The 58,816-nt window shown below is 48.5% G+C and overlaps 1 protein-coding gene across 1 annotated transcript; it reads right to left on the bottom strand.

Annotated features, from left to right (window-relative positions):
- Positions 1 to 24,414: 24,414 nt before the first annotated feature.
- Positions 24,415 to 58,093, bottom strand: LOC142592576 (uncharacterized). Its single transcript, XM_075704106.1, has 3 exons — positions 55,792 to 58,093; positions 45,586 to 45,666; positions 24,415 to 39,378 (listed from the first exon to the last, which is right to left on the bottom strand). The coding sequence occupies exons 1-2, from the start codon at positions 56,167 to 56,169 to the stop codon at positions 45,592 to 45,594; spliced, it is 453 nt and encodes a 150-aa protein (XP_075560221.1). The 5' UTR covers positions 56,170 to 58,093; the 3' UTR covers positions 24,415 to 39,378; positions 45,586 to 45,591.
- Positions 58,094 to 58,816: the final 723 nt, after the last annotated feature.

Below are 58,816 nucleotides of genomic sequence, written 5' to 3'. Positions count from 1 at the left end.
ACAATTCTAGCAGATCAGCATCCGATACAACGCCACGGGTAGTATTCATGGTACGGTGTGGGGTCACTGTGAGTGGAACACCCCCAAAAGATACAAGTTTGGACAGTTTTTCATATTGTTTCTGATCGCGGAGCTCTAGGAGAAGATCACCGCTAGCCATTTTCGATACTTTGCATCCGGGACCGAATACTTCCGTCAGAGTTTTCGAGACAACGAAAGGCGAGATCATTCTTACTGTCTTCTCAGGCTTATCAGAGTGGATGACATGAAAGCGGGGAAAGTTCTGTGTACGATTGCCGAAAAACTTAGACATCTTCGGTGCGCCCTCGTTTTTGAGGGCGATCAGGAAGTTTGGGGAAAGAAGTTTCCATGAAAATGTATAAAACTTCGGCAACAGCGCCGACCGCCCACCACGGAGCCCAACGAGGGGACGCTGCAGAGCTTGCATGCAAGTCTGCACGACGCCAGCCGTACGCCGCCACTATAACCAAATATTGTCACGTGGTCGTGACGTCAAAGAACACAGTAGCAAAACTGTGAAAGGCAAAAACTAGCTTTTATTGGGCGAACCTGTGCCCACAAGACAGGCTACACTTAAAGCACAACGAGAGCGGCGAACACAGTCGACGATCGTCGTGAATCTGATCAGCGGGTCAAGCGCGTCGGCTTTTATAAATCAGTCGTCGAATGTTCCAGATTAACCGCTGGGACCCGCGTGCCTTCCACAAAGTTCTACACCATTCGCGTTACGCGATGAAATCAGATAACACAAGGTTCGGCGACAACAGACAGCCGGGTAGAAGCATCGATAACTTTCCAGAAACGTCGGATACATGCAGGCGCGTCCCTCGCCGTGCGATTACAGTTGTTAAGCGGCGAAACGTGGTCGCTTGATAAAGATAAGTACACGTGTCAATAGCCCCCTCTTAAAAAGCATCGACCCGATGCTGCAAACAAACGAAGGCAATAAACAAAAGCACTCGTAGCAAAGAAAAGAACAAAAAAGACGAAGTTGGTCAGCGTCCGTAAAAGGGTTTAAGGCGCACCACGTGGACTACTTCAGATCGTGCGCGGCGCCGCTGTGAATGCGAAATGCCGTCTGGCACGACCTCATAGTCCAGAGCACCAATACGTCGGATGACCTTGTAGCGTCCGAAATAGCGTCGGAGTAGTTTCTCACTGAGTCCTCGTCGGCGTATCGGGGTCCAGACCCAAACACGGTCGCCAGGCTGGTACTCGACGAAGCGTCGTCGGAGGTTGTAGTGTCGGCTGTCGGTCCTCTGCTGGCTCTTGATTCGCAGGCGGGCGAGCTGTCGGGCTTCTTCGGCGCGCTGGAGATAGCTAGCGACGTCAAAATTCTCTTCGTCAGTTACGTGCGGCAGCATGGCGTCAAGCGTCGTCGTCGGGTTCCTGCCGTAAACCAGCTTAAACGGCGTGATCTGTGTTGTTTCTTGCACCGCCGTGTAGTACGCAAAGGTTACGTACGGCAGGACCGCGTCCCACGTCTTGTGTTCGACGTCGACGTACATTGCTAGCATGTCGGCGAGGGTCTTGTTCAGGCGCTCCGTGAGACCATTCTTCTGCGGATGGTAGGCAGTTGTCCTCCTGTGGCTTGTCTGGCTGTACTGCAGAATGGCTTGGGTGAGCTCTGCTGTAAAAGCCGTTCCTCTGTCGGTGATGAGGACTTCTGGGGCACCATGTCGCAGCAGGATGTTCTCGACGAAAAATTTCGCCACTTCGGCTGCGCTGCCTTTTGGTAGAGCTTTAGTTTCCGCAAAACGGGTGAGATAGTCCGTTGCCACGACGATCCACTTATTCCCGCATGTTGATATCGGAAACGGCCCCAACAAATCCATCCCAATCTGCTGGAATGGTCGGCGAGGAGGTTCAATCGGCTGTAGTAATCCTGCTGGCCTGGTCGGTGGTGTCTTGCGTCGTTGACAGTCTCGGCATGTCTTGACGTAACGGGCGACGTCGGCGGTCAGACGCGGCCAATAATACCTTCCCTGTATTCTCGACAGCGTCCGGGAGAATCCGAGGTGCCCAGCGGTTGGATCGTCGTGTAGGGCGTGCAGTATTTCTGGACGCAGCGCTGACGGTACAATAAGAAGGTAGCTGGCGCGGACTGGTGAGAAGTTCTTCTTCACGAGCAGGTTGTTTTGTAGCGTGAACGAAGACAACGCGCGCTTAAATGCCGTAGGGACAACGTCGGTGTTCCCTTCCAAATACTCGACGAGACCTTTTAGCTCCGGGTCGGCTCGCTGCTGTTTAGCGAAGTCTTCCGCGCTGATTATCCCAAGGAAGGCGTCGTCGTCCTCGTCGTCTTGCGGTGGGGGACCAATGGGGGCGCGCGATAAGCAGTCGGCGTCGGTGTGTTTTCTTCCGGACTTGTATATTACCGTGACGTCATATTCTTGTAGTCTGAGGCTCCACCGCGCCAGCCGTCCTGAAGGGTCCTTTAAGTTAGCTAGCCAACACAATGCGTGATGGTCACTGACGACTTTGAATGGCCTGCCATAGAGGTAAGGACGCAATTTAGCTGTAGCCCAAATGATGGCGAGGCATTCCTTTTCAGTCGTAGAATAGTTGCTTTCCGCTTTTGACAGCGACCGGCTAGCATACGATATCACCTTTTCAAGTCCTTCTTTCATCTGGACTAGGACGGCACCGAGGCCTAGGCTACTGGCGTCAGTGTGGATTTCCGTATCGGCGTCCTCGTCGAAGTGTGCAAGTACCGGCGGCGACTGCATGCGTCGTTTGAGTTCTTGAAATGCCTTGGCCTGCGGCGTTTCCCACTTGAACGCGGCATCACATTTGGTTAGATGTGTTAGCGGCTCCGCGATGCGTGAAAAGTCCTTGACAAAGCGCCTATAGTAGGCACACATGCCAAGGAATCTGCGCACTGCCTTCTTGTCGGTTGGCTGCGGGAACTTTGCGATGGCAGCTGTCTTCTGTGGGTCGGGGCGTACTCCTGATTTGCTGATCACGTGGCCTAGGAACAAAAGCTCATCGTAAGCGAAACGGCACTTTTCCGGCTTCAGAGTGAGCCCTGATGACTTGATGGCTTCCAACACTGTCGCAAGCCGCCTAAGGTGATCGTCGAAATTTCCGGCGAAGACAACGACGTCATCCAGGTAAACAAGGCACGTCTGCCACTTCAGTCCGGCTAACAAAGTGTCCATGACGCGCTGAAACGTTGCAGGCGCCGAGCACAGTCCGAATGGCATGACCTTGAACTCGTAGAGGCCGTCTGGCGTGATGAAGGCAGTCTTTTCGCGATCTCTCTCGTCGACTTCTATTTGCCAGTAGCCAGACTTGAGGTCCATCGACGAGAAGTATTTAGCGTTGCAGAGCCGATCCAATGCGTCGTCTATCCGTGGAAGGGGGTACACATCCTTCTTCGTGATCTTGTTCAGTCGACGATAATCGACGCAGAAGCGTAGGGTTCCGTCCTTTTTCTTTACCAGGACTACAGGAGAGGCCCACGGGCTTTTCGACGGCTGGATGATGTCGTCGCGCAGCATTTCGTCGACTTGTTGCCTAATAGCTTCACGTTCTCGCGTCGAAACTCGGTAAGGGCTCTGGCGGAGTGGTCGAGCGCTCTCTTCGGTTATTATGCGATGCTTTGCAACTGGTGTTTGTCGAATCCTCGATGACGTCGAAAAGCAGTCTTTGTATCGTCGGAGAAGACTTCTGATCTGTTGCTGCTTACTCATAGGAAGACTTGGATTCACGTCGAAGTCTGGTTCGGGGACAATGCTCGTCGGGGTAGATGCGGCTGAATCCGAGAGGACAAGAACATTGCTGGTTTCCACAATTTCCTCGATGTATGCGATTGTCGTGCCCTTGTTGATGTGCTTGAACTCTTGGCTGAAGTTGGTTAGCATAACTTCCACTTGCCCTCCGTGGAGTCGAGCGATCCCTCTTGCGACGCAAATTTCACGGTCGAGCAGTAGATGTTGGTCGCCCTCGATGACGCCTTCTACGTCAGCGGGTGTTTCAGTGCCGACGGAAATAATAATGCTGGAGCGCGGCGGGATGCTCACTTGATCTTCGAGCACACTCAAGGCGTGGTGACTACGACAGCTCTCCGGCGGTATCGCTTGACTATGTGACAGCGTTATCGATTTCGACTTCAGGTCGATGACTGCGCCATATTGATTCGGGAAGTCCATGCCGAGAATGACGTCTCGTGAACACTGTTGGAGGACAACGAAGGTGGCAGGGTAAGTCCGGTCATGAACGGTAATTCTTGCCATGCAGATCCCGGTCGGCGTAATCAGGTGTCCTCCAGCGGTCCGAATTTGAGGGCCTTCCCATGCAGTCTTAACTTTCCTCAACTGGGCGGCGATGGGTCCACTCATGACGGAATAATCGGCTCCTGTGTCTACTAAGGCGGTGACTGCATGGCCGTCGAGAAGCACGTCGAGGTCGGTGGTTCTCTGTCTTGCGTTACAGTTAGGTCTTGGCGTCGGATCACGGCTGCGTCGTGTTGAACTGAAGTTGGAACGTCGCGTCGTCAAGTCGTCTTTCATCGGTGTAGTCTTGGCTTTCTCATTTCGTCGGGACGGCGGCGTGTCGTTATGTCGTCGAGGTAGTTTCGTCGGTATCTTCGTCGGCGGCGGAGGATCTTCGTCAGTTCGACGAACAGCAACCGCACCTCCATCGGTTGCTGCCTTTAGTTTTCCGGATATGGGCTCGCTGACCGGCCGCGGGCTGGGCCAGTGTATGGTCGGCGCTGCGGCGACAAGTAGCGGCCTGGTGATGGCGAACGCGACGGTCGTCGAGAGCTCCACTGAGTAGCGGCGAGGTAGTCGGCGATATCGCGAGGTCTTTCGCCAATCTGTGGTCGCGGCGCGTTAACGGCGAACCCTCGGAGTCCCATCTCCCGGTATGGGCATCGGCGGTAGATGTGCCCCGCTTCTCCGCAGTGGTAGCAGAGCGGGCGGTGGTCAGGAGCGCGCCAAATGTCCGTCTTCCTCGCGTAGGTGCGCTGGGCGACGGGTGATCGTGCTGGCACTGGCGGCGGCGGACGACGGAACTGCGGCGTGACAGGGCCCTGGCGCGGTCGCGGAGGGGGACCTTGACGGAGTGCGACGGCAGCGTAGGTCATCGCTTGCGGCTCAGGCTGGGGCGATAGAGGGGCTACTCCAAGTTGTTGTTGGAGCTCCTCACGCACGGCGTCGGCAATCGAAGCCACTTGAGGCTGCGATGGTGGGAACAGCTTTTGTAGCTCCTCCCGCACGACCGCTCGGATAGTCTCGCGCAGGTCGTCGGTGGCCAGTGATTGAACTCCGGCGTAGTTTGTCGAGTTTGTGCGGCGGTCGAATTGCCGGTTTCGCATCTCGAGTGTCTTCTCGATGCTGGTGGCCTCGCGAAGGAACTCGTCGACGGTCTTCGGTGGGCTTCGTACCATTCCGGCAAAAAGTTCCTCCTTCACACCACGCATCAGCAGGCGGACTTTCTTCTCCTCGGGCATTTCAGGGTCGGCGTGGCGGAAGAGACGGCTCATTTCTTCCGTGTAGATCGCGGTCGTCTCATTAGGTAGCTGCACCCGGGTTTCTAATAGCGCTTGGGCTCGTTCTCGGCGTACGACGCTTGCGAATGTCTGCAGGAAGCCGCTTCGGAAAAGTTCCCAGGTCGTTAAGGTGGCTTCTCGGTTCTCGAAGAAGAAGACTTCTCGAAGAAGCGAAGAAGACATTTCGCAGTTTGTCGTCGCTGTTCCAGTTGTTAAAGGTAGCGACTCTCTCGTACGTCTCAAGCCAGCTTTCCGGGTCCTCGAAAGTTGAACCGCGGAACGTCGGAGGCTCACTGGGCTGCTGCAGCACGACGGGTGACGCTGGGGCTGTCATTGGGGTGGACTTGGTGGCCATCTTCCTAGTCGTCTCAGGCAAAAGTCCGTGCTCCGGGGGCAGTCCTTGCAGCCTGCGGCTACCTCGCTGGTTCTTGGCGACGTTGGTGTCTTCCAAGTGAGGGCTTGGATCGCGGCTTTGTGGGGGCGTCCGGTACATGAACGCAAAGCACCTGCACCAGATGTCACGTGGTCGTGACGTCAAAGAACACAGTAGCAAAACTGTGAAAGGCAAAAACTAGCTTTTATTGGGCGAACCTGTGCCCACAAAACAGGCTACACTTAAAGCACAACGAGAGCGGCGAACACAGTCGACGATCGTCGTGAATCTGATCAGCGGGTCAAGCGCGTCGGCTTTTATAAATCAGCCGTCGAATGTTCCAGATTAACCGCTGGGACCCGCGTGCCTTCCACAAAGTTCTACACCATTCGCGTTAGGCGATGAAATCAGACAACACAAGGTTCGGCGACAACAGACAGCCGGTAAGAAACATCGATAACTTTCCAGAAACGTCGGATACATGCAGGCGCGTCCCTCGCCGTGCGATTACAGTTGTTAAGCGGCGAAACGTGGTCGCTTGATAAAGATAAGTACACGTGTCAATATGGTGTACCCAAGATTGGATAGCCACACAGGGTTAACCCTTGCCGCCAAGAAGAAGGAAGTAAATAGAAGAGAGAAGAAGACAGGAAAGATGTAAAGTGAGAGATAAAGACGAAGGTTTGAGAAGAGAGAGACAGGAAAAGGCGACTACCGATTTCCCCCGGATGGGTCAGTCCAGGGGTGCCGTCTGCGTGAAGCAGAGGCCAAAGAGGCGTGTTGCCTCCGCCGGGGGGCCTTAAAGATCCGAGCACCCGGCATTGGCTCAACCCCCAGGATCCCCCTTTCCCCGGACACGGCTAAGCCGCGCACGGCTACACGCGGGAGGGTCCAACCCTCGTGTGCTCGGGTCCGTGGTGTCGCAACACACCAAACGCCTGCTTGCGCAGACGCCCCTGCGGGGAAGAATTGGGGATAAGAGTTAATGCAGAATGCCTTAGTAACTTGCGATTCGCTGATGATATTGCCTTGCTTAGTAACTCAGGGGACCAACTTCAATGCATGCTCACTGACTTGGAGAGGCAAATCCGAAGGGTGGGTCTAAAAATTAATCTGCAGAAAACTAAAGTAATCTTTAACAGTCTCGGAAGAGAACAGCAGTTTACGATAGGTAGTGAGGCGCTGGAAGTGGTAAGGGAATACCTTTAATTAGGACAGATAGTGACTGCGGATCGGGATCATGAGACTGAAATAATCAGAATAAGAATGGGCTGGGGTGCGTTGGGCAGGCATTCTCAGATCATGAACAGCAGATTGCCATTAGCCCTCAAGAGAAAAGTTTATAACAGCTGTGTCTTACCAGTACTCACGTACGGGGCAGAAACCTGGAGGCTTACGAAAAGGGTTCTACTTAAATTGAGGACGACGCAACGAGCTATGGAAAGAAGAATGATAGGTGTAACGTTACAGGATAAGAAAAGAGCTGATTGGGTGAGGGAACAAACGCGAGTTAATGATATCTTAGTTGAAATGAAGAAAAAGAAATGGGGGCATGGGCAGGACACGTAATGAGGAGGGATGATAACCGATGGTCATTAAGAGTTACAGAATGGATTCCAAGGGAAGGGAAGCGTAGCAGAGGGCGGCAGAAAGTTAGGTGGGCGGATGAGATTAAGAAGTTTGCAGGGACAACATGGCCACAATTAGCACATGACCGGGGTAGTTCGAGAAGTATGGGAGAGGCCTTTGCCCTGCAGTGGGCATAACCAGGCTGATGATGATGATGAACATTTTGTTCCTGGAAACCTTCCAGCAATTCTTCGTCGCTTAAGCCAATAAAATCTTCCTCTGATATTACACGCCTGCTTGTATTTAATGTTCTGTGCGGTGAGATTGTCACTGCTGCGTTACCAATACTGGTAAGTTCTGTGAGCTTTTGCGCTTGGTCCTTGTCGTTTAGTTCTAGGAGGAGGTCCCCGCTAGACATTTTTGAGGCTTTGTATGTAGGTCCATTTTTTTCTTTGAGACACTTGACCACTAGAAATGGAGAGAGCTTTCTCACTGGTACGTTGTTTTCACTGTGCAGTACATAGAACTTGGTAAATGATGGAGCGTTGCTTCGAAAAGAGAACTGGAACATTGCTTCGGTGCGGCATCTTTTCAGACGCCGATCATATAGAATAGAGGCTTGCGCTGCCGTGAGAAAAATGTGTATGTTCGGCAACAGCGCCGACCGCCCACAACGGATCCCAACGAGGGGACGCGGCAGAGCTTGTGTACGAGTCTGCACGACGCCAGTCGTACGCCGTCACTATAACCAAATATGGTGTACCCAAGGTAGGATAGCCACACAAGGTTAACCCTAGCCGCCGTGGAGAAAGGAAGTAAATGGAAGAGAGAAGAAGACAGCAAATATCAAAAAGTGAGAGATAAAGACTATGATTTAGGGAGAAAGATACAGGAAGAGGCGACTGCCGATTTCCCCCGGGTGGGTCAGTCCGAGGGTGCCTCTACGTGAAGCAGAGGCCAAAGAGGTGTGTTGCCTCCGCCGGGGGGCCTTAAAGGTCCGAACATCCGGCATCGGCTCAACCCCCAGGATCCCTATCCTTTCCCCGGACACGGCTAAGCATCGCACGGCTACACGCGGCGGGGTCCAACCCTCGTGTGCTCGGGTGCGTGGTGACGCAACACACCAGACGCCTGCTGACGCAAACGCCCCTGCGGGAAAACTAGGAAGTGAGCAGAAGTGAAGAGAAGAAAGGAAAGATGAAAAAGGCTAGAGAGAAAGTCTAAGATTGGAGAGGAGGACAGGAAAAGGTAACTGCCGATTTCCCCCGGGTGGGTCAGTCCGGGAGTGCCGTCTATGTGAAGCAGAGGCCAAACGGGTGTGTTGCCTCCGCCGAGGGGCCTTAAAGGTCCAAACACCCAGCATCAGCTCAACTCCCAGGATCCCCCTTTCCCCAGACACGGCTAAGCCGCGCACGGCTACACGCGGGAGGGTCCAAACCTCGTGTGCTCGGGTACGTGGAGTCCCAACACATCAAACGCCTGCTGACGCAGACGTCCCTGCGGGGGAAGAACGAAGTGTATTTATCTTAACGATAAAGAGAGTGTAGCTAAGCACGCCTCCCTGGGGTACACCAGTTTCCCGCGTAAAAGGACGTGACAGTGCATTACCGACTGTTACTCGGGAGGTACGATTTGACAAATAGCTTTAAATTGTGTTCAGCATGTTTCCACGGATGCCAATTTCCGACAGGTCTCGCAAGATCCCGTGACGCCATGCCGTGTCATACGCTTTCTCCATGTCGAGGAATATCGATAGGAAAAACTGTTTATGTATAAATGCATCGCGGCTATCCTAGTTATCCTAGTTATCAGACACAGACTTAAGAAAAACGATCCCCCGGCACAATTGGATGTTAGGGTTGATGGTATAAAAGTTCCAGAAGTACAAACCTTGAGAATCCTGGGAATGCACATTCAAAACAACGGGAAAAACACAACTACACTAAACAAACCAACAGGCTCATAAGACGAATAGCTAACAAACACCAGGGAATGAAAGAAACAGATATCAGGACGCTTGTGCAGGCTTTCGTGCTCAGCCGTATAGTATATTCTCTCCCCTATCTCAAACTTCAGGCAGCGGAAAAGAACAAGGTTGAATGCCTCATAAGACAATCGTACAAGGCAGCCCTTCATCTCCCTAAGCATACATCAACAGAAAGGATGCTAATGTTAGGCATACACAACACGCTTCCCGAGCTAGTCGAAGCGCACAGAATCGCAAAGTACGACAGGCTAACAAAAACACCCACGGGAAGACACATTCTAAGGACCTTGGATATCAGGCAAGAATGGATAGGGACGGATGCCGTGCAAATGCCTAAAGACATACAAAAGTATCTGAGAATAGATCCAATCCCGAAAAACATGCATCCCGAACACCACACAGAAAGGAGGAAGGCGAGAGCCAAAGCCCTCCACAGGCAATATTCAAACCATAAGGAGGCAGTCTGTACGGACGTTGCAGAGCTCTGATCACGACACCTTTGCGATAGGCGTCTTGGGCATGGACCTAGCTAAAACCAATCTCAGCCGCCTCTGTGCGGAGCAAAAAGGCACACGAGGCGGAGGAAGCGGCCCATCGCCCTAGCCATTATTAGCACTGAAGCCAACACGATTTTTAGTGACTCGAAGACAGCCGTTCGAAACGTTGCAAAAGGGAGGGTCCACAAACCCGCCAAACAAATCCTCAAACCGCACAATTTCAACGCCAGACCCATTAGAATCATATGGGTTCCGGCCCACGCGTCGCATCCTGGGAATGAGGCGGCCCACAACTTAGCCCGAGGTTTCGTCAACTGGGCAGTGGGAGAGCCGGTCCTGAGGTCGGTCAGAGAGACCTTGACCACCTACTACGAGATAACATTATATTACAGAACCAACAGAAGGACGCTCCCGTCGCCGGACAAAAGCCTTAATAAACATCAACAAGTGGCCTGGCGGAAGCTACAAACTAACACCTTCCCCAACCCCTATATATACTCCAAGGCCTACCCAGGAGTCTACACCCCCAAATGTAAGCTCTGTGGGATCACAAAGGCAGATTTAAAACACATTTTATTCGAGTGCGACAATCTAAAACCGAAAAGAGAATGGCAGCTCTCTAACGAGCAAGAGTGGGAGGATGCGGTGTCCAGTTCGGACCCGGTGGTTCAACTGCAGGCCGTCAGCTGAGCTTTGGAAGTCGCCGACAGACAGGGCTTCACGACCATAACAGATGGCACTAGAGGAGCTGATCGGACGGCCACCTCACGCACCCTGGAAGCTCTCTAAAGTCAACTAAATCCTTTCTGTTAACGAAATAAAGTTGTTACCACCACCAACATTGAAAGAATTCGCAGCTGTCAGCAATGGCACGGACTCCGCCTTTGCGGTCTTCGCGATTGGCTTAGAAGCTTGAAAAGCACGCATAATGCCAGTTTTCGAAAGTCAGCTTCACCTCCGTACAGAAATGTTACTTGGTGAAGCATGCGCAAAAGTATTGCAGTGAAGCGTAACAAGCGCGGGAAGGGGGCTATTGCAACGGGATACAATATTCCAGTATGTATTCCTTAATTATACAGTATGTATTCCTTAATTATAGACGCGTGCACCCCGTATTTCCTGTCACAGTACGAGCACCGATATGCCTGATACGTGTACCTAAAGGCCTTCAGAGCGTTCTCGAATGTGCCTGTGGCGGTTTGAGCCCTTAAGGGCAGTAAATGACATGCATTTATTTTTTTCCAACTGGCCGATTTTTCGGACGTTTTCGCGGCCCCTAAGGAGTTCGAAAACTAGGACGTGGACTGTGCAACTGACCAAGAAGATGCTTCAAATGGTCCGTGGGGGAGAACAAGCGACGGAAGGAGTACAAAAATAGAAAGAACCTACGCATTGATGATGATGATGTGTGGTGTTTTATGGCGCAAGGGCCAGGTTTGGCCAAAGAGCGCCATGATAAGTGGTGATGTTGACGATGTATTATGGAGATGTGACTTGGCTGTAAACTGGCCTAAAAATTGTCCCTGTAAAGTGCGTAAAACCTACGTGCTATAAAACTATGGCGATGACTAATGACGAACACTATGAACATTAAAATCCATCGTACAAGAATGATGCAAAATAAAAAAATATAGGATGCTAAAATTACTTGTAGCACTGGTGCCTCGCCAGAGCCCTTGAAACACAAGGGCCTAGAAGCATGTGCTATACGAAAAAGCTATCACAGCGGCATCCTCTGAAGAGAGGACCCGCTACGAACATGTGGGGCTAACGACATGCAAGACAAGATCTTTCAGAAAACTTAGGACTGCGTTGGTGTCAAATAAAGGTTCTGGGCCGAGTAACATAACAGGATGAAGGGGGATGTGCTGCCGGTATGCTAAGGGAAAATGTTTCTTTCTTTCATATTCGGCTTCCCGACACTCCAGGAGGACGTGGAGGACGGTCAGCCTCTCCCTGCATCTACCGCAGGTTGGAGGATCGTTTTCAGTGAGTAAATAGTTATGCGTGCCAAATGTGTGTCCTATTGTGAGGCGACAGAATAGGACATCTGTTCGCCGTGATTTTGTTACGGAGGGCCAAGAACCTAACTGTGGCTTTATCACATGCAGTTTGTTATTTACTTCTGCGTCCCACATACGTTGCCAGTGGTTTCGCAGTTTCCTTCTTATGAAAGGCTTCAGGTCTGTTACAGGGACCGAAGCAGTAGGAAAAGTGGTTAGTGATGTGAGTGATGTGGCCATTTTGTCAGCTAGCACGTTACCCTCGATGCCCCTATGGCCAGGCACCCAGCGTATTACTACGTGTCTATGTGATAGATAAATATTACATAAGAGCGAGTAGAGTTCAATGAAAACAGGATTTGTATGCTTTTGTAGAGAGTTCAGCGCTTTTACAAGGCTGAACGAGTCTGTAAATACTATTGCTCTGTCGAGTTTTAATTTATTTATATGCTTTACTGCAGACAGTACGGCATAGGTTTCTGCAGTGAAGATGCTCGTTAAGGGGTACAATACATCAGATTTAGAAAAAGAGGGACCAACAGCAGCATAAGATACACCAGAATTTGATTTTGATGCATCTGTGTAGAATTCGGAACAGCAGTATTTCGATTGAAGTTCACGGAAATGCATAGCGATTTCGAGGTCAGGAGCATGCTTTGTGACCTCCACAAAGGATACATCACAGTCTATCACCTGCCACTCCCAGGCCGGTACTAGCTTAGCTGGAGGCATTAGGTGATGTTCGAGAACTGGAACATCCATTTCCTTGCTAAGTTCTATTGCACGCAGTGAGAAAGGAAATCTCATAGAGGGTCTATTATGAAAAAGTGTTTCACACGTCAAGTCGTTAACGGTTGTGAAACACGGATGTTCCTTATTAGAGCGAACCTTGAGAAAATACGTTAAGCTGATGTTGGTTCTCTGAAGATGGAGTGGCCACTCATCCGACTCTACATATAGACTTTCAAACTGGGCTTGTCCTAAATGCGCCAGTGGCCAGACAGATACCCAGATGGTGAACGGGGTCTAACATCTTAAGCGCGCTCGGTGCGGCAGAGTGGTATACTACGCACCATAATCTAACCGTGATCGAACTAGGCTCCTGTAAATATTCAATAAACACTGTCTGTCGCTACCCCACGTTGTGTGGGATAGGATGTTAAGTAAGTTCATTGTTCTAAGACATTTTTCTTTAAGATGTTTTATGTGAGGAATGAAAGTAAGCTTGGAGTCTAGTATAATACCTAAAATTTGTGTTCTTTATTGATAGGTATTTGATGCCCACACAGTTGAACACAAGGATCTGGAACCAGGCCTGATGATGTGTGGAGTTTTTTGGCGCAAGGGCCAGGTGTGGCCAAAGAGCGCCATGTCTGTGGTAATGAGTTTGCGGTGTAATTATGATTGCTATGAAGTTGGTGTGAGGTGGCTGTAAAGAGACCTTAAAATATACGCTCTAAAGTGCGTAAAATCTGTATGATAAAATTATGGCGATGACATATGACCTGTACTATGAACATTTCGATGCATTTAAAAAGATACAATAGGTAAAATATATCAGATTATAATAAATGCTAGAGCACTACTGCCTCCTTAGAGCCCTTGAAACTCAAGGGTCTGGAGGCATGTGCTATATCGTACTACTATCCCAGCGGCATCCTCTAAAGAGAGGAAGCGCTAGGAATGCATGGGGCTAATAACATGTAGGACCACATCTCTCAGAAAACCTAGGACAGTGTCTGTGTTAAAAAGCGGTTCTGGGCCGAGGAACATTACTGGATGAAGAGGGATGTGCTGTCTGTAAGCTAAGGAAAAATGTTTCATTCTTTCAGATTCGGCTTCCCAACACTCCAGAAGGACGTGGAGCACGGTCAGCCTCTCCCCGCATCTACCACAGGTTGGAGGCTCACTTCCGGTTAGTAGAAAATTATGGGTGCCAAACGTGTGTCCTATTCTGAGCCGACAGAGTAGGACATCTGTTCGGCGCGATTTTGTAGTAGAGGGCCAGAATCCTAACTGTGGTTTTATCAGGTGGAGCTTATTATTCGTTTCCGCGTCCCACATGCGTTGCCAGTGGTCCCGCAATCTCCTTCGCAAGAAAGGCCTCAGATCTGTGACAGGCACCGCAGCGGAAGGGTTAACAGTTTGCGATGCGATTGACGTGGCCATCTCGTCCGCCAGAACGTTACCCTCAATGCTCCTGTGGCCAGGCACCCAGCATATAATGATACGCTGGTTTGATATGTACGCTTTACACAAGGCGGTGTAGAGTTCACTAAGTACAGGATTTTTGTGTGTATAGACTGACATCAAGGCCTTCACGACGCTTAGGGAGTCTGTATAGATCGCTGCTTTTGGAAGTTTTGATTTTCTTATATGCTTCACAGCAGAGAGTAATGCGTAGGCCTCAGCCGTAAATATGCTTGTTTCCGGATGCAGTACGTCGGATTCCGAGAAGGATGGGCCGACGGCTGCATAGGATACCCCGGCATTTGACTTCGAAGCGTCTGTGTAGAACTCTGCGCAGGAGTGCTTGTGTTGGAGTTCTAGGAAATGCATTCGGATTTCGGCCTCAGGAGCGTGCTTTGTAACTTTTATAAAGGATATGTCACATTGTATCACCTGCCACTCCCAAGGAGGTAAGAGCTTGATTGTGTGCATTAAGCGATGCTCGAGGAGTGGGACATGCATTTCATCGCTAAGCTCCTTCACACGCAGCGAGAAAGGCTGTCTTATGGAAGGACGATTGCTGAAAAGTGTACATGGTTATACTGCGCTCAGTTTTACAAACACGATACTAAGGAAGGACAGGACGTGGACGGACGAAGCGCTTCGTCCGTCCACGTCCTGTCCTTCCTTAGTATCGTGTTTGTAAAACTGAGCGCAGTATAACCATGAACGTTCACCAACTAGCCCCCTTCATTGCTTTACTGAAAAGTGTAGCGCACGTCATATCAGTAACGGTATCAAAACATGGATGTTCAGGATTAGAGCGTACTTTAAGGAAATATGTAAAGCTAATGTATGATCTCTGTAGGTGCAGAGACCATTCATTTGATTCTACATATAGACTTTGTATGGGACTCGTTCTGAAAGCGCCAGTGGCCAGTCGGATTCCTAGATGGTGGACAGGATCTAGGATCTTTAGTGCGCTCGGGGCGGCAGAGTTATATACTACAGCACCATAATCCAATCGAGACCGAATTAGGCTCTTGTATAGGTTCATTAAACACTTCCTATCACTACCCCATGTAGTCTGGGATAGAAGTTTCATTAAGTTCATTGTTTTTAGACATTTTTCTTTCAGATATTTAATGTGTGGAATAAAAGTGAGTCTGTAGTCAAGTATGATTCCTAGGAATTTGTGCTGTTTGCTGATAGGTAGTCGTTGTCCACACAGTTCTAAGGAAGGATCCGGAAGCAGGCCTCTCTTTCTTGTAAAAAGAACACAAGAGCTTTTGTTAGGATTGATCTTAAATCCATTCTTGTCTGCCCACATTGAGACTTTGTTCAGGCCGTGCTGTACCTGTCTCTCGCACACTGCGAGGTTACAGGATTTGAAAGCTATTTGTATGTCGTCCACGTAGACAGAATAAAAGATTGCCGGTGGTAATGAAGCGCGAAGCGTGTTCATCTTCACGATGAAGAGTGTGCAGCTGAGCACGCCTCCTTGCGGTACACCCGTTTCTTGCGTAAAAGGACGTGAAAGTACATTTCCTACTTTTACCCGGAACGTACGACTGGACAGATAGCTTTCTATTAGGTTTAGCATATTAACATGGATGCCCATTTCTGACAAATCTCTTAAGATTCCGTAACGCCACGTCGTATCGTACGCCTTCTCCATATCAAGGAATATGGATAAGAAGAATTGTTTGTGTACAAATGCGTCCCGGATATTTGCTTCTACACGTACAAGATGGTCAGTTGTGGAGCGCCCCTCTCGGAAGCCACACTGATAGGGATCAAGCATTTTGTTTTGTTCAAGGAAATGGATGAGACGCCGATTTATCATTTTTTCAAATACCTTGCACATGCAGCTTGTGAGGGCTATCGGGCGGTAACTTGCCACTGAAGAAGGGTCTTTCCCTTGTTTCAAAACAGGGACCACAATGGCTTCTTTCCATGCCGTTGGAAGGTACCCTGCGTCCCAGATGGTGTTGAAAAGTGTAAGTAGTGTTACTTGCGTGTCATTGTGTAAGTTCTTGAGCATTTCGTACATGATTCTATCAGAGCCCGGTGCAGAGCTTTTGCATGCGCTCAAGGCAGCTCTCAACTCGGCAATGCTAAAAGGACAGTTGTATGGTTGATTCTGTTGACATTTTCTCATGAGTGGCTTACATTCTTCTATTTGTTTATATTTCAGAAAGGATTGCGAGTAATGGTTGGCACTTGACACGCTCTCAAAGTGCGCCCCAAGTGAGTCCGCCTGATCTTGTAGGGTATCGCCTTCTGTGTTTACCAAAGGGAGTCCATGTGCATGTCGGCCTCTTATCCTACTGACCCTGTTCCAGGCTTTCGCCTCATCTCTGAACGAGTTAATACTCGATAGAAACTTCTGCCAACTTTCTCGTCTGGCCTGTCGGCGGGTTCGCCTACATTCGGATTTTACTTTTTTAAAGTTGACTAGATTCTCTGCAGTGGGAGAAGCGCGTAGCAACCCCCACGCCCTGTTCTGTTTTTTACGAGCGATCCTACAATCGTCGTTCCACCATGGGACACGCCGTTTGCAGGCCAAGCCTTTTACTTCTGATATGCATTTAAATGCGACATCTAATATGAATGCTGTGAAAAACTCGACTGCAGCGTCAATTCCTAACGAAGACAGGTCAGCCCATGAGATACTAGTTAGAGATCGAAATTTCTCCCAATCAGCTGTCTCAATCTTCCACCTAGGAGCGTGTGGCGGATATTCGTTTTCTTTATGTGATCTTAGCAGTATAGGGAAGTGGTCGCTACCGTAAGGGTTGTCGGTAACTTCCCATTCAAGTTCAGGCAGTACAGACGGAGAGACTATACTAAGATCTATTGACGAAAAGGATCGGTTTGCAAGAGAGTAATATGTGGGTTCTTTCTTATTGAGAAGGCACGCTCCTGAAGAAAAGAGGAACTGTTCAACAAGGCGACCTCGTGCATCTATACGAGAGTCGCCCCACAGGGAGCTGTGCGCATTGAAATCGCCAAGAACAGCATAAGGTTCTGGCAATTGATCGATCAAGGAGTGAAATTCATGTTTGTTCAGTTGGTAATGCGGGGGTATGTAAAGGGAGCAAATGGTGATGAGTTTGTTTAGTAGGACTAAGCCAGGCAGGGCTACATGCAGAAGGGTCCAACTCCCTTGTGCTCGGTACGTGGTGTCGCAACACACCAAACGCCTGCTGACGGAGACACCCCTGCGGGACTTGTCAAAGAAAAACGTTTTTCACAGTTGCTTATGCCTTTCCAGGGGTGTTTGAGTCCACCAAGATGGTCATCACAGGTGGCAGTTGTTCTCCACCCACAGGGAGGATTGGACTAGCAAATGAGTGAGCTTTTCCTGTATTTAGTGGAGAAAACATGTGAAGCACCTTGAACTGCTGAAGACACAAAACCAAAAGCTTTCTTACGAGAGGTTCTGTCTGTGCAATTCTGTCTGCCGATACAGTTTTGAGTGGCAATCCTCTAGAGACTAACCCCTGAATGCAGATTAACTTGGACCGTGCTTGGAATTGCTGAAATCGGCCCAAAGCAAGAAGCGAACTTCGATACGCCCAAGTCGGCTTTCTCGTTTCAAAGACGCTCAAGCTGACTTGCTTCAATGCAAAAGAAGGTTGCTCGTCTCTGTTCGAAGTTAATAATAAATTTATTAGTGTAAGGCACGTTACACACCAAAAAAGTATGTATCTTTCCAAACATATATATATGAGGGCATATGTGCTTAAGTATAGTATGGGTAAATTTATTCCATCAAGCGACGTCCGCAACTGCGATGTGCAGTGTTGCTTGCGGAAAGCACCCGTTACCGTCGGGTATAAGTGGTCTTCAAGTTTCCATGTTTTGACATGCTTTCTCAGTTGCGGCTTTCACTGTTCTTCAAGTTGGTGCTCCATTTTTATGCGACAGTGTATCTGAGTTCAAGTTAAGAACTTTTACAGTCACATTTCTTTCGGTCTAAGCTTCTTTTGAATTAAAGGTCTTGTTGCACATTTGTTGATTGGCCAGAGAGATGCGAACGAAATGGTTGATTCTTATGGTGGTTGTTCAGCCGCTTTTCTTTTCTGTTGCCCTAAGGCATCCGTGCGTAGTCAGGGCCGGCAACCGGATGCAAGAGGCCAAGACAAGGCCTATAGTGAATTTCTGAGGGAGCTTACGCGTCCCTTTTCTCCTGTAGGCATTTGAGCAGAAAGGTGGAGGCCCTTGTCTGGTCGGGCTACGTGACGCTTTGAAGAAAAAACCAAACTAACGAATGCGCTAGGCCGGATTCATACACAAGAAAAAAAACAGCAACATGTGCTGCGAACGAGGAGTACCAAGTGCCGTAGAGTCCCTGTGTCCGGACGCATATGGGTGACAACACCTGATCAAAAAACAAGAAGGCATGAGCAAACGAATTATCTACTTCGCATGGAAGCTTTGTTGAGAACGAAAGGAAAAGTGTGGCCCCGTGATAGACATCGTAAGCATGCAGTGCATGTCATCTGCTAGCAAAGTGTCATCTGCTAAAACACCAAGCTGTGGGGCTCGCACGATGGCTGCGCACCACATTTGGTACGAAATTGCTGTCCTGTCAGCAGCCTTTGATGCTGAAATGTTGCAGTCACGTGCGCTCTCCTTCTAAAAAAATGCACTGCAACGCAAGATGGCACTCCATTTTACAGAAGACGAAAAGAGCCTGCTGACCGCACTCCTGAACAACTAAAAGCATATTGTGGAATGCAAGAAAATTGATATCCCGTTATTGACCAAGACGAATGAGACATGGAAAGAGATAGGAAACAATATAATGCCTACTACAGAATTACGCGGCGCAATCACCTCCAAGTGAAAAAATGTTGGAACCTGAAACAAGTGCCCAGGTAGCACAAAAAGTCTTGAAAACGTCATATTAAGGGATTCAACGTCTGAAACGGATGTTTGACCAAAATCGACGCATCAAAGACGTTCCAAACAAGATAGCTTAAAAACGAGGGGTGAATACGTTTTGCAAACGAGTCAAAACGCCACGCCACGGCGCGTCAGCCTCTTTAGCGGCTTCTACAATATTCAACAACCCATCAACGCGATCCAACCTTGTGCAAGGTGGCGATACCGTCGTCAAATCATGTGACCAAGGTGGCCACGTGATTCGTGATGCCGAGCAGCCGGGCGAGTCGGGCATAGTCGCGTCGTCATGGCGTCGTCGCGTCACCGCACTCGCATTGCGCTGTGGTGTGTTTGCGGCTGTTCTGAACGTGCTGCCGCTGCCCTTTGCTATGTAAGTGTTGCAGTGTTTTGCTGTCAAGAAAACGATATTCTGTGATCAGTTTGGGTTGTGCGATATGTTTGTGTTGTTTTAATTTGGAAATCAGTAGTGTTTTCAATTGTTATGTGACCAAGGCGGCCACGTTATTCGTGAAGCCGGGCATAGTTGCGTTATCGCACTCGCATGGCACTATGGTCTGTTTGCGACTGTTCTGAATGTGCTGCCGCTGCCCTTTGTCATGTAAGTGTTGCAGTGCTTTGCTGTCAAGAAAACGACATTCTGTGATTAGTTTGGGTTGTGCGATCTGTTTGAGCCGGGCATAATAGCGTTATCGCACTTGCATTGCGCTGTGGTATGATAGCGGCTGTTCTGAATGTGCTGCCGCTGCCCTTTGTCATGTAAGTGTTGCAGGGTTTTTCCGTCAAGAAAACGACGTTCTGTGATTAGTTTGGGTTGTGCGATCTGTTTGTGTAGTTTAATTTGGAAATCAGTAGTGTTTTCAATTGGAGGGCGCGGAGTGGAGGGCACTAATCAACTCTTCAAGTTCATTGTCATGTTATGTGAGGCGCCTTTTCACTGACGCTGTAATTAAGGCGTTAAGGGCACTATAAGGACGAAAGTTAGAGGGACGAAATCGTGCCTGTGTGTCCCTAGCGTCGGGGTCGGCCGCTATGCGTGATCCTAACAAGAAAGCATTTTGCAGAATGCGAAGAAAGGCGGCAAAATTTCTGTCTGTGCGCACCTTGCCGATATTCACAATAGAGCCGTCATCGTGGTATTCTAGCCTCCCGTTTAGCAAGAGTGTTGCAGATGAGGGAACTGGTTGTTTGATCAAACAGGCTTTTTTTTAATGATTCAGTACTAGTGCGGTATCCCAAAAGGTGAGGTCAAGTGCTCGCCCTATTTTCTTCCCTCGCGCTACAGCGCACTGACAGAATTTTGCGTGCACCATAAAGTGTTTTTATCGTTTGCGCTTCAGGTTCTCGATTGTGTTTTCGCCCCCTTTACCCACGTGATGGGTATTTCATGGTATTACCGTGTACCACATGTGTCCATATATTGTGTCCAATACCTGAAACGGCCACATTCGATTTTATTTGACGCCTCAAATGGTAGTAGTATATTGAGTCCCATGTAGCTTTGTGCTTGTTATTAATTTTACTATTTGGCGAATGGATACAGCATGTACGCTGCACAACTCGCTTGTGGATACTGCATACGTGAGTCGAGTATGCCCTTGGTATAAAATAACTTGTATGCTTTAGGTAGTACGATTGTTTGCAGTTTGGGGCATGTGTCGAAATGTACGCTGTGCGCCGGTCGCGCTTTACGGCGGCCTGCACGAGTTCGTGCGGGTGCCATGTGTGCGCATGGAGTTCGCGAAGCGCTCTCGCAGTTTATATTATATATATATATATATATATATATATATATATATATATATATATATATACGTCTTCTGTTCGCGCGCTTCGCACAACAGGGCATGTCGCAGTTCGTTGTCCTTGTACAACACATTTTCCTAACGTACGTCTGTGCATTATTTGATACCGGTTTCACACGGGGCTCTTTTAGCCGCTATCCAGTCCGTTACAAATCGAATTTCTCGGTCGTGATTGGCTCCTCTGCGCAAGCGACGAGAGTGAGCCAGTCGCATCGATAATATCCATCCGGATCGGGCTTGATCGCGATCGAGAGTGGTCGTGTGACACCTGTTTTACACATGGCTCCCACATAGGGAACACATTAAGTTCAATGCTACTGAGTGAAGAGCAAGTGCATATATATGCCAGTGGTGGTATGTGGGCAAGTCTTTCTGGTGAAGCCAATACTTGTGCATTCAAAACATTTCAATTACCAGCGTAGTGCATCAATGTGTCTACTTCGACAAAATGGAACACTAGTGCAGATATCTGAGCATACCTGTCCAGGGCAGCAAGTGTGTCTACATTGAAACCACTACCAGCATGTGCGGCAGTTCTATTTCCAGCAGCGGGACTGCACAATACTCTGTAGGGTGCTCTCAAGCTGTTTATCTATGAAGCTCTGCCTGGACTGTGTGCCAAATATTTTTGGACGTGAAAGTGGGGGTGAATTGGTTAACATCAGTGGAACTGTGCCTGCACTTTGTGGCAAATGTTTTTGGATGTGAAAGTGTGAGTGAACTGGCAAAGAATTTGCTCTGGGCTACATGTGTTAAACGTTTTTCTCATTCAGAGTGCTTTTCTTTACTTTAGGAGACTGGAGATGTGCGCAAAGTGTGACATGTCAGTGTGCTAATTAATGTATTTGCTGGTTTGCAAATTATTCGTTGCAACTTTATTTTTGCCAGAGAGGTACAACTTTGCCTCTTGTAAAGGGCTTTTTAGATAAAACACTCACTATTTATTATGACCATTGCTTCCTTTGTTACACAAATGCCGCTTCCAGTGCATTCCAGTTTATTTTCATGTTTATGTAAGTTTCTAATATGAGGCTTGCATATTCATTTCTCACGTTCTGGAGTGGCAAGATGCAGCATTACTGTCTCATCGTTCGCTGTACTACAGTAGTGTTCACTTGTTACAATGAATCCCGCCTTTAAGTATTCTGTACTAATTTCACTTTATTGCTTTTTTGTTGTATGGTTATTTTTTCTCGCCATTACCTTCTTTGATATATCCTAAAGGCAATATTTCCAATTTTGCATTGTTCCCATTTTTTTTATTTCTGTCACAGGATTGTTTTATGATGGTATGCGGTGGTATTTTTTTTTTTTTTGTGCTCTTTTCAAGCTTCTACATGATTGGTAACATTGCTTGGAGGCAGTTACCATCCAATTCATACTCTTGCATTTTTCAGTCCACTTCTTCCATTCGCTCCGATGTCACTTCTGCATAACTCTAGTCCATCTAATAGCACGCGCAGTTTACTATGATAAATTAGACACTTTAGTACACTCCAGGTATTTCTGTTCATTTTTGTATGTGTACTTGCAATTTTACTTGGAATGTTCACTTTCGAGTTCATTACGAATCCTTTCTGCGACTTTTGTCATTGTTGATGTACCTTTACTTCTATTTGCATTTCTCACACAGTTTGTTCGAACTTTGCATAAGCATTACATTTTATTAAAGTGTTTTTGCTTTGTCACAATGTTCTCATTTCATGCACTCTTGGCATGAAGGGCTTGGTATGGACACCTGCCAAGACGTGGCCATTTGTTCTTTGCAGGATGTGATTCCCATTGTGGTTGTAAGCATCGTAGCTTACTAAAGGCGGTATTAAGGATTTATTATTCCTAACAGGCTCATTTTCATGCGACTTGGTAGAGGATGCGCCGGCGATGCGGGGAACAGTGCTTGGCACTGCACTATGGCTCTTACAGTCAACACCGACGCTTCTATTCATCTGGGGCGCGATTGGAGATCGTTGTTCGAAACGCCCAATCAGTTTCACCTCACGCGATTGGCCTAGGCCGTGCCAACGGGTGCGGCTGACGACGTCTGCGCGGCATAGGCCAGTCGCGTGAGGCGAAACTAAACGCGTGTTTTGAACAACGATGTCTGATCGCGCCCGTCACCCGCGGAAATTAGCTTCAGATGATCGTAAACCTTTCAAGACCGCTTCTAGACCAGCTTTTTGATAACGTCCTAAAACGTTTAGAAATTGGTTACGAATAGTTTTGGCAAAGGGATTACTTGTGTCTTTCCCAATCCTATTTCTAGACCAGCTTTTCGAATACGTCTTGCACACCTGTTCTAGATCGTCTCAAGAAAGTAATTAAGCCGGACATTAGCAGAGATATACGACGTTTTCCCGCCGAAGTTCTCTCATTCGTGTCTTCTTTAACCCGTTTTTATCGTCTTGGATAAACGCTACGAAAACGTTACGTATCTCTTTTGTGCTACCTGGGTGGAAAGGGGAAGCGGCGAAAGAAAAGAGAGAGCGCCACAAAACTGGTAAGCGCACATGTTCTGCATGATTGGCTCATTTGGGCTACCTTTTTATTATGCTGGTACACATTTTGTATTTGGTGTATGAGTGCGTGACAGTTCAGCATGCCGAGCTGAAGTATGGTCGTGAGCGCTGATAATTAGTGATGGAATGTGGAGTCATTGGAAACGAGAAAATATGCTCATAATCATTCTTTCCACGAAGTGTGTTGTCTTATCGCAAAGATCGCACACACATGCAACCTGCGTTACGTATGAAAACCATTCTGAAGCAGTCTCTTGTGCCAAAGGAACCACTAAGGATACTTGAGCATCAGCTTTACTAAATCAGCACATATGAGGACGGGCATGTTCCTTCGCTATTATCTTTTTGTGTGTAAATCAGTTTACATTCAAAAGATAAGTAGTGGTGGAGCACAATTGTTTGTTGAAGAAGCTTTTGAAAAGTGCCTCCATTCTGTGCTGAAACTACTTTATTCTTGTTAGGAGGTGGACCGGCACTTTCGACCATGGCCCTCATCCACCAATTGGTGGGTTCGATTGCTGGACACATAGCAAAGAGGGTAGAGAACCCTTTCGATTGAGATGGGACTGAATACCAGCCCCCCGACAAAAGTCCACCTGTCATGAGGCTACTGCAGGATGTGGTCGTTGGGTAAAACGAGCTGGACTGACTTTCAAGGTAGGGCGTTTTGTATGTGAGATGTACAAGAGTCATAAGAAAGGAATTGTCTTTGCTGCGTAATGTGATTTCTGCATAGACATAGAGCGCTGTATGTTGCATTTCCAATGGAAATGAAACCCCAGGGTGACAGGAAACACTTCTGTACGGAGGCACTGTAAATATGATTGTGTGACTGGGAGACTAGAGAATGAGTGCATCGGTGGGATGTGCAAAAGGGTGACCTGCCTCAAGCTGTTTCTGTACTGGGTAGCACATTGGGCATGTTTGTTTTTCCAGCTGACATACATATCATTGGCGTGAACTTTTGTAGCAGGAGGTAGGGGTTAAGCTCTGGTGAGGTGGTAGTGAGTGGTAAAGAATGATGCATAGCTGAAGATCGTCAGAAGGATACAAGGAAAGACAGAGCGCTAACTTCCAACAACCTTTATTCAGTAAAAACAACGGTTTATATACATTTAAGTGACGTTACGTGACAGCACAAATCACCTTTTCAGGAAGTCAGTCTCTTTATTAGTCAGAAGCAATGACTGAGTTTGCACAGTCTCGACCAAGACTGAAAATCACATTGCTCTCCATAATTTAACGTCTCAGCCGGTTACAATCTTTACAAACAACAGTACATGCATACAGTGCTCTATAAGTTACGCCACACGTCGTACAGATACTTGGAGCGTGCCATGTTCCTGTACATCTTATGGTACGCAGATGCTTAGACACACTCTTCCTGTCCTTCTGAATTATCTGCATGAGAACGATTGCAATAGAAAATGTAAATAAAAACTTTACGTGTATATTTTGTTATGCAACTGCAGGACACCTTGTAATTATATTGTGTATATTTTGTAAAATTCTCTCAAATTACACACAGTAAGTGTTATATGCTTTATATTCTCTTTTGGATCCCTTTATGTTACTCATACCTGTGCTTGTATCACACTTGTACAATAATTGCGACTGAATTTAGTAAGTGCATTTTTCCCCCTGGTCACCATGGCTATCTGTCATGTAAAAGAGGCCTGAACATTCGTCAAGTGAACTAGTTTTCACTTTTTGTTCAGGCCTCCCTCTATTTTTTCCATTTGATTTAGTACAGCCAACAGCAGGCACTGGAACAAATGAGTACAACACCTCTTCAATACTGCAGCCCAATGCCAACCAAAACACTACTGCAGCAGGCCACACCAACAGCTCCAGTGCCTCTTGAGCTGCACTTTTGCTGCAGAAACTGCCACTGGTGATGCCTGCAGGACTCCAAGGGGGCAGATGGCCCTTTTGGAAAAGATGAACACTGAAAACAACGTCTGTTCAGGGCTGCTGAGGGAGGAGCACACAGTCCGTGTGCAGCTGTTTCAGGAGGACCATGCCACCATGGTGCAGGAACGAGCAGGAAAGAGGGAATTTCAAAAGCAAGCTGAAGAGCTTGAGCTCGAGAAACCAAAGCTGGACATCGAGATCCCTCAAACAGAAAAATAAAAAAGAACAACTCCACAAGCTGCGGTGTACTGCAACACCTGAAAAATAAATAAAAGAATTTGCCAGCAAAAATATGATGTCGTGAAAGCAAGCAACTGTACATTTGCATGTGTGCATTGTTCAAACGTGCATGGCCTCGGAGCTCAGCTCAATCCCGAAGAACAAGCAGCCGTGAAGCCCATTGTACAACGACATGCTGGTATTTTCAGCACCAGCCCTGAAGACATCGGTCTCTATAAAGGCATCGAACACGAGATCAAGCTGCTGCCTGACGCCAAACCCTACGGTCGACAGCCGTACCGTTACACAGCCAGTGATAGACAATTTCTCGAGCGTCAGGCAGCGACTCTGCTTGAGAGTGACATCATCCGACCATCCTACGGCCCATGGCGCTTCCCAGCAGTGGTAGTGACGCAAAATGACAAAAAGAGGCTGTGTGTGAATTATATACCTCTGAACCAAATGATAGTGAATGTCTTGCAGCCACTTCTCCGGGCTGATGACATTTTTGATGACCTTGCTGGAAACTCCCTGTTTGCGGTCTCGGATTTGTGTTGTGCATACTGGCAAATCAGAGTGAAAGAGGAAGACCAAGAGAAAACTACATTCATCACGCACCAGGGTACTTTCAAATGGACTCGAATGCCTTTTGGCTTGAAGAACGCACCTTCCACCTTTCAAAAGGCGATGCACAAAATCTTTTCTGAGCTAAAGTCTCGACAGTCCACACCAGGTGTACGCACATACCAGGACGACATCATCATGTTCGCCAACACCTTGTCAGAGTTCCTAGGTCTTCTGGACGAGACTTTGACTCTCCTGCAGCGGGCCGGCTTTAAGGTTTCCCTGAAGAAATGCAGGTTTGCTCTTTCTTCGGTGAAGTTTCTCGGATTTCTGATCTCGGCACAAGGCAAGCAACCAGACCCCTCAAAAATTGAAGCACTCCTGCGAATACCAGTGCCAAAAACGTCAAAACAGGTGCTCTCCTGGCTTCAAACAGCTAATTTCTACAGACGCTTCATACGTAACTTTTCGAAGATTGCTGCGCCTCACCAAGCCACCATTCGCACTGTTGTGTTCAAGTGGACACCTGAGTGCCAGAAGGCCTTTGACACTATTCGCTCTGCACTGACATCAGCGCCAATACTGGACCATTTTGACGCTGATGCACCTACGACAGTCGCCACAGACGCATCTGCTACAGCCCTTGGGGCAGTGCTCACCCAGAAGAAAAACGACAAAGAGACTGTGATCGAGTATGCCAGCCGATTGCTTACAGAACCTGAGCATAAACTGCACAGCAACGTTTGGGAAGCTTTGGCCGTGCATTGGGCCATCACAGTGAAGTTTCGACATTACCTACTTGGATGACGGTTCCATCTTCTGACAGACAACTGGTCAGTTGCCTGCTTGACGACAAACTTTAAGCCCTCTCGACGCTTCACAGGAATGCTACACGATCTAGCAGAGTTTGACTTGTCTGTTGAACATCGACCAGGACGTCAGAACCATGTGGCTGACATGCTTTCACGTTACTCATGCGCCACAGTGTCTCAAGCGCACACCCTCAACACAATGCAAGCTGAAGATGAAACATGCAAGGCCATCCGTGCAAAGCTTCTGTCAGGACAGGAGAAGCAGAACTTTGTTGTGGCCAATGAAATCCTCTACAGGATTGTTAGTCCAGATCTGTACACAATTGTTGTCCCAGCCAAGTGACACAATGTTAAACGTTTCTTAAATGCAGCGCCCCTTGGCAGCCCCGTTTTTTTGTGTTGCTGCTGCGCCATGCCTAGCGGGCAATATATAAGGGGCCGCAGTAGTCGCGTTTTGGCAATAAAGATGTGAGTTCGTCACTACTAGGCGTGCTGGCCTGTTTCTTCGGTGGCTGCGTTTCGCGGGCCATACTCAGTTGTATCAACTGGCGACGAGGTGAAAAGGACTTTACTGCTGCGCGCACTACGTCCGACCCTTACTGCTGCTACGATACTGCTACTTCGGATTCTACTTCTGTGAAGGATGCCAGGGACTTCGCCGCTGCTGAGACGCATCCTTGTTTGACCGCTACTGCTCCTACCGCGACAAATCCAAGTTGCTGCCCATGCTACTTTTGAAGAACCCCTTCTTGTATACTACAGCAACGACTTACACTCCGGACTTCAGGCGCTACTACGGAAAGCGTCGCTACATCCTGCGACCTATTCCTCGGAATTCGAACGGTTGAGACGCTACCCGGACACTAACCCTACATCGAACGCTTCTGCTGCGACGCGTCCACGAACGCTAGGTATGCCGCGCCTGCTGCATTTCAAGTGAGTCATCGTTCCCGCACCGTTCGACCACCCATTCAACATACCAAATTTCGGCAGTCTCGAGCCATTCAAGGGTGGAGGAAATGACTGGCCCTGCTATGTGGGCCGACTCGAAACATTTTTCGCGGCGAACGATAATGCCGATGACAAAAAACGTCCGTATTTATCAGTTGTTGCGGACAGAAGACGTATGCGTTGCTTCGCAATTTGGTGAAACCCGACAAGCCGAGTGACAAAACGCTCCAACAGATTCTTTTGGTTCTTAGAAACTACTATTGCCCGAAGCCGTCTGCAGTCGTGCAGCGTTTCCGTTTCAACTCCCGAGTTCGCGCGGAAGGCGAATCTATCAGCGAGTTCATTGCAGCGCTGAAAAGCCTCTCTGAGCATTGCAACTTCGGTGCCGAACTAGAAGACATGATACGCGACCGTATTGTATGTGGTGTGAACAATGCAGAAATTCAAACAAGATTGCTGGAAAAAGCGGACCTCACTTTCCAGGATGCCGTGCAGACAGCCCTAGCAATGGAAGCAGCGAAAAGGGACGCCGGGGAGATTGCACAAGCTAGCCCTAACGGCACCTTTTCGACCCACCACATCTCGTCAGGCTACGAGGCCGTCACCTGCTATCACTGCGGGGGTGAACACCTTGCATCCGAATTCAAGCATGTGAGGACCGTCTGCAATTACTGCCACAAACGGGGTCATCTGGCGAAAGTCTGCAATACGAAACGAAAGGACAGCCAAGCCCGAAGCGCAGTGCTCACGAGCAGCGTTCGCCCACTGCACGAAGTTCGCAGGCGTCAAGCAACCGCCTTCGCGTGCACACTGTAGAAGATGAAGATGCCGCTGCAGTTTCGCCTTCAGAAGTCTGCGACATGTGGCATATTAACTACGCCGAACCGCCTCCGCCTTTCACCGTCACCGTTGACGTTTGCGGCAAGCCACTCCACATGGAAGTGGACACGGGGAAAAGCGTCTCCGTCATTGCCAAGTCGCGGCTCCTACAGCTTCTGCCTTCGGTTAATGTGCAGCCGTCGCAAGTGTTTCTGCGAAGCTATTCCGGGGAACTGAAGAAAGTCGAAGGCAAGGCTGACATCCTTGTGAAGTTTCATGGCAAGGAGGCGGATCTACCCATTTTTTTGACCGGGGACAATTCACCTACTCTGCTAGGACGCAACTGGATGCGCGAGCTGGGCATCGGCCTCTCCAATGCTGAAGTAAATATACATGCACTTTCTGCCATCAAACACCTATTCCAAGACTTCGCAGAGGTGTTCGAAGAAGGTCTTGGTACGCACAAAGGTGCTGAAGCGTCATTACATGTTCTTTCAGATGCCCCACCTCGGTTCTTCAAGCCACGCATTCTGCCATATGCCTTAACAGATGGAGTCACACAAGAAATACAACGATTAAGAAGAGATGGCATCCTTGTTCCAGTGAAAACATCCAGGTGGGCTGCACCTATTGTTCCTGTGGTAAAAAAGGACGGGCGCATTAGAATCTGTGGAGACTTTAGTGTCATCATCAACCCAGTAGCGAAAGTGGACAAATATCCAATTCCAAGAATTGAGGACCTGTGGACTGTCCTTGCAGGGCGTGCGAAATTCACCAAATTGGATTTGCGTGACGCGTATCAGCAAGTAGTTTTTGATGAGGCCTCCAGAGAGTACGTCACAATTTCGACACACATGGGGTTGTTTCAGTACACCTGCTCGCCTTTTGGAGTCTCGTCAGCTCCTGCTATATTTCAACGTGAGATGGAGAACTTGCTGAGAGAACTCCCACATGTGGCCGTCTATTTCGACGACATTCTTGTCACAGGTGCTAATGACGCTGAGCATTTCAAAAACCTTCGTGCTGTGCTTCGCAAGCTTCAAGAATCTGGCCTCAAAGTGAAACTCGAAAAGTGTCATTTCTTCGTGCCAAAAGTGGAGTATCTTGGGCACATCATCAGCAAGGCGTTTCCCCGAACGTCGACAAGGTGGCTGCCATTCTGCATGCCCCTGTGCCAAAAGACGTCAAAGAACTTCAGAGTTTCTTGGGACTTGTCAAATTTTATCGACGTTTTTGGCCTAATCTTTCTGCACTTCTTTCTCCCCTACACTCTCTTCTTTGTGATGGAAAGAAATGGGAGTGGGGGCAGGACCAGCAAGATGCATTCACAGCCTGCAAACACCTGGTGCCCTCAGCTCCAGTTCTCATACATTTCCGCCGACACGCCTGTGTGCCTTAGCTGTGACGCATCACCTTATGGCATAGGTGCAGTTCTGGCCCACAAAGATGCTGATGGCCGAGTTTGGTGCAGAGCGGTTCCACCAATACTTGTGGGGCATACCGTTTGAAGCATACACTGACCACAAGCCACTTCTCGGACTGCTGTGTGCCAACAAGCCTGTCCCTGTGCAAGCATCACCAAGATTAGTCCGGTGGGCTCTCAAGCTATCTGCGTACAAGTATGCACTTGTGTACAAGTCTGGAAGAGAGCTTGGCCCTGCTGATGCTGTTAGCAGACTGCCACTACCTAACGACAGCACCACACTGCCTGCCCCTGCCGAGATTTTCATGTTGGAGGAGGCCTATTCATGACTTCTTTCACCTGCTGTGGTGGCACGAGCCACCAGGAACGATCCAGTTCTGGGTCACGTTGTGCATTCTGTATTGAAAGGAGAGAACCTTCCAGCTGGGCCATAGTGGAACCCTTTCAGCACAAGCAGCTCAGAACTCAGTCTCCATGAAGGCTGCCTACTATGGGGGTCACGAGTAGTAATTCCCAAATCACTGCATGCCCAAGTTCTTGGAGTACTTCATGCCAGTCACCCTGGTATTGAAAAAAGCAAAATGATTGCCAGGAGCCATGTCTGGTGGCCAGGCATAGACAATGACATTGCCAACAGTGTGAAAAGCTGCGCTACGTGCCAGGCTCAACAACGGGCTGCGCAGCCGGTCCCACAGATGCGATGGCGGTTTCCGCACCGACCCTGGTCACGGCTCCACATTGATTTTCGGGGGACCATTTCTAGGACACACGTTCATAGTCATCGTGGATGCTTTCTCAAAGTGGATAGAAGTTTTCCCTGTGTCAGCCACATCTGCAGAAGCTACCATTTTTGCCCTGAGAATTGCATTCGCTCAGCATGGCCTCCCTGACGTAATAGTTTCTGACAATGGCCCTGCGTTTACCAGTGCACAGTACCTTGAGTTTTTAACTCGAAACGGAATACGCGGCATGCTTGTACCACCGTATCACCCCGCTTCCAACGGTGCAGTAGAACGAGTGGTACAGACTGTAAAGAACGAACTCAAGAAGTCTGGCTCTCGTGACTTCAAGACACAGATTTCCAGGTTTTTATTTCATTATCGGACAACCCCACACGAAGTAACTGGTCAGCCACCATGTGAGCTCCTAATGGGGAGAATGTTCAAGACTCTTCTGGATTCCCTGCGGCCTAGCCTACAAGCATCGGTGCTATTTAAACAACTCAAACAGAAGTTGAATGCTGACAGAGGGTCACGGCAGGCTCCATTACTCCAACCAGGAGATAAGGTGTATGCGAGAAACTTCCGCACAGGTGCACCATGGGCACCTGCCAGTGTTTCAGACGTCAATCCACCGTCGGCCCAGGTTCTTTGTCAAGACGGTTCGACATGGTGCCGACATAATGACCACTTGCGCCTTGCGGAGACAGCGCCATTTCGTCCTGCTGGAGCAGAAGTTTCTCCTCAACTGGGGCAGCCGCCCACCCATTCTCCAGCTGTCCCGGATGTGCTTCATGAGAGAACCAGCCATACATCTCCCAGCTGCACCCGACGTGCTACATGAGGAACAGTCGCCGGGAAGCGTATCTGGAAGTAACTGTGCCGTGGGTGACCCTGTTATGGCTGCACCTTGCACTCCACAGTTGCACCGTAGCACAAGAACTCGAATACCAGTGGTCAAGTACTCCCCGTAGCATATATCTTAAGAGGGGAGGAGTGACACAATGTGAAAAGTTTCTTAAGTGCAGCGCCCCCTGCTTTTTGTGTTGTTGCTGCGCCATGCCTAGCGGGCAATATATAAGGGGCCGCAGTAGTCGCGTTTTGGCAATAAAGATGTGAGTTCGTCACTACTAGGCGTGCTGGCCTGTTTCTTCGGTGGCTGCGTTTCGCGTGCCATACTCAATTGTATCACCAAGATGCAACAGCAAGTCTTTGAACTTGCTCATGATGCCAATGGACACATGGATCTGTCACGCACCCTCACAAGGATGAAAGACCGCTTTTGGTGGCCGAAGATGGCTGCTACTACGAAAGAGTATGTTGAAGCCTGTCAAGTTTGCCAGGTACACAACCGGCCTCCCACACGTTCAGTTGGCACAATATGTTACATGCCTACTACTGAGATTCCCTTCAGTGGCATAGCTCTTGACCACATCACAATGCCAGGAACAGAAGAGAAGTACATCCTAACGTCATTGACTTCACGACCAGATACATTGTCCCAGCAGCGGTGCCCACAACCTCAACCAAAGATGTGCTGAAGCACTTGCATTCGTTGTTCTACAGATTTGGAGCTCCTGACGAATGTCTCTCCGACCATGCCAAGTCATTTGAGTCTCACCACTTCAAGAATTTCATGCGCATGCATGGTGTGAACATGCATTTTTCAGTAGCATACCGTGCTGCCAGCAACGGACTTGTTGAGCGTGCCAATGGAACACTTGTGACAGTACTTCGGAAACTGTGCGATGGCGATAAGTCACTTTGGGTCATGAAACTAGAAGAAGCCACTTTCGCTGTCAATACAACCCACCATCGAAGCACTGGCTTTTCGCCCTTCAAACTTTTGTTTGGGTTCATACCAAAGCTGCCACATCAAAAAGTCCGCCCACATCAAACCTCTAACCTCAGCGAAAGGCTCCTGACACTGCCAGACCGCCGAAGCGAAGCAGTCAGTAACTCGGAATAAGCGCAAGAAACTCGGAAAACAATATATGACAGGACCGACTGCGATGCATCATTTGACATTGGCGACTTTGTATGGGTACGCCGACAAGAGCCTATCCTACAGGGATCTGAAAAGCTTGCTCCCAAGTTCAAAGGCCAAGTTATACGCAAGAGAACTCCAGTCACCTACGACGTTCGACAGGTAACCAACTCCACAATGTCTAGACAAGACACTCGAGTTGTTCATGTAAGCCAGATGAAGAGGTATCGTTCACCATACTTCGACCCAATCCTGGCTCAGCCAACTGAGGGAGATGAACGCCCTACTCCAGACTCCGCCGAGTTGCCACCCGAAGACCACGTCCCTGTTCACGCCACCGCTGAACTTTTAGACGCACATACCTCACCTTCACATGTAGATGAAGCCTCGGCCCACCTCCAAGTCGACTCCCCCTACGTCATCGCACACGACCCCGACATCTACAAGACTACGACCTGTCAATGCTAGACTAGTTTTTCTTTTCGAAGTGAACTTGGACTTCTAGGTGGGGTGTGATGTGAGCTTCAGCTGTAAACATAGCTGTATTCGAGAACCAGGTCAAGCAACCCTGAGAGCCGTTGGACGTTTTTCCGAAGAAGAGAGCGGAGAACCGGGGTTTTCAGCCTTGTACAATGTGACCGTACCTTGTAAATCTGCCTAATTAAACGTTTTCCAGCCTTTCCACCCGCTTCCTCCGCTCACAGAACAGAAGGCTCTGGCTCCTTCAGCAAACAGCCCAAGTTGTGCAGTGCTGCACAGGCTGTTATAATGACGACGACGTTTTCTGCCTTATCAAGAAAAACAGTGCTTCCAGACGCGGAACGCACTTTCAACAATGTTGCGTGTCCTTACGTGGCCTTTGTGGTACCTGTGTGTATAAAGGAATATTACGTTACCCCAAAAGCATTATGATTCAATGCCACACCTTAACAATGTGGGACATGTTTCCGTCGTGCAACGTCACCGACATGTGAACTTACCTTCCCTGTGGTGTGTGAGTTGGGCCAGGGTCTGAGAGTGGTGTCAGCAGGAATGGCTGACATGCATACCCCGCATTTCCCAGAAACACTACAGGCACCCTTCTCTCCTTGTGGTGTACCCACGAGTTCGAATTGTCAAAAATTCGGCTATCGTGCACCGAGCCTGGCCAGCCGGCAACAATGTCAAAATTTGCAATTATGGTCCGGCGACAGCCTACATCAAACCAGCAACATACCAGTCAGCAGAATTAGGAAGCATTTACTTTGTGGGTTTGGGATAAACTACCTGTGTAGTAGCGATGCATCTTGATACACTTAATCACTCTTGATAATAAGGCCTTTCGAACGCAGACAGCAGTTTTCCTTGACAAGCCCCACGAAACACACATTAATGTGCAAGCAGAAAAAGAAAAAAAGAGTGTTACAACGTTCTAGTGGTGCACTTTATAAAAAACAAAGGTACATTATAATACAATCGCTGGGTTTCAAATAAAATGACGGCCATCGAGCGCAGCAAAACATGCGACGAAGGTACAAGCTCCGAGCCGCTTCATATTGTGACAGCCTAGTAGGAGACGGGAAAGCTGGTGTAGAGGACATATGAAAGCACTTTATCAGAGCAGTCAACGCAATGTCGTTGTCGTCTGTTTTTCTACATGCACACCACTTCAGCATCGTTTTCATCGCCTGGCACATACCTGTAGCGGCCATATCCCTTTCCGACCCAGCGACCAGTACACTGGACATAAGAACAAAAGGTGATGAAAAAAGCGAACGAAGCCCAAAATCAAAACCGAAACCACTTCCACAGCTTCCGGAAGAGAAGAGGAATATCTCGATCGAAATAGTTCCTCTTTCGGCCGCATCTTCTCAGGAGGGCAGCACAGAGCAATGGCGTCCTCCATGACCAAACAGCCGCGCGCAATGTGCTCAAGCAATTTGTTTTAACGTTTTCTCCTGACTCAATTCAAATAAATTCGTGCGAGCTAATTAAGCTCTGTTTGAAACAATGTGGTTAAAAGTTTGCCATAGTTATGAGTAGTTTTTTCGCAATGTGACAATATTTTTTGTCCAGTGTACTGGTCACTGAGATTGAACTGGCGCGTTTTGTTGATGTCCCCGTGCAAGCAGGTTGCGTTTGATTTTCAATATTTCTGGCGCCAAAATTGCATAACTCCTAATGTCATGGTAGAAATATCTTGATGTGGATTTTTCATACAAGTAACATGATCTTGAGCATTATTTGGTTCTTTTATTTGCGGAAAAGACGCTCACTAATGAAGAAATTCAGGAGCTTTTGTTTGGGGACCACTCCGACCTAGACGTCGATTCGGACTCGGGCGACGAAGCAGAGAAATTCCAGCCAGAATCTCTACTAGATGAAAGCAGCGACGATTCTTCCAGTGGAGATGAAAATGACCAAAACGAAAAGTTTGACAAAGTATCTCGACCACAACGTTCATGCCGAAAAGTAGCACAGTCGTGGACGGCACAGAAATTTTCAGCGCCGATTTACATCGAAAGAACCGTACCCGCGCAACACTGTCAAGAGCCCCAGATGCCTTTGACACTTTTTAAAGAATATTTTGAAGAAGACTTTTGGGAGTTCATAGCAACCAGAACGAACTTGTACCGGGTTCAGACAAATGGGACCACCCAAGGCATGACAGCCAAAGAAGCCAAAGCTCCCTTTGGAATGCAGATTGTAATGGGCAACCTGAAGTTCCCTCAGGCCCGCATGTATTGGGCAGCAGCAACTCGAGTATCATTAATTGCGGATGCCATGCCCAGAGATCGCTTCTTCCGTCTCAGAAACACCTTGCACGTCTGCAACGACACCGATTATGATAAAAGCAACTGATGCTGCAAGGTTCAGGCCCTCCTAGACCATGTGAGGAAAGACTGTCTGAAAATTCCCAGGTCTAATGCAGCCTGTGTGGACGAACAGATGATTCCATTTACAGGCAGAACACAACTGCGTGAGTATGTTCGGGGGAAGCCAAACCCGACCGGACTCAAGAACTTTGTGCTTGAGGCTCTCTCGGTCGGGTATTGGACTTTGAAACCTACCAGGGTGCCACAACGTGAATTCCCACTGAGCACAAAGATCTCGGAATCGGAGGAGGAATTGTCATCAGACTTGCAGACTCAATGCCTCGAGGGAATGACTGCGTCTTGTGCTTTGACAGATTTTTCACGCCCGCACCGCTAATTGAGCGCCTTCTTGAGGAGGAAATGTTCGGTCACGGCAATGTGATGACAGAGTCAAGACAGCTCTCAAATCCAATAAAGAGCTACTTGCTGAAGGACGCGGATCGAGTCATGAGGAGGTGAGTGCTGACTTAAAATTGGTGGTGGTGAAATCGATGGTTACGCGGTGAGTTACGCTGCTTTCTTCATAATGTGGAGCTGAGTCAGTTGACTCTATAACGCGCTACGACAAGAAACAAAAAAAATATGTTGAAGTCGAAAGGCCTGCAAGCATCCGATTCTACAACACTCACAAGGGAGGATTAGACCTGAACGACTTTCTCATCAGTCTGTATTGCATAAAAATGAAAACAAAAATTGGTCTGTAAAAGTGATTTTCCACTTCACGGATCTCGCCTTGGTTAACAGCTGGCTGAGTTACAAAGAAGACACCAAAGAGGCAGGCTACAAGAAGAGCCAAGTGCTTCACCTGCTAGACTTCAAGATGCAGGTAGCAGAAGCTCTTATCAGGGGCTCCCAAGAAAGAAAACAGCGTGGTAGGCCATCTACAGATGCTTCTGTTCAACACGAACACCACCACAGGGCTGCTGTGCAAATACCAGGGCTTGACGTGTGTTTTTATCAAGAAGGCCATTGGTCAGATCCGCAAGTGATGGCAAATTCCCCTAGGTGTCGACTCCCCGAATGCAAGGCAAAGTCGCAAGTTCAGTGCACAAAATGCAGTCTTTCTTTGCTTGAAGGCAGGCAAAAACTGTTTTCGCGATTTCCACAGCAAGTAAGTGCCAGAGTAGACCTTAAGTTTGAATGTTTCATCGAGCACAAAGGAGATAATGCAAGACCATGTCGCTCCTAGTCCAATTTCCTTCTTTTTCTTAAGTCAGGCACAACTGTACTTGTGATTCTAAGAACAGGTATGCTCTTGAGATGACAGACATACAGCATTGTTGCATCAACGAGCAAAGCAGATTATGTGCAACAAATAAATCCCAGTGTCCACTATACTGGACATGGTTCTCCATTGAAAACCACTGTACTTACTGTCTTCATAATTTTTACACGCTCTTTGATAGCTTCTTAACCGCAAAAAACCACCAGCAATTTTTTTCTCACCCACAAGAAAATTCGGGATGCAAATGGATTTAGGATGTGGCATTTTGCGACTTCCGAATTTTGATTGATAAATGTATGGGGTTTTATGGCGCAAGGGCCAGATATGACCAAAGAGCGCCATGCACATGGTGATCGGTTTTCAATGAATTGTTCGTGAAATGGAGAAATGTACTTCGAATGGTGGATGTGGCATGGCGGATGTGGCCAGTAGTGTGGCACATATTTCTCTTCGATCATAGTGTCAATACTTTCTGAGCTTGCACACGTTTGTCCTGTTTAAATTTCCTTTGTATAATTTATTTTTGAAAAGAAGGAGCCAATTGAAATTAAAGGATATTTCTACTCTGTAATACTGATGAAACTTTTGAGGGCATACTTATGTTTTATGAAAGGATGTGTTCCAAAGTTCGTAGGCATCATTGTAATCTGAATAATAATTTGAGAAACATACTGACAAACACATAAAATCAGTTTGTCTTGTGACGGATCAAAAAAGTTTTTGACCTTTTAAGAGAGAAAATGTTTCATTTGAGTAACTCGGCAGCTTAGGTCACAGATTAGGTCCCACTCACCAATCATAAAGGCAGGAGCTGCTTATGAAGGAATCAAATGTTCCCCACATGTTCTTGCGAATCCCTTCTAACGTGACCAAGGGTCTACATCGTGCTTTCTCACTATTGGGAAGAGTACTAGCACTCTGTTCTGAAGCAGTACAAGCACTCTTGGGGAGTAGAAACACTCGTCTTGGAGGAGTAGAAGCAATCAGTCTGGGGGAGTACTATTACCCCTGTAGGGAGAGTATTGGCACTCAGCGGAAGAGTACTAAAACTCCCTTGCGGTGGATTAACAAAACTGTCAGGAGGAGTTTGCCTACTCTCTCTCAAAGAAGGTCGATCTACTCTCGAAAAGAGAGTGAAATATGGGACAAGCAGATAGTCCCTCAAAGAGAGTGCCTGGAACTCTGTTTTTAGAGCGTACGTGGTGTCGCAACACACCAAACACCTACTCACGCAGACGCCCCTGCAGGTAAGAAAATTTATGTTCATAAGTTTCAGATGAGTCTCTTCGACACACAACAACCTTGGATTATGTTTGCGTAGGAGTGCTCTAATAACGTCTAGGTTATGAAGAAGTCTTCTAGAATTCGATTGTATTATTTATGTCTCCATGATGATAAATGTGCTGTGTGCTTTAAGAGACAGCGATTAGCTCATGGGCCTTTTCCAGGCACCGGGACACGAGCTTTATCTTTTTTGGAGCGGTCGAAAGATGCTCCCCGCTCCTTGGGCGCCGTCTTGCTGGTGGCTGTGTCCATCGCCTCTTGTGAGGCGCTGGACTCGCGCTCTTCCGAGCACTGTGTTTGACATGCTCTCCGCACGTTGGACGAGACCTTTCATGCCACCTGCCCGGAGGTGGATAGCCCCCTTCTACTGGGGTGGCGGAGCAGTGCTAGCTGCAACCGCCGGGAAGACAGATGGCATCACCGCCGGCTCACTGCGTGTGGGCCGGACAGCCGCCGGGAGCCGTTGTGGCACCGCCACCTGACGCACCACTTCGTCAAAGCTGTTTGGTGGCAGGTATGACATCTGCCTGCGAGCCTCCTTAAACATTATATTTTTGTCACGCATACGTTAACGCCTGGTACGCTTGCTTGAGCGGGCGGAAGGAACACATGAACGCAAGGTGCAGCACACACAACATTCATTCAATATGGACTTTTAACAACAGGGACACACGGTAACATTCAACACTTATTGCACAGGAATGCGTCCTCCCTTGCTAAGCTTTCCGCTCACACTAACGCGTTTACTAACGTCTGTGCAGCGATCGTCTATACGTTATAGTAGAGGCGCTTACAGTACCGGTTATGTTCTGGGCGGGTATCAGCGTCCCCCCGATCTGTGGTCCGTCGTTGTAATCCGGTCGTCTTCAGTCGTCGCTGGCGTCTGGCGTCACCGATGCCCTAGTCGACGTGACGAAGGCACAGTCAATGAGGAGCTGTCGCGCTCCGGCAGAGCGAGGCTCGTGCCGTCTGGCGCTCCCGGTGCGCGCCGGCCCAACTTAGTTGCCTAGACGGGACGGTGACTGGCTGCAGCCAGCCTCCACGCGTCGACGTTCAGTGGTGTAAACGCTGATGCGTCCTGGCAGGTAGGTCCGGGCCAGCGGTAGTTTCGGGGACGTCGGTCATGTGCTCGCAAAGCCTGGTACTCGGGCGGGACGTCGATGCGTCGCCTAGGAACTGGGGCAGGATCCATAGAGGCGATCTCCGGCCGTCTTCTCCTGGAACATGTTCTGCGCCCCGGCCACCACGTCCTTCTCTGCTGCGATTCATATAACGTAGTGTACTTGCTCGAGTGCGGCACTTGCCACATGCAATACATAGGCCAGACTGAAACACCTTTCAGGATCCGTTTTAACAACCACAGGTCACATGCCAAATCCCAACCAAATCTACCACTCTCGAAACATGTTAACATGCCGGGCCACTCATTTAATAATCTCAAAGTAACAATGCTCGAATCTGGATTCCGCACCAACCATGACCGTGAGCTTCGCGAATCTTACCTGATTCACAAATTTAACACTGTCTCGTCTGGAATAAATGAAAACAAAGGAAAACTAACCTGTCTAACTTTAGATTGAGCACAAATATACACTTCCCACACAGTGTACACACATGATTTCAGCGCTTTTTTCTGTCTCTTATTTTACATGTGGCTTTTCTGACGTATATCACTGAGGCTCGAAGTTGTACGCTTAACATATTAATGTTTAGATAATTCGAGGTTGCACTTAGAGATGCTATGTGCTAAACGTCACGCCTTTGTATCTGCATGTGTAAGTCATTTTGTTTTCACTACACATAACCATTGTAACCGCTGGCACTTACTTGAGAGTCATGTTTGTATGTATTGTATCGTGAACACATCTGCATTTCATTTTTTTTATATTCCAAAATGCGTGTCATGGACAATCATTTATAATGCGCAATGATAATGATTTATGATGCGCAGTGTATGGTCTAGTCAGTGTAGATAGCGCGCCCTCTGCTCGTGATACGGTGCCTTTAAAGCTGTGTACGTGTTGTACATGCGTCACTGTACTCTGACGAAGGCTGGTCCACCAGCCGAAAACGTTAAGTAAAAGAAGTCTTCCAAAAAGTTCGTCGTCTCTTTCCTGCGTATATATATACATATATATATTGTCGCAGGAAGAAAGCAGGCCCACGAGTGTAAAATACTGTATATTTACAACTGGCGTATACGACATTCAGGCAACTGCCAGTCTTCCTCTAGTCCAATTCAACTTCTTCCTTCCCTGCACCGTAACATCACCCTCCCGGCACAGTAGCTCTGTCCCGGTGCAAGTTTAGTCTGCAAGCCTCACTTAATGGGGGGGGACATAGGGCTTGAGCGTGGCGACGTGAAAAACATCACTGTTGACGTTGGCAGACACTGAAGGCTGACCGACTGGGGCGATTTCGTATGTCACATCAGACAGTTGGCGTAAGATCTGGTACTGACCAGAATAACGGGAAAGTAGTTTTTCCGACAAGCCGACGCGACGTGAAGGCGTCCAGAAAAGGACAAGGGAACCAGGTGAAAAATGGTAGTTTCGGTGCCGAAGGTCGTAGCGTCGCTTTTGAGAAGCTTGTGAGACTGTGAGGCGATGATGGGTGACATCTCGGGCCTGGGCGGCTAAGTCAATAGCTTCGCGAGCGTAACCAGTGCTGGGTGATTGTACTGCGGAAGGCAGCAACATGTCAAAGGGCAAGGTGGGGTCGCGGCCATACAAAAGGTAAAATGGTGAAAATCCGGCAGTGTCATGACGGGACGAGTTGTATGCGAAAGTGATGTATGGTAAAGCGGCGTCCCAGTCCCGGTGATCGTCGGAAACGTACATGGCCAGCATTTCAGTTAGCGTGCGTTTGTGTCGCTCGGTGAGGCCGTTCGTTTGAGAGTGGTACGCGGTAGCAATCTGGTGTTCTGTAGAACAGGAGCGGAGCACATTATCGACAACCTTCGACAGAAAGTAGCGGCCGCGATCCGTCAGCAACTGGCGAGGGGCGCCGTGGTACAGGATGACATCGTATAGTAAGTCGACGACATCTGTAGCGCAGCTAGTTGGTAGCGCTCGCACAATGGCATATCTTGTGGCATAATCAGTTGCTACAGCAATCCATTTGTTTCCTTTGATGGAAATTGGAAAGGGGCCAAGGAGGTCTAGGGGCTCTGTAGGGACATCAAATGGTTGAAGCAAACCAGATGGTTGAAGCAAACCAGCGGGAGGCATAGCAGGCGTCTTCCGGCGCTGACACAGGTCGCAAGAAGCGACAACGGCACACAGAGCGATAAATGCCGGGTCAGAAGGAGCGGCGCCGCAGGCGGTCGTGTGTACGAGTGATGCCCTGATTTCCAGAAGTAGGAGCGCCGTGAAGTTGCTGGAGCACGGCGAGTCGAAGGTGCTTGGGAACGACTAGTAGGAGCTCCTGGTCGTCAGGATGAACGCTACGATGGTATAAAGTTCCATCGCGCAAGGTGAACATACAGAGGGACGGGTCATTGGGCGAGGAGCTTAGGCGTTCCATAAGTGTTCAAAGAACAGGATATTTGCGCTGCCCATCACCAATATGGAGGAAGCCGGAGAGGGATAGAACACTGATGTCCGAGTCTGCATCGGTATCGTCCGGTTGACCCACGGGATTGCGGGACAGGCATTCAGTGTCTTTATACAGGCGCCCTGACTTACACATAATAGAAAATGTAGATCGTAGACGCAATGCCCAACGTGCAAGTCGTCCGGTTGGGTCCTTCAAAGAGGAGAGCCAGCAGAGGGCGTGAAGATCGGTTACGACGCAGAAGCTCCGACCGAAAAGGTACGGCCGAAATTTTACAACCGCCCATATGAGCGCGAGACATTCTCTCTCAGTAATGGAGTAATTTCGCTCGGGCGTGGTAAGAAGGTGGCTAGCGTAAGCGATGACACGGTCTTGGCCCTGTTGACGCTGAGTGAGGACAGCGCCGATGCCATGACCACTCGCGTCAGTTCGTACTTCAGTGGGCGCAGAAGGGTCAAAGTGTGACAGAATTAGGGTAGTTGTAAGCCGCTCAATCAGGGCAGAGAAGGCTTTCTCCTGCAGTGGTCCTCAAGAGAAAGAGACGTCTTTCTTAAGAAAGTCAGTGAGAGGGTGAGCGATGTCGACAAAATTTTTCACAAATCTCCGGAAATAAGAGCACAAGCCCAGAAAACTACGGACATCGTTTGTTGAACAAGGTACAGGAAAATTTCGCATGGCGTGAGCTTTCTGTGGATCAGGTTGGATTCTGGCAGCGTTTACGAGGTGGCCGAGCGTGTTAATTTCACGGCGACCGAAATGGCACTTGGAGAAGTTTAGCTGAAGGCCAGCCCTGCGAAACACGGAGTATGGTTGTGAGGCGCTGCAGGTGGCTCTCAAAGTTCGGCGAAAACACAATCACATCGTCGAGGTAACAGAGGCATGAAGACTACTTCAAGCCGTGCAAGAGAGAGTCCATCATGCGCTCGAATGTAGCTGGTGCATTGCATAATCCAGAGGGCATAACTTTAAATTGATACAGACCGTCCGGGGTGACGAAGGCGGTTTTATCGCGGTCTACCTTCAACACAAATTGCACCACATCTCACAGGCCGTGCGGCAACAAGCCCCTCTCACCCCACAAGAAGCCCTGGATCTCTCACTGCATATCAAGCCATGAAGCAATATAATCGTTATCAAGACCCCAAGTTCAATAGCAGCAGAGGAAATTGCTGCGATTTCTCAGCTCGCACTTGGGCCAACCACGCACACTGTCACAGCATACATAACCGCGCCGGCCAACTCCTGCAGAGGGGTTATCCAAGGAGTGGACGCCGGCGCATCTTCGGAGCACCTGATGCAGAACTTTTGGACCCACCATACTAGCCGCCCGGATGATAGCTGTTCAGAGAATGCTATTACAGTCGATCCCGGATATATCGAATTATTGCCTATATCAAACAGTTGAAAAATCCCCTTGGGAATCCCATGCAAAAGTATAGCGCTATTGTTCGCGTATATAGAACTCCCGTGCACCGGCATATCGATGTATCGAACTCCGTGCTGAGCTTCGCCACAGCAAGTGCGCTTCTCCTCACGAAGCTCTCGCGATGTTCCCGCGATCTCACGCGCGCCGCCCCGCACTCCGAGAAAGGGGAGTGTGGGTAAAAGGCACGTGACGAGGAGCACTTGGAGTGCAATTGGGTGTCAAAGGTAAGCGGGAGGGAGAAACCACGCTGACCGCAGGCGCCCGTTTCCTGTGTTTTGGTTGGCTGACACCGCTGGCGCAGCGAGACGAACGAGGTCAGTGCAGCTTGGGCTTGTGGTAGTGCGGAGACGTGCGTCTTTCGATTCACTTTGTTCCTTTTATTCACGAGGCCAATGAGGCCAGTGCGTTTCTCTTTCCGCTTTTGGCATGTGTTCCGGAGTCATGGCCACAAAAAAACGCAACAATTAGGATTTTTCAACAAAGGCGGACATCATTCGACTGGTGGAGGCTGGCGAGAAAAAGTCGTCGGTCGCCGCGGCGTTAGGAATTCCTCGCAACACCCTAAGTACGATCCTCAACAACAAAGCCGATGTTAAGTTGAAGGCAGCGCAGTCCAGTCACCCTGGAGTGTGTCGTGTGCGCATCCCAACCTTTGAAAGGTCGACAAGGCATTGTACACCTTGCTTTTGGAGACACATCCCAAGAACATACCTTTTGACGGCCCAATTGTTGTGGAGAAGGCCAAATGGTTTGCTGTGGCTTTCGGAGAAGAAAGCTTCACTGGCGGCACTGGTTGGCAGCAACGATTTAAGAGTCGCTACAGCATCGTCGGAAAGACCCTTTTGGGCGAAAGCAGGCGACTAGCACAAGTCACATAGAGAAGTGGTTGTCCGAAGAGTCGCCAAATATTTCCGACAGCTTTTCGTCATCGCAGATATTCAATGCAGATGAGAGGGCACTGTTTTGGCAAATGCTGCCAAACAAGTCTCTGCATCTGAAGGGCACCGCATGCCATGGTGGAAAGAACAGCAAAGTTCGCGTATCAATTTTGCTTGCTGCAAATATGGATGGGTCATGCAAACACGGCCGTTTGTTATCGGAAAGAGCAGGTCACCAAGCTGCTTTAAGATCGCGAAAGGCTCAAAGGCCAGTTCAATACGCGTCCAATAAGAAAGCTTGGATGACATGCGACTTTTTCGTTAAGTGGCTACAGGCGTGGGATACTGAACTGGAGAAGTCTGGTGGCAAAGTTTGTCTTCTTAACAACTGTTCGGCCCATCATGTTGTCTGCCCATTAAAGCAGATCCCCCTCAAGTTTCTGCCACCAAACCCAATGGCAAAACTTCAGCCTCTCGACCAAGGCATTGTGAAAGCGTTTAAGGTTGGGTACAGACGAGACTGGTGCAGAGGCTCCTAATCAACCTTCGATTAGGAATCGAACTCAAGGTGGACTTCCTCGGAGCCATTCAAATGCTGGCTGGTGCTTGGAACAACGCGAAGGAAAGCACAATTGTGAACTGCTTCCGCAAAGCAGACTTTGTGGTAGCTGCAGACGACGGATGTCTTGACAGTGAAGACGATGACACTGGATGCCTGGACAGCAAATTTCGTGAGCTCTCGGCATTCCCAGGTGCCATCCCAGGCAGCGTTACAGCACGCAACTTCGTCCGCACTGATGACGGCGTGCAAGCTGTAGCGGATCGCACTGATGCGGAGATTGTGGCTGACAGATGGGTGACGAGGACGCAGACTTGAGCAGCAGCGAAGGTACCGACGAAGAGGACCAACCATCATGCACGGCAGCTTAACTTGCATCAGCTTTCAGCATCATTCGCCGCTGTTGTGGCACAATGAAAAGCTGGCCTTTCTCATTTGGACACTGTCAACAAGCTTGAGGACAGGTTAATGAACTTGATGGTGCAGAATAACAAGCAAGCAAAGGTCACAGATATTTTTCTTCGGAAATAAAGTGCTCTGGTCATCGCGCTGTGTTTTTGTTTTTTTACGCGCCTTGAAGGCACAGATTGGTAAGTTCCCGTTAGTCACATCAGGAAACTGCCTTGAGATGTGTGTAGTTGTTAGAGAAGCTTTTAACATGCATATTTTATTTTTTGAATTATCTATATATCGAACTATTTCGCTATCCCTTTCGAGTTAGATATATCCAGGATCGACTGTATTACATTAGAAGGAAGCCTTGTCCCCAGGAAAGTCCTCTATCATCAAGCTATGTTCCAATGTTTGCCCCACCACCCCAAGCACAGCTCTGTTACTTATGCCTGATGTATGATCATCGTGCTGACAACTGCCCCACCAAATCAACTATTATCATATGTCCTGACTGCACGAGACAACTCAAGCAAGCAGGAGAACACCAATGCTTTCTCCTCTGCTTGCACTGCAGTGGAGATCATAGGACCAATGACCCCAGCTGCCAAATTAAAAGGCAGAAAGACCATAACAAGACAGAACGAACCTACTTACAACGCATCAACCAGCAGCAGCCTCCACTTGGTTCCAGCATCCCCAACACTGCAACCTCGACTGGTTACCATCGCGAATACCCTGCATTATTATCGCACAGACAGCAACTGCAAACAACACAGACGCAACAGCCCCAGAAGCAACAAGATATGTGGCCTAACACACTGCTGTCACAGCCGACGACTTCGGCAAGCGCTACACCGAACGTGCAACGACTGGCCTCGAGCAAAAGCCCTGCGCACACCCCAGTCTGGGAGAATCGACACACCCAAGGCGCCTGTTAAGCCAAGCACTCCTATCAACCCGCGATCCCCATACTTCAATACCCTAACACCACAAGCACATTCTCCTACTCCAATTTACAAAGCACCACAATAACAGCAACACCCACAAATCAGAGACCTTGTTAGAACGCTTTGAAAGCCTAGAAAAGAAACTCAATACCTCACCGACATTGTCGAAAAAGTTGCGTCAGCCTATGAACGTCACAAAATGCCACACCGTGCTAGAATGAGTAGACCGCATGCTTAGTGCCTTCTTCCAGATGAAGATCTTAGCTACGAAGACATGGACCACATGTCTCATTCGCAAAAGAGACAACTTCCTGATGACCCAACCAACACCTCCAGCACCCAGTATAAGACTACGAAGGTCGCTATTCCATGGCAGAAGTAAGGCACAGAAACTTTTGCGTTTGGCAGTATTACTGCCGTGGTTTTAGTAACAAAAAAGCAATAATGATGCAATACTTTGTAAAATAGAAAAACCCACCACATGAGTTATTTCTGCAAGAAACATACAAAGAACAGAAGATCCCAGGATACACAGCTACACGCTCAGCGCACAACGAACACGACCAACCTTTAATTTCGATGTACATAAAACATAACTTTAAACACTCCAAAGAAATAGCACCAGACTCTTTGCAAAGTGTGCCTTAATAACTACAATATACCCGGACACCTCACAACGATCTGCCAAGCTGTACAACGTCCACAATCCACCAAAATCCACGTCTTTTCAACTTTAGTCGCATTTTCAAGCACGCTAAAAAAGATGAGATAACACATGACATTTACATCATGGGAGACTTCAATGCGCCCAACACATCATGGGGATACAAGGCGAACGTGAAAATGAACAGGTTGCTGGAAGACAACAAACAAATTTCAGTACACAGTTCTCAACACTCCGGGGATAACAACTCACTCAGGGGCACAAAATCAAGTTCCTACTACACCGCACCTCGCGTTGCACAATGGTGAATATGCTACGAGCTGGGAGAACAGCCACAAAAACCTAACTAGCGACCACGACATAATAAACATCACTATACACATGACGCCTCGAAAGCGCCGCACTACTGTCACCTTCACAAATTGGGACAAATTCCGGAAACTGAGGCAGAATATCACTCATACAGGGCATGACTTAGACACGTGGGCTAAAGGCCTGATACAAACTAAGACAGCAATTGCAGACACACACACAACTTCAGCGCCGGCCTGGCCCGCACCTCACACACGTCTGGAAAAAACGCAAAATGCTATTGAGAGCCTTATCCAAGCACCCGCAAAACAATCAGCTTCGTGAAAAGGTAGATGATATAACTATTCAAGCGATCAATCATGCCCGGGCGCTGGAACAGACAGAATGGAACCATATTTGTGATAGCATCCAGAATACGTTAGACAAAAAACACACGTGGCATTTTTTTCATGCCCTTCCCGGCACAAAGAAACAAGTGATTCCTACCATACAGAAACACGCCACTACGCAAGGTATAAACAAAACATTTGATGAACTTCGGACCCTTTACATACCTGCGGCACATCATTCACTGTACAAAGACTATGCGAGCCCCCCAAACGACAACATCGATGCCGTCTTCACTATGGCAGAACTACACATAGCATTGTTGCAAAACAATAGGGTGACGGCGCCGGGTCCTGACGGCATCACATATACTCTTCTGCGTAATCTGCCCGACGGAGATAAAGAAATGCTTCTCTCGCACATAAATGAACTTTGGAACACAGGCGCCCTCCCAGATGAATGGAGATCATCACACATTACTATGATCCCAAAATCAGGGAAAAAAGCCACGCTTTGCAACCTCAGGCCAATATCCATAACATCACGTATGGGCAAAACAATGGAACAGCTAGCATTGAACAGACTAGAAGAATGTTTGGATAACACGAAAAATTTTCCGCACCAGCTCGTAGGCTATTGCAAGAACATTTCTGTTGTAGCGGGTGGCAGAGTGACTGAGACGATCCAAGAGCACGTACCGCACTGTTTTATTTCAGTGACAGCGAACTAGATACTATATAGGCTGCTTGCCTATGACGTAACATAAAAAGAACGAATCATGTTTATCATGTGTGGCACAGCACTTCATATCACTTCTCCCATTCTTTTAAAACTGCAGTCTTTGCACGGATCTTCGTTGTCGGGTAGACCTCCGTAAGACCGGCGGACTTGGGGGAGAGAGAGCCTTTTCGGCTGGGAGGGACGTTGGAGGTGTTGTCGGAGGAACAGGCGCAGCGCCACTTGCTTCTGGGGTGGCCAGGCTGCACCAGGCTTCTGGCGTTGATGTGGGCCGATTCTTGTTGTCCGAGCTGGGTTGAAGCGAGTCGGGAGCCTCCGCTTTTGGGGTCACGGGTGACACAAGGCACGCGACGGAAAATTTGGTTGAAGTGACGTCTGGCTAGGCCATCTGGAGTGTCGACCGTTACAAGGCGTGAACCCTCTATGCTCTTGACGATGCCTGGACGCCAACGCTTCCCTTGACCAAAGTTGCGCACCCACACCTGGTCGCCGGACTGGAATCTAGGAGGCTGCGAGTAACTTCGAGGCAGAGAAGGTACGCAAGTATCCAAGCGCGAACGAATTTGATAGTTCAGCAGCATCTCTGAAGGAGACTTGCCGCACGGTAGTAGGGTACGTCGATAACCTAGGAGCACTCGCACTAGTTTTGTTTCGAGATCGTTTACCATCGAGTGCTTAAGAAGGCCATCCTTTATTGTGAGGACCGGACGCTCTGCGAGACCATTAGATTGTGGGTGGTACGGCGCACTAACGTAGACGAGTTATGTTGTTGACAGTCATGAACTGGGAAAACAGCTGACTTGCAAACTGAAGCCCGTTATCTGATACAACTGTTTGCGGCAAGCCAAAACGCGCAAACAATTCTCGAAGCCGCGCAATTGTGACTTCTGTGGTCGCCGACTTCACGGGAAGTGCCTCAATCCATTTAGAATGGGAGTCGACGACTATCAACAGCATGCGTCCCTCTATCGGTCCGGCGTAATCAATGTGAAGCCTTGACCATTTGGTTCCCGTTTCTGGCCAACAGATAGAAACCTGTCGATGGGGCATTGGCTGAGCTTGTACACATGAGATGCACGAACGTGCAAGGCTTTCGATCTCACCATCCAACCCAGGCCACCAGAACAGCGTCCGAGCCAGTCTTTTCATCGCAGATGCACCCTGGTGTGACCGATGTAGCCCAGCGAGCATGGAGACTCTCGCTTTGCGGGGTACGACGATGCGATGACCCCAGTAGAGCAGGCCTTCTATGCTTGACAGCTCCAGTCTTCTGCAAAAATAAGGTTGAAGGTGATTGTGACACGGTGACAAGCGTTTAGGCCATCCATTCAGTACAAAGTGCTGCACAACGCTAAGGTTTTCATCTCCGTTCGTCAGCGTCCGTATGGCATCCGCTGGCACAAACGAGCTGTCAAGGGTCTCTGAAGACAGCACGTATTCTGGTAAGGTGCCCGATCTACAAACACAGGCAAGCGGCTCAGTGCATCCGCGTTGGCGTTTTCCTTGCCGGCCTTGTACTCTATGCGGTAGCTATATAAACTTAGAAACAGAGCCCATTTCTGAATACGTGCCAACGCCATTGGGGGCACAGGTCGATCTTCACGTAGAAGTCCCACCAGTGGTTGGTGGTCCGTGACCAATATTAACTCGCAGCCCAGCAGGTAGTCTCGAAACTTTGTTACTCCGAATACCAATGCGAGCGCTTCCTTCTCGAGCTGAGAATAATTCTTTTCGGCGTGTGTTAACGTGCGTGAACGGAAGGCAATGGGCTTATCCAATTTTCCAATTCGGTGCGAGATTACGGCACCTAAACCCAAAGGTGACGCATCGCATTCCAAACACACTGGTTGGTTGGGATCGAAATACGTCAGAACAGGCGAACTCAGAAGTGTTTGTTTAGCCTCGAGATATAAATTTTCCTGCGCCGTTCCCCAGTGCCATTTATGCTCTTTTTCACGCAAAAAATACAACGGCGCCAGCATCGTTGACATGTGTGGCAAGAACCGGTGATAAGTCAACAGACCCAAAAACGAGCGCAGCTCGCTTACATTCGTAGGCCGTGGCGAGTCGCGTATTGCTGCTAGGTTCTTCTCAAGCAGATGCAAGCCGTCTTTGTCAATGCGATGGCCCAGGTAGACGATTGAGTCTTTGCGAAAATGGCATTTTTCGGCCTTCAGCTTGACACCATTTTCTTGAAGCCTGCGCAAAACGTCCCGAAGCACTAAGCCATTATCGCCTTGACGTTCCGCTATCAATACATCGTCCAAATACACCTGCACGGCTGGAAGACCGGCCAGGACCGTTTCCATGCGCCGCTGAAAAATCGCGGGAGCCGAGGCAACTCTAAACGGAAGACGGTTATAGCAGAACAACCCCTTGTGAGTGTTTATCACGGCCAACTTCCTCGCCTCCTGTTCCAATGTGAGTTGGTTATATGCATCCTTAAGGTCCAGTGTTGTGAAAAATGATCCCCCACATAGCGACGCGAAAATGTCTTCAATGTTTGGTAAAGGGTACTGCTCAGTTATGCACGCAGCATTGATTGTGGTTTTGAAATCGCCGCAGATGCGAAGGGAACCGTCTTTCTTCAGTTCTGGTACGATTGGCGCCACCCACTCAGAATGTGCTATGGGCGATAATATGCCTTGCTCTACTAAACGGTCCAGCTCAGTTTCCACTTTTTCACGAAGAGTATAAGGAATTGACCGCGCCTTGTGGAACTTTGGTTGGGCACCTTCTCGAATGTGGAATTTCACAGGTGGCCCCTGAATGTTTCCAAGTCCTGGCTCAAAAAGGGCAGGAAACTCGCTCCAGAGGCTGTCGGGATCTGCTGACGTCGATTGAACCGTAGAAAGAAACCCGGACGGCAAAAGCGAGAACGCTTGGATTAAGTCCCTTGCGCAAAGGCTGGGACCCGAGCAGCCTGTAACTATCAGTGTGGCAGGTACAGTCTTCCCCGCAAAATGGGCTTCAAGGTGCAGTTCACTGACAATGGGTAGCTTGCCCAAGTAACAGTTGAGCGTGTGTTTGCATTTCGATAAGCGTGGCCAACTCAGACGGTGCTTTAGATACACCTCCTGCAGAATGATAGAAAACGGTGATCCCGTGTCAATAATCATGTTCAAGGGCACGCCACCCCAGCGGATAACTCTGCGGAACGCCTGGAGCAAAGATTTCTTTTCCCGTGATTCCTGCAATGTGAAGACTGATGAAATATCGCCTTCCTCCGTTTCGGATACAGCGCTCTCATAATGAACTGCGTTAGCGACGCCATCGCGCCTACGACAAGCCCGGAGCCCCGACTGGGAGCGGCATTTTCTTGCGAAATGACCAGTCTTCCGACAGCGAAAACACTGCTCCTTTTTGTGCGGACAGTCGCTTGCTTTGTGATCGTAGTTTCCGCAGCGTGCGCACTCAGTATGGCTTTGCTTATCTTTGGTGAAGGTCTGATATCGGCGCGATTTACTCGCTACAGTGCACACCGCTGCCTCATTATCAGGTCTAGTCATGGCGCTTACTTCCAGTGCGGCTGTCTCTGCCGCTATGGCAATCGTTTCAGCTTGGGCAAGTGTGAGCTCAGTTTTTTCAAGCAGCGTCTGCTGCACCGCCCGATTTCGAATGCCACAAACAATGCGGTCCTGTAACATACGGTCCAAACTGGTGCCAAAGTGACAATTATCCGCAAGCTTGCGTAGCTCAACAACATAGTCCCGGACAGATTCGCTTGCAGCCTGATCCCTTGTAAAGAACTTGTAACTTGCGGCAACCTCATTAGTCTTCGGCGCATAGTGGTTATTTAGGATGGTAAGTGCGTCCTTGTAACTCAGGGCGTTTACTTTCTGGGGGGCGCACTGTCCAGCAAGAACGCCTACCGTCTTCGTTGACAGTGTCGAAACCGAGAGCGCCCTTTTCTTGTCATCTGTCTTAATATCATTTGCTTCAAAAAATGCCTCCAGTCGAGTCAAGTAAGTATCCCACCTATCTTGATTTTCGTCTAAACTTGGGGTACCGAGGTTCGTAGCCAGGGCCATGACCGCCGATGCTCCATAGACTCGATTACTTTCAGTACCCAGCAAGACTCCCAGCGCTACCGAGACGCCACTGTTCGTGGCGGGGGCTCCGCGGGGTGGTCACCCTCGTCGCCACTGTTGTAGCGGGTGGCAGAGTGACGGAGACGATCCAAGAGCACGTACCGCACTGTTTTATTTCAGTGACAGCGAACTAGATATATAGGCTGCTTGCCTATGACGTAACGTAAAAAGAACGAATCATGTTTGACACGTGTGGCACAGCACTTCATATCAATTTCCACACAGGACTTATTTCTCATATTACAGAACACACTTCTGCAGCCAAAGACAGCACAGAACCAAGCCCTTCTCGCAATAGATATAAAAAAGGCATTCCATAATGTTACACACGATCACATTCTCAAATCGGTTCACGACAGTGGATGCGGCGCCAACATGTACAATTACATATGCAGTTTCCTCAAAGGCAGGACAGCATGCTTCAAGGCAGTGCAGTATCTTTCCTTCCCATCAATATTTCCTGTGGGACACTTCAAGGATAAATTATTTCTTCCACCCTCTTTAATCTTTGCATGACAGCGCTATCAAGGCAGCTATCCACAATCCCTAACTTTCACCACACTTTCTACGCCGACGATATTACCCTATGGTACGAAACCAGATCTCCAGGGAACGTCGAAACGACCCTCCAGGAAGGCGTCGCCGCCATAGTTAACCACTTACACAAAGCCGGACTCCAACCTTCAGCAGAAAATCGGAACTCCTCCTCATGAATGAAACACAACACCAAAAGAAAACAAATGCCCTGATACAACTCACCTTATTAGGCAAGCAGATACCAAAGGTTACATCGTGCCAAATACTTGAATTTATCATAAATCACAACAATGCTAATTCTAATGTTGTACAATATCAAAAAGACTGCCAAAATCTCACACACCTAATGCGAAGGGTCACTAGCAAAAAACACGGACTGAGAGAAGAACAAGCAATACAGCTCGTGACTGCGCTCGTGTATAGTAGTCTTCTGTACACCGCACCATTCCTAACACTGACACAAACTCGAAAACTCGAATCTTCACTCAACATCCTTTACAAGGCTGCCGTGGGCCTGCCGATATACACCTAAAATCATTGCCTTCAACAAACGGGCCTCGTTCACACTTTTACAGAACTAATACAACAACACCGAGACAGACAAGTAGCACGCTTGTCTTGTACGGAGCAAGGATGCGACATCTTGAAACGAGCAGGGATCGCCCCTATCCAGTTGACACCAGTTAGACAAAGCCCTCCGCTACCATGCAACATTACATTTACAAATATACCAAAAAATATGACGCCACACCTACATGACGGTCAACGTCAAGCGCAAGCAAAACATCACCACATAGACCAGAAATGCATCACGATATACATGGACGCCACACGCCCTGGCATGGGATCATACGCGTACGCAATACATACACTTGGACAGACAGCACCGATCATCCAAACAGCTGGGCCATTTTCCAACTCTCCCAACATAGCCACTCTGGAAACTCACGCGATAATATATGCCATACAAGAAGCCTCTCTACTCGCTAAGCACCAGTCCAGTACCATCAAACATCAACCTTTATACCGACTCCAGCAAAGCCATTCGCAACATACAAAACCGACTGTTGCAAAACACACCTGCATGACATCTTAATAGAATCCTATAACCGCAAACCGAACATTACAATCACCCTGCGTTGGGTGCCTGGTGATGCTGGGATCGAGGGAAATCACACTAGGCGGATGAACAACGGGCCTTAGCGGGGCAAGCGCTCTACTTTACTGGGTCTTAGCGTAGGCCTTAAATAAGGTTTTCCTTCCTCCTCCTTCTAATGTTTGCCTCAATGCAAACAAGGTGGTCTATTGCTGACCTACCTTCCCTGAAACCACATTAAAGGGGATCAAGCAGAAGGTTGCTTTGCAGGAAATAGATTAGATGCCGATTTACCATTTTTTCATAACTTACATTTACAGCTTGTTAGTGCTATTGGCCTATAATTGCTGGCTAATGCGGAGTCTTTGCCTTGCTTATGAATTGGGATGACAATCGCTTCTTTCCACGAGGATGGAATATGCCCAGATACCCACATGGTGTTGTAAAGAGACAAAAGTGTGTTCAGTGTTTCTGGGTGCATATTCTTGATCATCGCATACACTATGTGGTCACCACCTGGTGCTGTGTTGCTGCAGGAACTGAGAGAAGCCTTCAGTTCAGCGAGACTAAGCGGACGGTTGTAAGGTTTATTGTCTGTGCCCTTTCGTTCAAGGCGCTCTCACTCTATGCGTTCCTTGAACTTTAGGAAAGTTGGCACATAATGTGATGCACTAGAAATATTTTTAAAATGCTTACCCGGGAAGTCTGCCTGATCTTTCATTATTAAAGGAAGTCGTTGTGTTTCCCTGTCCTTTAGTTCATTCACCCGGTTCAACACCTTACCCTCATCCTCGTACGAATTGTCATGTACGGAGCAAGGATGCGATATCTTGAAACGAGCAGGGATCACCCCTATTCAGTTGACACCAGTTAGACAAAGCCCTCTGCTACCACGCAACGTTACATATTACATGTCTACATACGTACCTTTCCCAACTTTCTCACTTAGCACGCCGACGTGTTCTCCTACGCTGTGATATTGCCTTCTTGAAATTAATTAGGTTCTCCGCCGTTGCAGAGTCACGAAGCAGGCCTCAAGCTTTATATTGTTTTTTGTGTGCTTCTTTGCATTCGTCGTTCCACCAAGCAAGTCTGTTAGCTTGTTTCATGCATTTTTCAGCGGCGTCAATAATAAAACATGTCAACTATGCCACAGCATCATCTATGTTTAAAGAAATCAAATCATTGTACTGTAAATATGTAATCTACTGAAACAGTTCCCAAGTTGACGCATCGATTTTCCATCAGGGAATCTGTGGAGGGCAATCAGCTCATTTTGTTAAATTTAAGAGAACAGAGAAGCGGTCACTTCCATAAGGGTTCTTCAGGACCTTCCAATCCAGGTACAACATTAGAGATGGAAAGGCTATGGTTAAGTCTACTGAATATGATTTATGTGTAGTGCTATAAAAGGTGGGTTCTTTTTCATTCAGAAGAACCGCACCGGTACATAAAAGAAACTCTTCTACAGTACACCCTCTTGTATTGCAGCGAGTCACCCCACAGCATATTATGGGGGTTCACATCACCGGTTAAAATGAAAGGCTCAGGGAGCTGATTGACAAGCGTTTCAAGTTCCCTTGGTTGCAAATGATGTTCACGTGGTAGGTAGAGTGAACAGACCGTAACCAGCCTGTCGAATAGAATCGCCCTAACTGCTACTGCCTCTAAATTAGTTTGAAAGTGGAGGTGTTGGCAAGGAACTGACCTCTGAGCTACAATAGCCACGCCACCAGATGCAACATGGCCATCATCACAATCTTTGCGGAATAATGTGTATTGTGTTAGGAAATATGCATTTGATGTTTTGAAATATGTTTCCTGAACGCAGAACAGCCTAGGGTTAAACTCTTGTATTATTTCTTTGATGTCATCTAAATTGTTTAGAATGCCACGGGCATTCCAATCAATAATTTGTACAGCCATTTTATTAGAATGAGAGATGTTCTGTGTTCAGGTGTGTAGTGGTGTACCTTAGGCAACAGGACCGTCGTCCGGCCCCATTAAGGGTTTTTTGTTTGTTCTGGCGAGCTCGAGAGAGCCATACCTGTTTTTTGGCACCAAACTTGCCGGTGTTGTGTTCATTGCCTCCTGGGAGGCACTGGATGCCTGCGCGTGCAGGCTGCCAGTTTGTTTGTCAGACCTCACCTGGTGAGCCGTGGTCTTGAGGCCCGACGAACCTGGGGTATTCCACGCTGGCCTCTGTGTCTTGGTGGGTGGAGCAGATTTGACTGCTGCCACCTCGGGTGCGGGGGGTACGACAGCCAACGAACTCGGGGTGTGCAGGTCGGTGCGGTGCTGCCCACTGACGCGTCGCATCAGCATACGTTGTGGTGTCGAATGGTGAGCACCTTTTACATGCTTCCTCGCTTCCTTTTCTTTTTTCCAGTTGGGACAAGATCGGGAGTATGCTGGATGTTCACCATCACAGTTTACAGTGAGGTGTCGCTTCACACTTGTCTGAGGCGTGGCCTTGGACTCCACGTTTCGCACATGTGAGTCTACCACGGCAGCTCTGCGATCCATGGCCAAATCTTTGACATTGGAAGCATGTTCTTGGATTAGGGATGTATGGTCTGACAGCTGTCTTTGCGAATCCAGTGTCTATGGTTTGTGGCAGACCGCAAGTGGCAAAGGTGAGGATCACGTGCTTTGTAGGAATCTTCTGAAAATGATGCGCTGCACTTTGGTTACATTTTGCTTTTTCCAGCCCTCTAATAGTCCTGTTTCAGACAAGTTGATGAGATATGCATCAAATACTACTCCGTGTGCTGTGTTCATAGACCGATGAGGGGAAACGGTAACAGGAATATCTCCAAATTCCACAAGTTTGTTTAGTTTGTTAGGCTGCTCTTTATCACGGATCTCAAGCAGGAGGTCCCCACTCGCCATTTTGGTGACCTTATAACCTGGGCCAATAGCATGAGTCAAGCCTTTTGCAACAAGAAATGGAGATAGCGTTCTAGCTGGTTTTTCAGTTTTTTCGCTGTGTACAACTTGAAAGTGGGGGAAGATTTCTTTCGGTTTGAAGAGGCTTAGAATGTCATCGGTGCGTCCCCTCTTTTGAGGGTGACAATCAAGTTGATGTGGAAAAGCAGGTGTTCCCATAATATTTCGGTCATTTTCGGCGGCAATGGTGGCCACCCACCACGGAGCCCAACAAGGGGACACTGTAGCACTTAATGTGTAAGGCTGCAGACGCCAGCCGTGCATTGCTGCTATAACCTACTATAACATACCCAAGAGAGGGCATATACACAAGGTTAACCCAAGCAGCCTACGAAAATGTAGAAGTAATAGAAGAGAAGAGAAGACAGGACATCTGAGAAAGCATGCAGGAAAGAAAAAGTTCGGAGAAGGGGACAGGAAAAGACAACCAGCTGATTTCCCCTGGGTGGGTCAGCCCAGGGGTACCGTCTACGTGAAGTGGAGGCCAAAGAGGTGTGTTGCCTCCGTCGATGGGCCTTAAATGTCTGAACACTCGGCATCGGCTCAACCCCCATGATCCCCTTTTCCCTGGACATGGCTAAGCCACGCACGGCTACATGCGGGAGGGTCCAAACCTCGTGTGCTCAGGTACGTGGTGTCGCAACACACTAAACGCCTGCTGACGCAGACGCCCCTGCGGGGACTATGGAAGACCCTATGCAAGTTATTTTCTTAACACACGTGTGAAAAGTATTAATAAGAAATGAAACACTGCTTTAGTTGTTTAACTCAGTGGCAATCTATACAAAACTAGAATGCTTACAACACTTGATCTTGAGCCTTGAGCATATGGAGCACACTTGAGCCTCCAGATTCCCTAAGGTTTCAAGTGCATTTAGACCTATTGCTCGAGTTAGGTGTGCTCGTAGACCATTGCGTAGCCCATTGCATCGAGCACACGTAATCACTCAAAGAAAAGCAAAATGCACGAACTAATGAAACATTGCACGTGTAAATGCCATTGTGGTGTCGGTAAAAAGTTGGTTTTGTGAAAACTCAATTACCGTCATAACACTAAATTCTGGACGCACGAAATCAAAGCTTGGGCGGTGCTTATCATGACGAGGAACCTTTTCGCGGTTTCTTACATAATTAATAAATGCAGCCTCTTGGCATCAGGGCAGGCAGGCAAGGCAGGCAGGCATGACATGCATGCTGAAACGACGTATTCAATGCAACGCCCTATCACTGACAAACTACTCTATAGCGTCAGAGCAGCGTTTTCGGGTGATACTCACTTCGACAGAAGCGTCGAAAAACTGGAACAGAAACTAACGTTGCAGCGCAGCCCTGCGACCGGGGATATGGTAGCTAGAAGGCGGGGTGCTTCCTATTTGGGGAACAAGATGGGTGCCGGTCAAGTTTAGCGGCCGTTTTAGGCAACACTGGCAGAGGTGTCACCCCCCTAAGCCGGGCGAAATGTAGGCTCCCTAGTCAGACTATGAATGCTGCATGCTATGTGGAAGTACTTGAAAAAAAAAAAAAAAAAAAATGAGTCGTCCGCGTCCGTCTAGCAATCGCTGTATCATGGATGCTCCATCACGACAATGCACTGAGCCACACTGCCTTTACTGTCATGGACTTTCTGACCAAACATTGCCTCACAGAACTTTCCCAGCCACCCTACAGCCTAGATGTCGCTCCTTCAGACTTCTTCCTCTTCCGCCGACTGAAAAGGGTCATGAAAAGACGGCACCATGGCTTGGTTGAGGCCATTCAAGAGGCCGTAATGAGGGATCTGAAGAGCATTCCAGTTTCTGCGTTCCAGGGAAGCTTCAGCGATTGGCGGAGTTGCTGGAAACGCTGTGTTGATGGAGAAGAGGCATATATTTAATTCAGTCTTACTACTTTCCAGACAAACCCTGTATATCCAATGGCCACTCAGCCCCAAGTTCTACAAGTTGCGGGAGCGAACTCAGTGCAACGCAAAAGAAAATGCTGCACTGCAAGTGTCGCAGAATTCAGGAAGTTTTACAGAGAGCACACACAAATATATGACACCGCTGATGCACAAAGAAGCCTGTTCCTTGCGCTGGCGACTGTCAGCTAATATTGAAAGTCAAGAGAAGTACAACTGTTCGAGAGGTTTGCTGAGCAGTGAGCTTTCAGAACCACAATGAAATGAAACCAGAAACACTTCGTTTCCTCTGCAGTTGTTGTCAACTGCATATTACTCAAAATTTTG

Source organism: Dermacentor variabilis, chromosome 9 (genome assembly GCF_050947875.1).
Source record: "Dermacentor variabilis isolate Ectoservices chromosome 9, ASM5094787v1, whole genome shotgun sequence".
In the NCBI taxonomy this organism is placed as follows: domain Eukaryota; kingdom Metazoa; phylum Arthropoda; class Arachnida; order Ixodida; family Ixodidae; genus Dermacentor; species Dermacentor variabilis.
The sequence above is the reverse complement of the archived record's forward strand: the minus strand, read 5'-3'. Positions and strand labels throughout refer to the sequence as shown.

Coding starts and splice junctions, on each gene's coding strand:
- LOC142592576 (XM_075704106.1), bottom strand. CDS start 56,169: ATGGATCGCAGAGCTGCCGTGGTAGACTCACATGTGCGAAACGTGGAG. Junction 45,667..55,791: donor TCAAGACCACGGCTCACCAG/GTGAGGTCTGAC, acceptor ATAATAATGCAG/GGTATTCGCGATGGTAACCA.